The 72,089-nt window shown below is 38.6% G+C and overlaps 2 protein-coding genes and 1 pseudogene across 3 annotated transcripts; 2 read left to right on the forward strand and 1 right to left on the reverse strand.

Moving 5' to 3' along the window:
* Positions 1–22,727: 22,727 nt before the first annotated feature.
* LOC113353187 lies at positions 22,728–27,455 on the forward strand. The gene is made up of 2 exons (XM_026596871.1): positions 22,728–22,993; positions 27,052–27,455. Exons 1-2 carry the CDS (start codon positions 22,944–22,946, stop codon positions 27,395–27,397), a joined length of 396 nt encoding a protein of 131 aa, XP_026452656.1. The 5' UTR covers positions 22,728–22,943; the 3' UTR covers positions 27,398–27,455.
* Positions 27,456–28,254: 799 nt separating this feature from the next.
* LOC113353188 lies at positions 28,255–29,800 on the reverse strand (annotated as a pseudogene).
* A 23,163-nt stretch (positions 29,801–52,963) lies between these two features.
* Positions 52,964–55,885, forward strand: LOC113353189 (cytochrome P450 87A3-like). 2 transcript variants are annotated; one of them, XM_026596873.1, is made up of 8 exons: positions 52,964–53,993; positions 54,090–54,245; positions 54,338–54,589; positions 54,687–54,776; positions 54,877–54,955; positions 55,029–55,135; positions 55,244–55,371; positions 55,465–55,885. In XM_026596873.1, exons 1-5 carry the CDS (start codon positions 53,652–53,654, stop codon positions 54,898–54,900), a joined length of 864 nt encoding a protein of 287 aa, XP_026452658.1. In that variant the 5' UTR covers positions 52,964–53,651; the 3' UTR covers positions 54,901–54,955; positions 55,029–55,135; positions 55,244–55,371; positions 55,465–55,885. The 2 variants fall into 2 exon arrangements, with proteins under 2 accessions (XP_026452658.1, XP_026452659.1); XM_026596874.1 differs by lacking the exons at positions 55,029–55,135; positions 55,244–55,371; positions 55,465–55,885 and having other exon boundaries at positions 54,691–54,776; positions 54,877–54,920.
* Positions 55,886–72,089: the final 16,204 nt, after the last annotated feature.

The raw sequence follows: 72,089 nt of genomic DNA on the forward strand, positions 1-72,089 counted from the left end.
TTCAATCATTTGCAGTCAATCTTCCTAGGAGCATACATTAGTAACAATGTATTAAGACCAGGCATAGAGCAAGTATTTGGTTCGCGAAGAAGAACAAATGAAGACCTAATAAATCTAAACACAAGATGAAGAACAATGTGCAGTGAAATGGATAGAAGATTGGATGAAAGAAATCTCATATTAGTGTTCATCAATGCACTCTTTGCAACAGATTTGTTGTAACACAGATTTTAAGAATTAAAGACACCATATCAATGACAGAGCTGCGAGAGTATCAAGAAGAATACGTCGCTCTTGAGCAAAATCAAAAATAAATGGAATCATATCCTTTGGAAAATACAAGCACTGAAGATGGTAACGCGAGTTTACTTCATAAATTAGCAAACACAATCACAAGTACATCTCGAGGAGGATATGAAAAAGTGATAAGCGAAGATCAACAAAAAAAGTTAGCAATGGGAAGTCGAGATCAAGAAGAGTGGGAAAGAGAAAAACAATTCAATAATCGTGGAGGTAATAATAAAATTCAAAGACTAGATAACCCACCAGAAGGATATGGAGCCCAAAATCAATATTTTAATCAAGGTCAAAAAGGAAAAAAAGTAGTTTGGGAGCCTATAAAGATGCCGTCCCTATATGCCACGGTAGAAAAAATTTGGGAAGCTATAATTTTGATGGAAGAAATACCGGCACCACCAAATATGGGAAATGAGCCGCCACCAGGGAGAAGAAGTAGAGAATTCTGCGCTTATCATCTCTTTCATGGTCACACAACTAATAATTGTAGGGACATAAAGAAAATCATTCTGCGAACGATAGATCAAGGGAAGTTAAATCACTTTTTGGTACAACAGCCGCAGAATTTACCTCCACCACCTCAAGAAGGTCGCACACAAGATAAGGAGGTAGGAAGGAATACCTATTTAATTGAGGTAGGTGGGAAAGCCAAGAATCTATATTGTAATTCTATAATACAATCGTTCAAGAACATAGATGACTTCCATGATAATATCTTGAGTAGAGTTTACTCGAGGGATAGTAATGGAAGAGAGATATTGAATCTTGTGAAAATATCGCCCTTAAAAGATTGGCAGAATCAACTTATTTCCTTCAATGCAGAATAAGTACCTGGAGGTGGAGAACTGCACGAAAATCCCTTAGTGGTAAAATTGGAAATCGATCCAAAAGCAAAAGATGATACAGATGAAGAGGAAGAAACAAATACATGGGCTATCAAACGAATACTAATAGATCCTGGGAGTTCAGTGGATATCTTATTTTATCATACATACAAAACTATGGGTGGTCTAGATGAAGATCTTATGCCCTCTACTTATAAGATATATGGTTTTAATGTCACAGCAAATAAAACGAAGGGATAAATAACAATGCAGATCCCTATAAAAAGCATATCATCGGAAACAGTTTTCTGTGTTGTTAATGTATAATCATCTTACAACGCTTTGATTGGAAGGTCGTGGTTACATGGTATTTTAGGGGTGGCTTCTACTTTTCACCAATGTATCAAGTTTCCTCTTCCTCATGGCGTGTGAGTAATAAGAGGAGATCCAAATGAAGGAAAAGCATGCCATGAAATTGACATTGACAAATGTGAATAACGCTCAAGCAAGCGAAGAAACTGGAAACAACAGATAAGAGAAAGTCAGCGTGGTGAAAGGTTGATGGTAGATGTCATAAATAAGAAGAAGGAAACAATACATGATCCTGCACAAGCGATAACAATTGCAGAATAGCATAGACACGAGTTCCAAGAAGGAGATCTAGTAATGAGGAAAGAACCTGGATATCAAAAAACTGGTAACGGAAATGTGGAAAACATGTGGGAAGGCCCATATAATATCAAAAGAGTTATTAACAATGATAAGTGTGAGTTGATAGATGAAAAGGGAAAATCATGTGATGAATTCTGGCATCAAGTGTACTTGAAGAAATATGGTGCATGCGGTAATTCTCGAACAACAGAAGAAATAGAACAAATACGCGTCGATATATTCGATAGCGTGAGAGAACTCAAAGAAGTGCATAAGGTGAAAGCAGCAAGCAACTCATCGCAGATGTAATAGTCCTCAAAGAATCAGTTGTTTTCATAGTGAAAGGAAAGATTATATCAGAATTATATTAATCGAAGATAAGAATGAAATTGAAGAAACCTTTTTCATTATAATGATATAAGAAAAAGACAAAATAAGATTTCATAATAAGACCTTAATAAAAAGGCATCAGAAATAAAGACTCCTATTAAAGAGCCTAGCCATGCGATTGTGGCGTGCACCCTAGTTCGCATAAAGAAAGAGGCAATAATAAGACCTAACACACGTTATAATTCGTCAGCTAGTTAGCATGGCTCAAGTGAAAGCTACACCGACCCTGGAGCTTGAGTCATGGAGATTTGGGGTGAAACAAAAACCCATCCGGTAGAGCGCCTTAGTTGAAAGACTAAGGTAAGAAGCTCTCTACTAAGGAGTGCAGAAACTCGATCAAGGCGCCGAAGTACACGGTTGAGTCAAGATTGTCTGGGGCGTCTGGAGCGTACCTGGCCATTCTTGACAAGTCTTGACTATGATGCACTTGGTCCGAAGAAACCCCACTTAGGGTGCGGTCTTGTAACCATAAATCATATCGGTGGAGGGATAAGAGACTGCGATAACAACTGGTTTTGCATTACTGGATGCGAGGATCCCACCCTAACCCGGTAGGGGTACGTCTCCTTGAAGGGGCAATCAGGGGGATATAAGGACGACACCCTCCATTAAGAAGCTGAATTGTGTCAAAAAGACGCAAATATCATGAGACTTTTTAGTCACGGGAGTATTAAGGCTTGTCATATTTGAGCGATAATAAAACCTGGAGAGGTAATAATACAAGAAAATGATAAGGCGGGATCAATGGGTCATTACACGAAAACGTAAAGACGTCCTGCGATCTCGTCGCATGGAAAGAATATCATATACAAGGAAAAATAAGACCTTTAATTAGCATGTCTAAATAAGACCTCATGAGAGAAATAATATAGCAGATAATAATCATTATTATTTTACAGGGTAAATATATCTTAAGAAGTTTGTCGCACATGAATGGGATAAAGAAAATTCCTCAACAGAGAATTCCACATGATAATACACGGAACATAGCTGGGGCAAAACACAAAGGTAAATTTAAAATAAGAACATAAGGTAAAAATATGGGGAAACAATATTAATGAGCATAAGGTATATAAACACAAAGAATAAATGCACTTCATATATTAGTTTCATCTAATCATCTGCTGTCGAATAACAGAGGCAAGTATGGGAATGCTAGCATTTAGAAAAGTTTTATTCTCCCCCACATGATAGATTCAATATCATCATGCACATTTAGAAGGGTGATATCACAAATTAACTTTATTTTTTATAAAGTGAAACTTTTACACAGGTATATAGCAAGGAGGATACGCATTAAAGAGTGGGAATATACATTAAAGAAATATCAAACAATCAAAAAGATTGCACCAAAGAAGCAATTTCAGGAGTTAATATTTGAATACCAAAGAACTTATGAAAACTTCACAAATGTGGCAAAGTAGAAAAGCTATTCGAGAAAAAAGAATCTAATTCTCTCCTAAGTTGCTTTCATTCACCCTATCAGCTTTAGAAGGATTAACTTCATCGTCAATTTCTTCATATTCAGAATCTTCTTCACTATCAGAAATATCAGAAATTTCTTCATTTGGAGCAACATCAGCAAGTTTATAATTTGAGAGAGGAATGCCATTCTCAGCACAGATCTTCCTTATAGCATCATCACGAACACGAATAGCATCCTTGCTATTATTAGAAATGGTAGCAGAAAATTGTCTCTTCAACCTGCGATATTTAGAATCACGAGCGACAGACTTTGCTTCCAGCTCTTAAATTTGACTGCGAAGCTCTTTTTCAACCACTGCGAAGGAAAATGAGAAATTTAAAGTCATTTACAAAAAAAAAAGGGTTAAGGGGTAAAAAGTGGAAAGGCATAATAAACGACCTTCTTTAATGGGAATAATATCTTTAATCAAAATGGAATGATCTGATTCGAGGCTAACGGTCACAGCTAAGCCATTTCTAGCATTATCTAAGACTTTAGCAGCCCAGTCAAATTCAACATCACTTTATACGAGAAGTCGAGAACGGATCACTTTTCCTTGATTATCAAGTGCATCCCTCTCACTTAAAGCTTGATCTCGTTCAACTTGAATTTGAAGAATAATTTCTTGTAATTTCTTTAAAGCTTTGGCACCATTAAGAGCAATTTGATTCTTCTCAGCGATAAGAGTACTAATCTTGTTTTGCAAAGTTTTGTTTCTCTCCTTAATTTCTAAAAACCGATGTCTAAAATCATTTAGATAAGGCCTTCCTATGGTGGACATTAAGATCTTGGTACTTTATCTTAAGCTCCTCCAAAGAAAAGGTGTTCAGCTTGTTATCAGCGAAGCTATTTAGAGAAACATTAAGATGTTCTAGAAGAATATCATCATCAATAAGTGGAGGGAGAGAATGAAATAAGGAAATCGCCTCATCAGTAAGGCTGTAAATATCTGCAGGGATAGATAATTACAATGGGAGCAAAAGAAATAAATAAACAGATTGACAAAAGAAGCAAAGGATTACGTATCAATTAATTGATCGTTCATTTTTTGAAGATCAAATATCTTGTTTTTACATGAAGAAATATCATATTCAAGTTGATGGTTCCTCTTATGAAGATCAGCAACATCATTCTCATGAATGGAAGCTTGGGACTTAACTTCATTATTTTTAGCTGCAATCCTGCGAAGCCTTCTTTCATAGTCTGAAGAAACAACATATAATGAGAGAGCCACCTGCGAGGTTATTAAATAAATGTGAGAAACTTTCGCATGATATAACTCTAAGGAAAGTGAGAAGTTATAATAAATTACCATGGAAGCAAGCGAATATTGAAAACTGGGACTCAAAGCTGAGGCAACTCCGCGAAGGGAATCATCATCCAAAGTAGGAGCATCTATTATCTTTGCAAGAGTCTTACATGTGTGAGCCAATGAATCGTCTCCAACTGCTGTCATGGAGTCAGAAAAAATACTCGATATCTGATCCATTGCAGATTTAATAGAGGAATCTTCACCAAGAATACTGTCATCATCATCATCATCAGAAAGGTGATTTCCGCTTCTTAGAGGGATTCTTAGAAGAAGATTTGGAAGCAGTGTTTTTACTGCGAATTACACCTTTTCCTTTCACGCTAGCGCTTACAATCTCCTCCTACGCGCATAATGGAAGATAAGAAACAGAGGCAACAATATTGTTAAAATTAAACAAAAGGTGTTTCTTACTTCATTATTGTGCGAGAATGTCGCCTAAGACAATTTTCTGGCCTTTTTTGCTTGATTAACCATCTGAAATGAGGAAAATATGTAAGAGTGGTAGAAGATAAAAGGAAAAAGAGGGAAGTAAAATATAATTAAAGATAGCATACCATTTTCTCTTTTTCGGGCCATCTGAATTCCCAAGGATCATAAGCAGGAAGCCCCTCAAGAAGGGGAAGAGTTAAGCCATGTTCATCCCTACCAGTTATGTATGGGGCCACCAAGATGATCGGGTACTCTAACCATTGCGTGTCATTCGACCAACGAGCGGTACTATTATAAGGATCATGCCAATCAACATCTCGCATGATTCTATTCTCTTCAGCAATACCATCTTTTCTTGACAAACGAATACCTCATTTAGAGGAACTACTTTTCATGATGGTAACTTCGTAATTCTTGAAAAAATTTCAAGGCTATAATCAGCAGGGTTAATTTCCTCATCCCGATGATCAGGATTTCGCTTATCCATTGGATACTGAGATTCTAAACCTGCTGCGCGACGATCGTATTCAGGATCTATTCTAATACTATCACCGCTAAGTTGAAATATGCCACGCGAAAAATTCGCATGCGAAAGGATCTCATAAAACAAGGGAATTTTGGTATCATAAAGAGGAATAGGAAGACCTGCAAGAAGTTTCCCCACGGAAATGATGATCTTCTCATCATTCCATTCCGCAAGAGAAAACCTTCAGGAACAAGTTTGAATGAAGGTTTTGATCCAGTAGGAACAGATAACGAAAAACCCCGTGCACCAAATTCTCTCTTCAATCTATCAAATGCATGTTTGTTCTTCCAACCAGCTTCAGGCATTTTTAAGTATGGGAATGAAGAATAATAAAAATATCAAAATGGGAGAGAAATAACAGAAGAAGTGTGAGAAGAAATCAGAGGAGTAGTAGCAGAAGGAATTAGTTGTAGAGAGTAAAAGAAGTATGAAGAAGAAAGAAAGTAAATAAGATATTTACTCTGGATTCCCGAGATATCACTCATTAATGCGACGATTGAGAATGGACGGATAAGAAAAAGCGGTTATAAAAGACGTGTCAAATCAAGAATAGCTGAAAAAACACGCGTAAGTTCTCACGCTTAATTTAGGGGAATATGTCAGCTGAAAGAAATATAAAAAGATGAATGAGTGGGGAATTTTTTTTTTAAAAAGTTGGAATTTCTCATATCGCTCCTTTTCCAAAGAAGCGACGTGAGAAGAGGAAAAATGTACATACTAAATATCGCGCGTCATAATATGTGTACAAAGTAATGAATTCGATAAACGAGCAAACGGTATCGCGTATAGTATATTTGAGATGACGCATCGGATGACGTCAGAAGAATCATGAATAAAGTGTGATAGTTGTGCGAAGTTATAGAGCATGTGCGAGAAGAGTCAAGATAAGTATGCGATAATGACGCACGTCAGATCCGAAAATAAAGGTTTTATTAGCTGCCATCCACTATGTAAACCCCTATATAAGGGGACTGGGCGACCTTGTTAGGGAGAGATCTTTTGGAGAGCTTAGACTTGGAATTTAGGAAAGAGAAAAATTATTTGTTCTCCAAGTTAGAACTCATCTCAAATCTTGTAACCATATTGAAGATTTTATGAATAAATGTATGAAATTAAGATGATTACTTGAATTGTTATTAAGATCACATCTAGGGTGTGGTTGTAGGATTTCCTGCAACTACACAGTGATCAATTAGAAAATGAGAAAACTTTTCTGTAGCCCATTTTTAAATATTTTTATATATATGTAACCCACAATTAAGATAATATATATGTAAAACCCATAATAGTATTAGATTACATGATTAACCTTCATTAGAATTAGGAAACTAAATGCATATCGGATTATCTTTTTTTTTAAAAACAAAAAACAGCTGCGAACAAAGTCAAAATTCCAAATAACTAAAAATCCCTAAATTCACTCACATACACCCATAAATCTCTCTCATTTTGGTTTATAGTTTAGTTGATACTGCCGTTAATCTAGCTAGATGGCTTTTTCTTCCCCAAAACTAAACCTCCCTTCCGACCTTTTTCTCCTTTTACAATCTAATATCCCAATATATTTAGGAAAATCCTTAAAATAAAGTCTTTCCTTTTTTATTATGTCTTTGTCTTCTCTAGCTTTACATTTTTATTCTTCTTATATAGAACGGATGCCGACGAAAAGATCCAAACTCGGATTTTCATAGATCCGTGAATGTTTTAATCACTGAAAAAAACTCAAATTATCATGAACGTGTAATTGGGGAATATGGAAACTAAATGGGGATAGAGCTACATGACAAAATAGGGATCCTAATATCAAATCTGGGTCACCCCTTATGTAATTACTTTTTTAATTCCTAATCTAGCCTTCACTAATCACGTTTAGTAGTTAATAATAATTAGTAAAATCTTAAGTATTTGGGGATAGATTAATGTGTATTTTTATTTGAATTTGTGTGAGTGAGGTGAGAGTAGAAGGAGGGAAAAATATTTTTGGGTGGAATTTTTTTTGTGAAAATGGAAGATGATTGTGAGGAGAGAATTGCAGCTGCTGAATCTTTAGCTCAACTACAACAACAATCATACCTTCAATCTTCGGTTAATGATAACTACTCACAATTGGAGTTATATGATGAACCAACACCCTTGGATCATGATTTTGGTGAGAATGAAGTGTTTTATGAAGAACCAACCCAAGAAAGCAAACGTGTTCAACATACAAGCAACCCCAACACACAGGTAATGCTTCAAAGAGGTCGAAAATTTGATTTTTTTTTTTTGAAACTGCCATATTTTTCTCTGAAAAAGTTTGGTGCCGGCATACACGTAGTATGAATACCACGCCGGAACACCCATACCCTGCATGGTATTCATACTATTTGCATGCCGGCACCAAATATCCCCCATTTTGAATCAACTGCCGGCGTGGTCTTCAAACACAAAATACATGCCGGCACGCAATAAATTTTTTAACTACCACCGAATATTCCCCGGAATATTCAAACCGACATGGTTCACTCCTAACTTTCCATGTTGGTACCACAAGAAAAACATCCAGGAGCTAAAGATTTTTGAACTTAAGTACCGGCATGGTATAAATGTAATCGAGAACGCCGACGCAAAATCCCGGCATGGTTTGAAAATTAAGTACCATGCCGGAAGCGTCTACCGGCTTGGGACCTTACTTATTTAAGAATGCCGGTACCACTCAAATAACATCCAAAAATTAGTCACTTTGGTAATAGCTTACCGGCGTGGTTTTAAATTTATCGAGCATGCCGGCGCCTTTTTCCGGCTTAAACCACCTGGTGACCCAAGTGGACGAGTTTAGTCTCGTGAGGGTTTACATAGAGATGTACCCACAAAACCTTAACAAAAACTACCCTAAAAACCAAATCAAATACCACTAAACCTACCAATCTTCTTAGGAAGAATTCGTGTCCGATTCACCCAGCTGGCGGTACTCCGTGACTTTGCTTACAATGTGGATCACGTTGGCATCAAACATGAATGATTCTCCCTTTTTCCGTAAGTAACGTGTTTTCACGGCTTCATGTTACAAAAACAACACAAAAACTTAATTTGTTGCATAAATTCGAAAATGAGTGAATTGTGTCGAATTTATCAGAATGATACTTACAAGTTGTTGAGGGGACAACCTATTACGGGTAGCATGCTCGATCCGGTGTTTCATTTTTAGATACTCAACCACCACATTTAGGATGATGTGATGTCGTTACTCGATTTGTTGTGAAGTTTTTCTTTTCGGGTTACCGTAATCGTGAATAAATTTGTTAAAAATCTTCAACCACATGGAATCCCGCGTTCTGTTATCTATAGTTGAAGGACGAGTTTCGGCGTACCATGCTTGGGTGATTACTAAGTCTTCCTCGGAGTCGAACGATGCCATTTGTTGTATGTGGGATTAGGTATTATACTTAGCTATTTGTAGATGATTATTCTAGGGTTTAGGGTTTCTAAGTTAAGAGGATCAAGGATATATATAAGAACACACGAGTTTTGGGCTTTTGGATCCAAGTCTTAGCTCTCTTTATATAGAGAAAAACCTCAACGACTAGTTTTTTGAAATCACCCAAACTCCGGCATAGAAGTAAATGTGACATAGGATGCCGGCCCCTAGTACCGATATAGTTTACCGTTAGATGTTCATGCTGGAACAAGTGAATTTCTTCACATAGAATTATGCAACTATTACCGGCATGGTTGAACAACATGGTTTAGCGCCGATAAGATATACCGGCATTGCATATATTATTGCGACCATGCCGGTATTTGTGAATTTAAAAAAAAAACGGCTTGTATTTTGAAAAATAAAACCGCTGGAGATTCATTTTTATATAATACCCCCATTCCTTTGGAAAAATCAACACAAAGTACCCACCAAATAACAAAAATCCTTCTCTCAAGAAATAGGTCAATTAAGCACGGTTGAATTTCACAAGCGATGGGAGATTCATCATCAAGATGTATTTGCAAAGTAAGTAGATTGAACATTACTAACAATATATGGACAGTTAAAATCTTCACTACTATGACGCATAACTAATATAATCTTCTCTTACATAATCATCATTACAGGTGTCAAATTTTCAAGTCACCTTCTCATCTAGCCATGGATTGTCCTTTTATCTATTCAAAGTGTAGAAGCTGTGATGGGACATGCCGGTTTTGGATTGCAAAAACTGATGATGCTGAAAATGGAAGAATGTTTCTAAGGTATTTGAATTACCCAAAGTGCAATGAGTTTCAATGGTTTGACAAAGCTATTGAACTAGCAGAATCAAGAGAAAACCACAAGGGACAATGCAAGCCTATCGATGGGTGTGATGGTGTTATATGAAGGGAAAGGAATATGTTGAAAGAGAAGAAAAACCAATGAATATGGTCCTTGACACCCCCCTTCCGGACGATGTTTTCGAAGAGATTCGCGAAAGCCTCAAAGGTTCCGCAATTGTTGAAAAAGGATGGTTTACTAAATATGAGATCATCTTAAACCAAAAGTGCTCCATTACAATGTTTTAGTATGTTTTAATTTAAAGTTTGAAATATAATGTAATAGATTATCTAGGAATGAAATAAATAGAGCATTCGTAACCTATTTATAAACAATACCGGCATAGTATATTTATCAAAATCCAATGCGAAATTATGCAAAACTATGCAAGAGTAAGAAAATCAGAATTCCGGCGTAGATTCAATAATTTTTTTAATGACGGAACTGCCCATAATCCATACAGAAACTTGGTCATTTTCGTCCATTGTGCCCGGCATAGTTTTGGAGTAAATTGTTCCGTCCCGGTACAAATGGCGGCATAGAATTTAAATTGATTTTTATGCCGGAACCAATACCGGTGCTGTGGAACTTAAACATTTGAATGGATTCGGTGCTTCTCGTGTAAAGAAAACTTACAGAGACAACCTTTTACTAGAAATCTAAACATGTTCAACATAAATCAAACAACTGAATCGTGCTTAAATGTTCTTCATCAAACTATCATAAACCAAAAGTAAACCAAACAAATAAAGAGTTCAACCGAAAACACAACGATAGAGTTCAACAATGTTAGAAATTGTTCAAAACATAACAACCACCATCCAAATAACGAAACACAACTATAGAGTTCATCACTTGTACTTTTGCTTCTTGGAAACGGGCACCTTCCTTATTTCCCCAAACAAAGTTCTTTCACTTGGGTCTTCAATTTTATCAAGAGTTTCCACGACTTCCTTCATTTGTTCAAGGGATAGCACCTCTCCTTCCTCGTACTTGCCACCTAACATCTTCTTCAACTTGTGAAGCCGACGCCGCTAGTTTCATACATACAACACATAATTAGTATATATATGATAATATAAAATTATGTGTACATTAAACGTTTAAGCAATTGACAATACTTACTAGCAATCCAACGGTCTTATTAAGTTGGTTCATCGTAGGTGGCACCTCTATAGGAGTTGGAACGAGAGGGTTTTTCTGGGGTGGAACTTCGACGTCTTCCGGGCGCACGAAAAAAGGATGTGACCATTCCAAGTAATTACCAATGTAGGAGGGATCGGTTTCGTCACCGTTGATCGCAAGATCCCAATTACTAGTATCTACCAAACGACGAAGCTCAAATGTGTTGGTTCTGGAATTAGATCATACTCTACCCTCAACCTTGTGGAAATTGTCATGGACACAGAAAGGTCAAGCTGATACCTTTCAGTAGAGGCTGTCATGAAGGAGGGTAATTGCTTGTATCCAAGTTTCCGCATCACACTTCGAGGATCATCCATAACGTATCCCTTTGGGTGGAACAAAGGCCCATTGTAAAATGCAACGTTATAAGACCTCAAATATTGGCGCTTTTCTCTAGTCTCCTTGTAAGGGTCGAACACGACATCTTTGGTAGGCATCACGTCCATAGCTAATATCATTTTTATCAGTCAATGATCGTTACTGAGCTTCAGATAACTGTTGAAATCGTATCTCTTGGCTCTAGGCTCCTCGGGGTCATCAACGGGATTAAACTTCAAGAAGGGGTTGTCCTTGAACAATGTTGGGAAATGTTCATAAGCCCACACCTATACAAATGTGAAATGATACATATAAAAATCAGTAAATTTTGTTTCTAAGTTCATGAAAAGGGTACATGTGAACAATATAAATAAGAACATAAGTTTAAAAACAAAATTACCTGGAGTAGAGTAAAATTTCCGATAAATTGGTTTGTAACCGCCTTAGAGGCCCTTCTCATATCCGTCATCAAATGTGCCATTACCACGGTGCCCCAAGAATAGCTAAAGATATCTTCCAACAAATCCAAGTATTGAAGGTAGTTTTCACTAACCCTGTTGCCACTAGTGTCAGGGAATACCCTAGTGCCAAAGATGAATAACAGGTACGCAGAAGCTGTATAACGAATCTGCGCGGGGTCCCATCCATCCTTCAAACTTCTTTCCTTTGTGTTTTAAAACTTCTCCTTAAGCAGGGTCAGCTTGATGGTCTTTGTCCTACTTATCTTAGATAGATATAAGCTTTGCACATAAGTTTTATAGTCCCAACCAAGCAAATTTTTAGTAAGCTCGTGCAACTTCATCCATTCTAGCTCAAAAGAATGATTATCTCCTTCTACAATTTATTTTTGGGTAACACTCAAGCCTAGAATGTTCTGAGCATCATCAGGAATCAAGTTCATCTCGCCAAACGGGAAGTGCATGGTATCTGATTCACCATGATACCTTTCGACGAAGCAATTGACTGTCACAATTGACTGTCACAGTATCTGGCTTCACATAATTTTCAACCAGATGATATAAACCAGAATCCTTAACTATTCATTGAACCTCTTCATGCTCCTTAGAAAAATCCCAATGAGCCGCGGCTTGGTTCCGGCAAACACACACAACCTTCGTATGATCCTACAATTAGGAGATAATACGATTAAGAGATTTTGTATAAATATAAAACAATACATATGCACGATATAAAAATTCTTACATAGGTTTGATATATAGTACGAGCCCACGAGTCCTTGTATCCAAATAGATACCCCAGATCAAGAGAAGCTGCGCCCCAAAGCTTACCACGATCAAGGTCGGGTATCATGTCATCAACATGAGGAAGGTGCGAACCTTTAACTTTTACTTTCCCTTTGCCTTTACCCTTTTCTTATGTGGGTTCTTGACTTGGACCACCTTCTTCCCCTACTCCTTATCTTTGGTTTGCTAATTGAGTTGGATCAATCTCATTATCTTCCTCCTCACTTTCCTCTTCATCTTGCTCATCTTCCTCCTCAACTGCTCCGGTAGATTCAAGGATTACGAGTTTACTACGGTCACGACCACTCTCCCAAACTTTACCTCTTGTATCATCCCCCAATCAGATTTTACGACCTTGGTATTTCCCTCGAGGAGGAAGAGACTGAGGAGTATCAAGACCATCCTTCCTTCTTTTTTTTAGTGACAGCATCTTTAGCTTTTCCTTTGTTAGCCTCCTTTGCTTTAGCTTCCTTTGCTTTGTATCTATTTCAAAAGAAGCACGAAATAAATATAAGACAACTAACTTTCATTTATAATACCGGCATAAATACACCACCTTACGGCATAGAATCAACTACCGACATCCTGAAAAAAATATCGAACATGCCGGGAGCTAATACCGACATTGTAAATTCAAAGGATTACATGTCGGGAGTAACTACCGGCATTGAAAAATAAATTTTTAGAATGCCGGTAAACTATAGGAAATTCCTGGATAAGAAAATACACCAGTACCGACAGCTACGTAAAGTAAAAACAAATGCCTGAACACAGTACCAGCATTGAAAAAAAAATGTCGAGGACGCAGATAGTAGTTCTAAAGTTTCTGGATACTAAAACTCAAGTACCGACATGGAATCCAACCTAAAATGTACACCGATACAAATAACAAAATCCTAGGGTTTTCTGTTTATTAGAAGCTTACTACCGGCGTCCTCGTAAAAGTTAAAATCAATGCCGGTACTAGGTTCAGAAGTGGTGTTCATCCTAAATACAATGCTGAAACTAAGTTCTGGTGCGGTCTTCAACCTAAATTAGATGCCGAGCCTGACTACCGGTGTGATCTTCATCCTAGATTAAATGTCGGTACTGATTTCTGGTATGGTATTCATACGAAATTGAGTGCAGGAACTAATGAAAATCAGCTGTTTCAGTTAGGGTTCCGCGATTTTGACCCAAACCCATAGCTACAAATCGATTGAAACACTAATTAAATAGTTTTAAATGACTTACCTTCTCACATAATCCATATTTCTGAGTAGTTGATCGTCTGATAACTCTTCTTCTTCGTGTTCTTGCTCTTGAGAAATCGAAGCAAGTCATTTCTTTAATTTCTGTTGAGCAATCGATTTTGATTTCGATTGGGCATCTGATTTCTTTCTTCGAAGCATTCTTATGGGCTGGTTTTAATCGACGAAGAAATTTTTGAATTAACGATTAATCGACGATGAAGAAAAAAAAATCGAAACCCTAACCTAATGAGTGCCGGAACTGATAGTGTAGAATGGGGGATAAATCATTTGGTTTTCGATTTTTTGTTTTAGTTTAAAGGGTATAACAGTATTTTCATAATGTTTTTTAATTAAACTAAGGGTATTTTAGTATTTTCGGCCCAAAAAACATCCCTTAGCAGACACCTTTGGTTTGGGGAAGTAATTCATATCCCCCAATTGATTTCCATATCCCCAATTGCACGTTCATTATCATAGTAGGAAATTTAGGAAAATTCAAGTTTTCACCCATAAGTGAAAATTCTAATTTTCATAGGCCCGTGAATATTTTAATTTTCACAGATTAGTGACGGGTGATAATCATACCTTTTGACTTCTACTTCAAGCGAAAATCATAAGTAATATCTAAGAGTCTTGATACATCCACCGAAACCCAGCACCGAAGTGGGCACCGAGAGGGGATCAGATGGTCAGAAATGTCCCCTCTCTGCATTGGCGTAGGGGTGGGGCATGAGTGGGCCCCACCACTCCTTCACACACTTTATCACGGTGCACCCTCGGTGCTTCATCTTAGTTGAATGTATCATTTTGATTATTTTCAACCTTTCAATTTTTTTTTACATACATGACGTTGTAGCATTTTCGTAATATTTTTAGACGGTGAAAGTGGAAGAGAACCCAGGTATAATTATGCCGATGTTTAGGAGATCAGTCTCGTGATAAAAACACGGTAGATGGAGGAAAATTTCCGTTTTTTACTTGATTATTGCGGTCATGATTTGTGATACCGGCAAATTTTTCTTATTAAGCATAGTTTGGACAACTTAGGCAAGATAAAGAGCGGTCAAGATTCATTCTTGGAAAAACTAAATCTATAACTGTAAAATGATCAGGTTAATTAACTTTCAATAGTAAATGTTCTATTAGTATTTTATAATATTTTTTTTAATTAATTAAATAAATATATTTTCATTAGTACAACACATAATAAATTTATTTTATATTAAGTTAGTGGACATTAATGGTGGTTGTGATGGCAGGCAGGGGTGGTGGATCAGCGGTAGGGATAACGATGGTGGGTTGGTGAGAATGGTGGAGTGATGATGTTAATGGTGGTGGTGGTGGAAGAAGTAGTGGTGGTGGGATGAGAAAGGTGACCTAAAGTACATAAATTACTTAGTTACCCTTTGTTTATTTTTTTTATTCAGTATGAATTTTTAAATATGTTTTTCTTTTAATTTTTTTAAATTTAAAATAATACTTTCATTAATACAGTATATTAATGTTTTGTCCTTTTCTGCTTTTAATCAATCGGAAAGGAATGTCATCCTCATAAGAGATTGAGTGCCTAGCTGATAGTGGCACCACACATACTATTTTAAGAAATAGGCAATTATTTGTTGACTTAATTCCTTATAAATCCTCTGTATCTACGATAATTGGATCATCATAAGTGATCATTGGGCGGGGTAATGCTCAGTTTTTGTTTCCAAATAGCACAATGATTAAAGTCACGAAAGCTCTATATGCACCAAGAGCTAACCGTACCTTGTTGAGTTTTAAAGATGTCCATGCAAATAGTTATCATTTGGAAACTCACTGTGAAAATGGAATTGAATATATAAATATTATCTCTAATTCATGTGGAAGAAAACGCATTTTAGAGAAATTAATGAGTCACTCAAGTGGTTTGTACACTACTACTATTCGGATTATCGAATCACATGTTGTTACCAATGGTGAACTGTTGAATAGTGACTTATACAAACTTTGGCACGACCGCTTGGGGCACCCGGGTCGTGATATGATGATCCGTGTTTTAAAGAACTCAAACGGACATCCTTTCTTTCGAGTGAAAAATAAAATGATACAAAAGACAGTTACAATGCAAAGTAACAACGTCTGCCAGTCACTGTCATCTAAAGCAACTGATGTGCAACCTCTCTCTCATGCTACTTCTTGGACTTTGTCAAAAGCACATCACTCATTTTGCAAAGCTTATTCTTTAGCAAAAACAGGAGCAAGACCATCCTATATTAAAGATACAAAACAAAACATTCTATTTTTACAAAGAATACAAGGTGATATTTGTGGACCTATACATCCAGAGTACGGACCATTCAGGTATTTTATGATTCTGGTAGATGCTTCGACCCGTTGGTCACATGTTGCATTACTGTCCACAAGAAATGCTGCCTTTGCAAAGCTCCTAGCACAAATTATACATTTGAAGGCTCACCACCCGATTATCCAATCAAGTCTATCAGACTTGATAATGCTGGAGAATTTACATCTAAAGGATTTGATGATTTTTGTACGTCTATTGGAATTGACGTAGAGCACCCTGTACCCCACGTACACACTCAAAATGGTCTTGCAGAAGATACCATCAAAAGATTACAGATGGTAGCTAGGGCATTGGTTATGCGTTCCAACCTGCCTATTACTACCTGGGGGTACGCCATATTGCATGCAACATTAGTTATTCGCTTTAGACCCACTATTAGCCAACCATTTTCTGCATACTAGTTGGTAACTGGATATGAGCCCGATATTTTACATTTACGCATTTTTGATTGTGCTGTATACGTGTCTGTTACGCCCCCACAGCGTACTAAGATGGGTCCCCAAAGACGATTAAGTATTTATGTTGGATATGAATCCCCAACAATTATCCGCTATTTGGAACCTTTGACAGACGATATCTTTACCGCTAGATTTGCGGACTGTCACTTTGATAGACAACCTTCCCATCGTTAGGGGGAGGTATGGAAAAGGATTTCCTAAGAGAACGAAAAGAATTGTCTTGGTGCGTCCCTACTTTGTCTCATCTTGATCCCCGCACCTCACAATGTGAAAGTGAAGTGCAAAGAATTATTGATCTTCAGAATGTGACAAACTCAATGCCTGATGCATTCACTGATATTGCTAAAGTGACGAGATCACACATACCAGCTCCAAACGTTCCTGCAAGGTTAGAAATCCCTAATACGGGAAAAGGTACCTTATATAGAGGTGTCAAACCTACACTTGGTAGAAGTGTAGCTGAGGCCGTGGCCTTCCAAAGGAAGAGGACTACCCGGTTCGGTGGATACTCACCTAAGAAACAAAATACTGAGTAAGGCACAATCCGATCCATTAGTCATCAATACAGATAATCCCTCTCATGAAATTGTCTCTGATTACAGTTATGTCCATGAATCAATACTGGAGGATGCTCTGATGTTTGAAATGATTTCAGAGAACAAAGAAATCTCTATAGATTATGAGAGTGCATACGTGTTGATGGAAAGATCCTCCACGCAGATTGATGATGAATTTGCATACACTGTTGCTCAAGAGATCATTGAGCACGATGACATCGAACCCCGCTCTATTGCAGAATGTCAAAAAAGAGAAGACTGGCCTAAATGGGAAGTTGCAATCCAAGAAGAATTAAATTCGCTGGCAAAGAGACGGGTATTTGGTGCAAAGTGCTAACCCCACTAGGTGTAAAGACCGTAGGACATAAATGGGTATTTGTCAAAAAACGTAATAAGAAGAATGAAGTCTTGAGGTATAAGGCTCGCCTTGTGGCGAAAGGTTTCTCAAAACACCATGGAATTGATTATGAGGAAACATACTCTCCCGTAGTGGACGTCATAACGTTCCGCTACTTAGTTAGATTGGTAGTTTCATAAGGACTATAAATGTAGCTTATGGATGTGGATACAACATATCTCTATGGGGATCTATATTCAGAGATATACATGAAAGTGTTTGATGGCCTTCCATTACCCGAATCAAGTAACTCTAAACCACGTTGTGTGTTTTCTATTATGTTGAAACACTCACTTTACGGATTAAAGCAATTCGTGCGGATGTGGTATACCCGTCTAAGTGATTATTTGATTGGGAAGGGATATACAAATAATGAGTTATTCCCCTGCGTATTTATAAAGAAAACGAGTTCCGGATTTGCAATTATATATGTTTATGTTGATGATATGAACATAATAGGTACTCGTGATGAAATAAGAGAAACCGCAAGATATCTGAAATCTGAATTGGAGATGAAAGATCTTGGAAAAACTCGATTTTGTCTAGGACTTGAGCTAGAACACCGAGCCTGTGGAATACTAATCCACCAATCTGCATATGTCCATAAGATACTCAGGAAATTCAATATGTACAAGGTGCATCCTGCTAGCACTCCCATGATTGGTCGAAGTTTAGTGTACAAAAGGATCCATTTCGTCCAAATGAAGATGGCGAAGAGGTGTTGGGAGATGAAATTCCCTACCTAAGTGCAATAGGCGCATTATTGTACTTAGCACAATGTACTCGACCTGATATATCATTCTTAGTGAACTTGTTAGATAGATATAGCTCAGCGCCAATGCAGCGTCATTGGAATGGTATAAAGAATGTATTCAGATACCTTAAAGGAACCATTGACATGAGTATATTTTATCCCTATGAGGACGAAAGGAAGATTGCTAAAGCAACCCCCTACGTTGAAACCCCAAAAAATGTTTTGGTTGGTTTTGCTGATGCTGGGTACCTCTCTGACCCACATAAAGCTCGATCCCAAACTGGTTATGTATTCACCATAGGGAACACAGCTATATCCTGGAGATCAACCAAGCAAACTCTTGTAGCTACCTCCACGAACTACTCGGAGATCATTTCCCTACATGAAGCGGTCCGTGAGTGTTTATTTGACTGGGTACCACTCTGACCCACATAAAGCTCGATCCCAAACTGGTTATGTATTCACCATAGGGAACACAGCTATATCATGGATATCGACCAAGCAAACTCTTGTAGCTACCTCCACGAACCACTCGGAGATCATTGCCCTACATGAAGCGGTTCGTGAGTGTATATGGTTAAGGTATATCATTACACATATTAGAGGTTCTAGTTGTTTGAATTCTACCACTGAAGAGCCAACATGCATTTATGAAGTTAATGTATCTTGTATCGAATAGATGAAGCAAAGATATATTTCACCAAAGTTCTTTTACAAACAGCAACAACAATGTCTCTTAAACATTCAAGTCAACAAAGTACCGTCTGATGAGAATGTGGTAGACTTATTTACTAAGTCACTTCCCAAGTCCTTATTTGAATAACACGTAAAGAGTATTGGACTAAGGAAATTATCTGAAATCCCTTGATTGCAATCAGGGGGAGTATCTAAGGATATGATGTCTACATCAGGGGGAGTATTTGTTGAACTCTTTTTCCCTTTACCGAGTTTATTTTGTCCCAATGCGTTTTGTTACTCGGCAAGATTTTTAGTGAGACAACAAAAACACCATGGTTATGACTCCCCGATTGAGGTTATCTTTTTCCCACATGATTTTTATATTTTAGATTTTTCTGAAGAGAAGTGACCAGCTGTATCAACACGTTGTACTCTTTTCCCTTCGTCAAGGTTTTGTCCCATTGGGTTTTCCTAGTCAAGGTTTTAATTAGGCAACACATTTGAAGTTCTAGTTTTGAACCGCACAAGGAGGAGTGTTATAGGGCCTAGGGCCCATGGATATGCGGTCCATTAGTATCCTAGGGTTTTCCCTGCTACTCTTGTATAAATAGGATACCATACCTATGTAATTGTGTTCCCTTCTCTCTGGTTAATGAAAAGTTCCTCTCTCATTTCTCTCTTTCTTATTCTTACTTCACAATATATTTTTTTCTAATATATTTTTGTAATTAATACGCAACTAAGTAAGGTTAATTTAGTCCTACAAAAAAAGTGAAACTATAAATTCAATCTAAAACTATTCATCTTAACCGTAGATCTTGTATTTTGGGCTACAAATATATACCATCTTGATGATGGGTTTCTAGAAGAGAGAGGCACCAAACTTGGATTCCTCATAAATTTCCACGTAAATTATACCAAAATTATTAACTTTTTTTTTTTTTTTTAATTTTTTTTGGGCAATCAACATATTTCAATTCATTCAAATCAAAACAGTGATTACGTGTTCGCTTACAAAAATAAAAAAAACATCATAATAAAAGATAATCAAGACCCTAATACAAATAATGACATCAATTACAAGTAGATCGCGAAAAGAAAGGGCAATAGACTGCAAAGATATCCAATTTCTTCTTATGTATAAGGGAGAGATGATGGTATATCCGGAAATGATTTGCGACCATTTAATCAGATTGTAGTCTTCTTCGATAAGAGATGCTCCTAAAACAAAGGAGTAATTTGCCCATGAATTCGTCGATCCACACAAACATAGATGCTGATTGAAAGCGATGTAGTGATGAACCGTTGATGTTCTTGTATTGAGATAAGCATGCCATGAACCAGCCATTAAAATTTGAAGAATTTGCCCCACAACGACGAAGAAAAATCGCCCCAAAACGACGAAAAAATATGTCAAAAGACACCAGAAATGATGTAAAAACATCTTATTCATTACCTATTAACAAAAACTTTGAAAGAAAAAAAAATTCTTGCTCAGAACTGGTCCAAAAGGACCAAATCTAAGCAAGGTAGCTCAAAGATTTTTTTTTCTTTCTTTTGAAAGAGGGAGGAGAAAGAGAGAGAAGAGACAACATAGACTTAAAATGATTTCTCCTTCACCCGGCTCCCGAAATTATTTACTACAAACATACGGTATAATTTCCACTAGAGTCGTATACTGAAACTGTGGTCCCATTACAAAGAGAAGAATCCATTCTTGTATACTCAACGTTGCTAGAGATGTGAGATTCCAACTAGCGGTGGTAGTCAAGGCTTTAGGCTTATTTTAAATTCTTTATATGTTCTAGTTTTGTTTTGTTTCCTGTTTTCTTCGGTCCTTAACTTTAGTTGTTTTTTTTCCTCGGAGCATATATACATTATCAGTTGTTTCCTTTAATTGGTTTCTTTCTCTATGATGAGAAACTAATTTCTTTTGTATTTGCAGCATCTACCCTGAATTTTCAGTTGAGATAACCAGTTGTGGTTCTTCATATGCAGTGTGTATCCAATTTCGGAAGCAGTTGTGCATCTCCAGCAGTTTTGCTACGTATCACCAAAGTCTGATTTGCTAGGATCTGAGGTTGCTCTTGTCACGAGAAGAATATCATCTTCCCATCTCTGTTTTGATTATTTACTCATCGTTTCAGTCTGAACCAGCCATGCGTCGATTCGTATCTATTTTCTCTCCGTTACTTCCCAAAAATGAAAGCAGCCGTTTCAGTAATCTTTGCAACTGTTACAAGAATAATTACTTTGAATTTAAAACTCCTAATTATTGCCTGAATCCGTGCGTTACCCAAAAATCACTCCTTAAGTCTATGCTGTATTCTAAATACTACCACATACTTAGGAAAGAAAAGATACCTCCAGTCTCTAATTACGGTAATTCACTCTCTGGTAATAAAGGAAAAAAACTTAAACCTTGTTTCCATCCTATCTCTCTCTGAGAAATCCAACAAGCATTCCAAATTCAAAGGTGACCCCAGTCGACATCTCAATTATGGCTTCCAGTTCCAATGACCTCTATGCAAACATCATCTCCAGAATGCGATCCGCAAACATTAATAATACTCAAGGTGTTATGCCAAGAGCTATCACATCATCTCAAACTGTAGATTCAGCTGCTGAAGATTGGTCAACTAGTTTGCTAGGAAAACTATTTACTAATGAAGATATCAGTTTTAAAGACATCAAAGAAGAAGTTAACCGGATGTGGAAGAAATCTAGACCCCTCTGGATCAATACTATAGGTCATAACATGTTTGTGTTCAAACTGACATCTGATGAATCCTGCAATGACATAATCTAAAAAGGTCCGTGGACGGTGAAAGGTTACTTGTTATCTTTGCAGAGGTACAACAACAAGATTGAACTTAATGAACACAAGTTCACCTCTCAAGTTTGGCGTATCCAGTTGCGCAATATGCTCCTAGAACATCTAAATGTTCAAGTCATTGAAGATATATGCAAGGATACTGGTATAAAAAAGAAAGTTGAACCGGAAAACTGTCATCCAAGTGGTACAAAATTGATCAAAATATGGGTAGAAGTCGACTTGAAAAAACCACTGAAAAGAGGGGGTTGGCTTTATACTGCTAGAAAAAATCAGATGCATTGGGATAGATATCATTTTGATAAGCAGCCACACAAGATTTGCAAGGAATGTTTTGTTATAGACGATGATGATGTTGCTTGTGCAAGTATTTCTCAAAATCTTAAGGTGGTAGCCTACAACCCTGAAGAATTCTGGAACTGGTGCCAATATAGTCCTCAGGGTCAGGCACTCATGGCTGCCCTCAAGGAAGAAGACATGTGCCTTAATAACGATAAAAACGATATCAACTCTACTGCGGATAATCCTGCCATTCCAAATCTTGAAGATACCAGTACCAGAAAGAGGATGAGGGAGTCAGAACCCCTGGCTGTTGAACCTCGTCAACCTAATTTCACCCATATCAATCCAATATTTTAGATTTCCGATATCTCCCCAATCAATCAATCAATCCGAGATTAATGATATTACTCACGGCGGTCCTCTTGCAGTTCAGGCTCCCGTTGAGGGTGATGAGGAGATGAGTGAAAGAGATCAGGATACACATGCACACGGAAATCTTGACAGAGAATATCAGGGTAGTGCTGCAAATACGGTACTTTTCTTATCCTTTAATTCCTTTCTTAATATTAGGGATAAAATTAGGCTTTTTGATTTTTCCCAATTTTGGTGTGTAAACCCTAGATTAGTTCACAGTTGCCTCTTTTACTTTAATTTAAATTAAATTTTTTTGCCAGCTTTCTTGTTATCCCCCTCTTTCAATCTATTTTGTGCCATCTTGTTTCCCTTTACTGCTTAATCTACTTGCATCAGCCGTATAATCCCCTGTTTGCTGTGAGTGCTTGTTTTTTCCCCAATCACACAGATTCATATTTGCATTTGATTTTGCATTCAATAAGTGTGAGTCTCAGTTGTAGGTACTATAATTTCTGTTTGATATATTATTTTAGTTCTGTGTGGAAAAAAAACCTGGTTGCAGCTTATTCTCATTGATGTACAATGAGAATTTTGTCGTGGAACTGCCAGGGGTTCGGCAACCCATCCACTAGAACTTCTTTATGGAATTTGATCAGGTCTCAAAACCCTGAAATGATCTTCCTCTGTGAAACTTAGAATAATTCTGACAAAATGCATTTTTACTTAAAAAGGTTTAATTTTCCAAATTGTTGGGTTTTTCCTTCTAGAGGTCTTGCTGGGGGAATTGCTCTTATATGGAAATCTGGCTTCCAATGTGAGATTGTCCATTATACTGATAAAATGATCAATGTGATTATCAAAGATGACCCCAGCAAGCCTGAGTTCCTAGTTACTTTCCTCTATGGTTCAGCATACCATGATGAGCGAGTTCAACAATGGAACTATATAGGTGAAATTGGTTCACGAGCCAACCTTCCATGGGTGATCATAGGAGATCTCAACATTACTATGCATCCCCATGAAAGGTCAGCTTTCACTACCCCAACTACTGTAGAGTTTCCTCTTATTCAACAAGTTATTGATACCGCTGATTTTTCCGATCTTGGATATATTGGTACTCAGTATAATTGGAATAATAGTAAAAGTGGAGAAGATATGATATGTGCCAGACTAGATAGGGCTTTGGGGAATGGTTACTGGCTTAATCATTATGGCCTTGCTAGAGTTTTCCATATTGACACTATTGGCAGTGATCATATTCCTATTATCTTAGAGACTTCATCCATGTCTACTCGAGGTAGTAAGCCATATAGATATTTTAGATGTTGGAGTAAGGACCCCTCTGTTAGAGTTGTCATTGAGAATGCATATTCTAAATATGTCAGAGGATCTCCTCCTTTCCAAATCACCAATAGATTGAGATTTATAAAACATGATCTCAAAAATTGGAATATCCATCATTTTGGCAATATTGATCAAAAAGTCAAAACTCTGAACATTGATTTGCACAATCCGAATAGTCTTCCTTATACTGCTCAGAATATGAAGCGCATCAAAGAAGTAGAGACTGACTTGGAACATTGGCAAAAAATCCAAGAAGATTTTTACGCCCAAAAATCTAGACAAGAGTTCTATAAATCTTATGACAGAAATACTGGTTTTTATCATAACTTTGTCAATAGAAGAAAGCATAATAATCACATTAATGCTCTTCCTATGGACAATGGACAATGGATCAATGATAGAGATAATCTGGAGAATCTATTAGTCTCTCATTTCAGTTCTGTAAGCGCTATTACTAATCCCTATAAGAACAATGAGGTCCTTATTTGTATAGACTCTTGTATTACTGTGGATGAGAACGACAATTTACTTAGACCTATTACTCAACAGGAAATTAGGGATACAATAAACCAAATGACTCCTTGGAGTGCTCCAGGGCCCGATAGTTTCCCTCCCGATTTTTATAAAGAGAATATTGATTTTCTTATTTCTGATGTTTGGAAGACTGTCAAAAACTTTTTTGATTCCAAACACCTATTAAAAGAAATGAATCATACTTTTCTCTCTTTATTCCCCAAGACTAATAGTCCTTCTACTCCATCTTACTTTAGACCTATTTCCTTGTGCAATTTTAATTATAAAATAATCTATAAGATTATTGTTAATAGAATGAAACCCCTTTTGAGCAAAATAATTAGCCCTTTCCAGGCAGCTTATGTCCCTTAAAGGAACATACAAAATAATTTTATTATTGCTCATGAGTTGGTACATACCATGAAAAGGAAAAAGGATAATTGGGGAGTCATGGGTCTTAAACTTGACATGTCTAAGGCCTTTGATAGGATTGAGTGGTCTTTCCTTTTAGATGTTCTCAAATCTTTTGGGTTTTGTCAGCACTGGAGTGACTTAATTTTCCAATGCATTAGTACCACAAGTATCTCTATTTTGCTTAATGGCTCTCTGTGTAAAGCTTACAAACCTACTAGGGGTCTGAGACAGGGTGACCCCCTGTCCCCCTACCTTTTTATTTTATGCATGGAAGCGTTCTCAAGATATTTAATCCATGCTGAAAATTCTCATATTATTCATGGTCTTAAAGTCACTAAAGAAGCTCCTAGCATCAATCATCTGCTCTTTCCAGATGACTGCCTTATTCGGGTCAAGTCATTAATTTTCAAAAATCAAGTTGCTTATACAGTAAAAATGTTCACCCTGAGCATGGCATTTCCCTTATTAGATCTTTAAATGTCAAGAAGATTGCTCTAAATGAGAAATATTTAGGGATTCCCCTCTTCATCTCTAGATCTAAAACTGATTCATTTAACCATTTGAATGATCAGTTGGATAAAAGGGTGGCTAAGTGGAAAGATAAATATATAAATCAAGCTGGTAGATCTGTCTTGGTTCAACATGTGTTAAAAGCTTTCCCCATTTATCACATGAACACTTTTACCATTCCAGACAACATCATTAATCATATGGAGAGATCCCAGAGGGACTTTTGGTGGGGAAAATCGTGTCCTGGTGGTATCTATCTTAAAAAGTGGAGTAAAATCTGCTCTCATAAACTTCAGGGAGGTTTAGGCTTCAAAAAATTTAAACACGTCAACTTATCCCTGTTGAGCAAAACTGCATGGAATCTGATTCACAATCATATGGAGTTGTGGGTCATTATTCTCAAATGCAAATATTTTAAAAACTGTCATGTTTTTCATCGCAATAAAAAAAAGGGATTCTTCTTGGGTTTGGAAGAGCATTTGCTCTGGCTTAGACTTCATTTTCCAAAATTCTTTTTGGGAAGTAAGAAATGGCCAACATATTTTAGCTTTTAAGGATAACTGGATCCCGAATTCAGTTCAACCAATAACATTGTATGCTCCTAATCCTAATTATCATGTGTCTGATTTCATTGATCCGGATTCGAAAAGCTGGAAAACTGATTTAGTGAATGCATGTTTTACTCCTCATAATGCTCAGTTGATTCTAAATACTAGAATTCCCATTGTAGGAAATGACAGACTCATTTGGCCCTTCACAAAAAATGGTCAATTACTGCGAAATCTGCATATAAACTCATTTCTGGTCAGTTTGCACATATGCATAACCCTAATAATATCAACCCAACTTATAAAGCTCTTTGGAAACTAGGGGTCCTTCCAAAGGTACAGTTATTCATTTGGAAATGTCATGAAAAAATTCTGCCCACTAAGAGTAATGTTTATAAGTTCAGTGTTGGTCGTGATATAACTTGTAGAATGTGTAATACTTCTGCTAATGAGACTGCTGAGCATATCATTCTTCATTTCCCTTTTGCAAAAGCGGTGTGGTCACTTACCCCTTATAGGGATCTTTTGATTCAGGATAACATGAGCATCTCCATTTCTGACTGGGTTTCAAAGTGGTTAGCTACGCCTAATCTCAAAGAAAAGGCTGTAGATGTTTTCACTATTGCTTGGACCATCTGGAGAGACAGATGTTTTTTCATATTTCAGAATTAGTCTCTAAATCATTATTCTACTGCTAGGTTGGCTCTCAAAATGATTAATGAAACAGAACAATTTTTAAAATGTGACGTTTCTCAAATTGGTATCCCACCTACTAATCCAGTGGGTGTGGATTATAACGCGGCTGCTATTAATCTCCTTGATGATTGTTTCATTGTATATTGTGATGCTTCTCATGACTCTAATTCTAACTTGTCTGGTATTGGTCTGGTCATGAATGACAATGCAGGAATTTCCTTGGATGCAAAATCATCTCTGGGATAGCTAGGAATGCGGAAGAAGCAGAAAGCCTTGCTCTCCTGAAAGCTGGAATTTGGACTCGAGAGAAAGGAAAGGAAAATGCATGTTTCATCAGTGATGCTAAAGTAGTTATAGATTGTTTGAAATCCAATAATAACCAGCTGTGCTGGTATAATATGTCAATCTTGGATGACTGTATTAAGTTTAGTAAATTTGAATTCTTGAATAGAAGTTTTACTTATTTGGCTGATATCGCAGCCAAACATGGTAGGACAAATATAGTCAATGGTGAATGGTTTGAGTCTATCCCTTACTTTCTCACTGAACATCTGTAATTCCTTGGTTTTTAATTGTAGTATATTTTTCTTAGAAAAAAAAAAAAAAAAAAAAAAACGGTATAACATCTTGTCAAGCTCAAAAAAAAAAATCCATATCTTTTCACTTGTAAATTAAACAAGGTTGTATGGGAGAGTACCATTGTGCACTCAAACGTCATAATCGGTGCAAGAACAACATAATTTACGGCCTCGTAGCTAGAAAAGCTTAAAGAATCCGAAATGATAAATCTACCAAGTAACTCACCAAATTGTGGGACCCACCACAGAAGAACTGTCCCCTGTTAACTCTAGTGAGTGACGGGGCCCATAGTTTATTGAGGCACAGGAGATAAATCGGGATTTTTTTTTTTGAAAATATAAATCGAGATTTATTTTTATCATTTTCCCAACGGAATAGAAAAACAACAACAAAAAAGAAAATATCTCCTCCACCGTATATTATTACGTGAAACTAGTTGGAAGTCTAACCAGTTAAGCTCCAACAACATACTACTACATTAATTGAATATGTTGCCGTGCTAATTTACCAGTGAGCATCATAGATATCTAGCTAAAGGAACCGAAGCGGGAGGAGGTTGAGATTGTGTCATAAGGGGACAAGCTAACATTACCTTCCATATTAATTCCTGAAACGCATCTGGAATCTTTTGAAACGTATGAAACTTTGGGAAACGGGGATGACCACCTGAGCTAGGTGCCCGCTTTTTCTTATCGAAGGAAAAAGATTAAGACTTTATGGAAGGTCCTTATTAGAAAGGACAAAAAGAAAAAGGGAAAACAAGAAAAAGAGAGCAACTGTAGATGACTTATTGTTATGTTTTTTTTAATTAAAGGAAAAAGATTAAGACTTTATCGAAGGTCCTTATTAGAAAGCACAAAAAGAAATAGGAAAAACAGGAAAAAGAGAGAGGGACAATCTAGTGCAACAACACTGGCGCAGGGAAGGAACTAAGGCCATAATGCATATGCTTATTGTTCACGAGGGAATTGCATATACGCTTCTAAGAGAAAGAAGTAAATACGACCGGTACCCTTTCGAGATTTTACTATGAGAAGGCTTCAATGACAGACTGAATAGCACGAATGGGTCTGATCTTATGAGACCGAAAGCCTGCACGTTTGAGCAAATTCTCCCAATCATCTAAAGTTCTCTCTCTACCACCAGTACTCACCATCATATCAATATCAAGAACCAATCTTGTTTTTGCAAGTTCATGAGTAGTTTCTTCATCAAGTACTACATCAACTATGATCACTTTCCCTGTCTCTTTCGGTATTGCTTCTTTACACCTCTTTAGAATGTTGACACACTCCTCATCGGTCCAGTCATGCAAGATCAACTGTTTTACAACCCAGGAAAAGAAAAATCCATCCTTTAGATTAAATGTCATTGCTGAAAGAGTAATTAGGAATTAAATAACAAGTCTCACCTTAAGTAAGATCGCTTGGGCAGTGGGAACACTCTTGAACATATCACCGGAAACTTTTTCGACGCTAGGGTGATCGCGAGAGTTAGCAATAACATGAGGAAGATCATAAAGTGTACATTTTATATGAGGAAAAGCTTCATAGATTGCCATGATTGTTGTGCCATTTCCTCCACCAACATCAACCAGAGAATCTAGACCTTGAAAAGTATCTTTACAATCTTCAAATAGAGTTTTAGTTAAAAGTCTTGTTTCTGCAGCCATTTCTTCATTAAACAACTTACTTTGAACAGGATGACCTTCTAAGAACTTCCATATTGGCATTCCCATACCTATCTCAAATGCGGTTGTACTTTCACTTTTTAATCCTTCTTTCATAAAATGCCATGGAACCATGAAATTTTTATGAGTAAGGGCTAATATTATTGGTACCATACTTCTTTCTGCATCTCTTAAAAGTAAATTGCCAACTGGTTTAAGTGAGAGTAAACCTTTTCAACTCCACCATCACAAGTTTCTTGTTCAAAGATATTCATGTGTACTAAGTATCTTAGTATTCTGTACAAGTAACCAGAATTGGCATTTGGAACTGAAAGTTTTGAAGCAAGTTGTGCAAGTGTCATTGACCCATTATTGTTTTTGATAATATCTGCAATTCCAATCTCTACTGCGCAAAGAAGAACAAGAGAACCACCAAAACCATAGATTATATTCCATAGTTGAGCTTGATCATTGATGTCAAGTTCTTGTGTTTCAGCTGGTTTGGCATCTAAACTGCCCATGATATGAAATTTTTGTGGTATTTGTTAAGAAGACTATGCTTGTTCTGGGTTGTGTGTGTGTTGAAATCTCTTCCAGTTTTATGGTGTATTTATAAGTGCACCAAACCGCTGGCTGACTGGATCTGTACCCAAATTAAGACTTGTTAGATCTTGTTTCCACGCAATGTACGTAACATTATTTGTTGCGTTGCAATCACTCAATTCCCAGATAAGTAAATGCTGTTTTAGTTAAAATTTGAAAACAGTAAAATGGTCTCTACTCCAATACTTCAATTAGCTACAACCAAAATATAGTCGAATCATTTTTTAATGCTTAAACATACAGCCACTGAAAATTAAATAAGCATCGGCCGTCACGACTCTAATATATCAAACAATGAAATGCAAACAACTACCATATTATATCTCTGGGTGTTCACAAGAGTTACAAGTTACTACTATCTCTATCACTTCTCAATGCAGTGTTCCGATACCTTGGTACGTACTTGGATATTTTACTCCTTGGCCACCCTAGTTTCCACTATCGTGGTTGATTAAATCAGTCGTGTCGTGCCGATGTTGTTGTAGTGCAATGGTAAAGTTATTGGGTGATGATTCAAACAGCCATTGAAGAAAAGGTTTGATTCTGAATGTGTAGTTGTTGGATTTTCTTGGGTGATACCAAATCAAGGTTTAGTTTTGTATTTCCTGCTAAACTTTAATTGTGCAGATATGTATTCTCTTACAAACATTGCATATATGTATTGTCTTACATACATTAAAGGAGATAAATTCTAAATGAGATCTAACTATCCGTAACTATTGATGGAGATAAACTAGGGAGAGTAGTTGTAGACTCTGAAAACTTCTCAGTCACAAGTAGTTGAGATAATATAGGATCAGGTAAGACTCTGATCCTTAACACTGCCTCCGAAAGTCATCTCCATATCCATATATACCGATAATTGAATGCCGGAATTTTTACAGCGTAACACACAAACAACCATCTTTATTTAACGATTTTCATTTTGGTGATCGTTGTTTATAAAGTATCATGTATTCCTTTAATTCCTAGATGAACACACGTCTTGTTTACTTTTAGTTAGTAAACTCGTAACTCACAAACTAAATAATTGGAGCAAGTGGATTAATACTATATTAGATTTATACATTAATCTATTTTTGGTTGTTCAAGTTCCATCAGACATAATTAGTGATACAACAAAGAGAACTAATGTTTTTTTTTCCCTTTTTAGGTAAGAGATGTTTATAAAGCGGAGACACCGACATTACACTTAGATGTACAGTACTTATTATTGAATGTGATGCCGACTTAGTTCTAGTTCAATCAAAATTCTCAGGCAAATGCTTTCATAGTTGTTTTTGTTTCAAAAGCAACCTTGGTTTTACTACTGACGAAAAGTACACAATTATATTTTTACTTTTTGTGAAGAGTTCAAACCGAATTAAATATACTACCGAAATTCTTGGTTGCTTAAGCTATGTGTAAAACTAGTGTGTAAAATGGTTAGAATCTATACAATCTCTTTTTATGTTTTGTTTTAGGGAGGTTAATGGTTGGAGGTTACAATTGGATTAAGCATCAATAAGTACATCACATGAAATCGAAACCTGACCCCATTCCCCCACTGACTTTTGAGAGGGACATAAAGTAGGGCTAACCTTTTCACAAGTAGTGAATGGTTACGGAAGGTTACAAGCCTCGTTGTTTCTCCCCACTGAATGTTCTACCGAAGCGTTAGGTGTTCATAGTAAATGTAGTGGTCGCACTTTAACATTAAATTGGCACAGACGAAAATGGTCTGGTATCTTATTGGTGTTAGCTTTTCAACCAACTATTCTAAGGGTATAGCAAGCTGGATATGTAAGGTTGAATTTGATACAAGAAAAAATGCCAAAAACAATGAACAACCCACAATTTTTTCTAGCCCAGTAAGAACTTCTCCAATAGAATTTGTGTGCATGGAAAAGTCTTCATCCATCTAGGGTCCACTACTAATTTCCCTAAAAAAGTTCTCCAACCTAACCTCTTTGACTAACTTGTAAATGACATGACATATTTTTAGGTAGACATCCTCTTGGTTAATCTCTTGTACCAGAGGTTCATTACAGGATTTGTACCTATTTTAGTCAGCCTTTCAAACTTAAAAATAAAATTAATTCAAATAAATTGATTTTTAACCTAAAAATAAAAATAGAATAAACGATTTTTCTCATCTCACACTTGTTTTAAGAACGATAATAAAAATTTTGTAGGTACACATTTCATCTTCCGCCACGTGCCCACAAAGACACACGTGGAGGACATGCGGCTAAGGGCATCAAGATATGATATCACGCGTGGACATCCAAGAGTCACTTTATCCTATCCCTAGAAAGATCTAAGATCTACGGCTGGGGATAGTCAGACTGACGCAGACAAGACAGGGGCAGAGGACAGCTGTCTACCGCGGACAGACATCTCAACTACCCGAATTAAATACCCTCAAACAGCATAAGTGTCAGTCAGCCTGTATTGGAAGCGCAGATAATATTGTGTATCCAGACAGAACACGCAGATGCAGCCGAGAACACGAAGACTTCTGCGTGAGTGGCACAAAACACAAGAGGGTAAGGTTATAACGGGCTTCAGAAGTAGACCCCACATAACCTCCCTATAAATACCCCTCTCTCCCAAGTGAAGAGGGAGGCCGAAAAACATTGAGAGGAGAATAGGAGAGAGACAGAGAGATAGAGAAAGTGTAAGTGAAGTTCCTCCTGCTACGCGCTTACATTGGTCTCAAAGTCATTCGACTATTTCTGTAACCTTCATACATATAATGAAAAACCCAAACCCGTAGACAGAGATCTGAGTAATGAATCATATAAGTTAATCGTATCATGTATATTCATGCATTTATACTTTATACGTTCAATTCGATACTTATGGTATATCATGTTCGTACATTTTATATTTCATCCACTATTTATCTTATTATATGAGCCAAGAACAATGATTGTAGTTGATGAGACGAGGAATAGTATTAGAACTCTGAGTTAAGGATTCGAAATAACCTATTCATTCCCCTCAGGCGCAGCTTATTTACTGTATTGTCATGAGTCTGCGCGCATTATTTGTGAATACTCAGATGACATCAGATCTTTGTGTTCACAATCTGGCGCTAGAAACAGGGACCTTCATCCCGGTAAAATATTTATCTTCTCCTGTGACTTGTTTCAGGCTTCGTTTTCTGAAAATAACGATGTATGGAACACTACGGTTTTTTCCGTTCATGATTTCAAAAACCAAAATTTTTAACAGATCCGCGTTTATCTAAGTAGATCTGATTCTTCATGCATTTTCTAAGTTTTCACGTCTTTGAAAAATCAAAATTATGAACAGATCCGCGTTTATCTAAGTAGATCTGATTCTTCATGCATTTTCTAAGTTTTCAGGTCTTTGAAAATCAAAACTTCGAACAGATCTGCGGTCATCTACACAAATGGACGCCTTAAGTATTTTCAAGATTTTACACCTTTGAGGACTCAAAACGCTAATAGATATCACGTGGGGCCCATTGTCTTCTTGATTTTTTCTCTCTCTTTCAGGAAAATATTAAAAGATAGAGAGAAGCAAAGATGTCGGGAAGGCTAAAGCTCCTTCAAAAGAGATGCCAGGGACAACCCCTGTGGTAACTAGGAGTAAGCAGAGAGGTGAAAAGCTAAAGGCAGCGGATATGGCGCAGGATAATGCAGAAAGCATGGTCCCTATCAATGCCAACATCATCGCAGAAAACGCAGTAAATGCCGCGGAAGCCAAAGCAGGAGCTTCAAGAGCTGGAGGATCCAAAGTTAGAGCTCCCAAAGTAACCAATGCTCAACTACAGGAACATAAGGAAGTCGTGGCAGAGTCAGGAATACAACAACCCCTCTATGGGATGCCCTTAACCAACAAACAAAACATACCCTTTCCATCCAAGCAACCGCTTCTAATAGAAGGCCAACCCTCACAACAACCGTCGAGGTCCCAAGGTGCACAGTTAGGCCCACCAGAACCAGTAATACAGATCGTGGATGAGGAACAAACCATAGCCACAGATGGGCAATTGCGGGCAGGAACACCAAATCAAGGGTCAAATCATTCCGCTCAGATGATGGCCGAGCTGACAGAATTAAGGAAGAACCAGAAGGCATACACATATGTTGTGGCGATATTATCACAAGAGAACCAAACACTAAAGGAAAGAATCATTCATAGCGCAGAGGTAGAAAACCAACGCGACGAAGCCAACTCCAAGGCTGTAGCACCTAATCAAAATAGAAGAATGGTGATCTCAAACAACCCACTTCCATTGAATCGAAGAGGAGCAAAGAGCATCCAAAGATCAGACCCTGATTACAATCCCGAGAACTCGGACTACTACGACGGTACCACCTTCCCACGAGCAAAATCTACCATTCATGAGGAACACCAGATCGCAATGGAAAGTCTGCGTGCTGAGATTCTCGCAGAAATCAAGGAGCTAAAGACTAGGCAGGGAGGCGTAAGGCTAGAGCAAGTGATGAAGGAAGCAAACACTACCCCGCTGACACCACACTTGGACAGGGCTTCCATACCGCAGAAGTGTTCGGTTCCTGCTTTCGATTGCTATGACGGATCAACTGATCCTGCGGCTCATCTTCAATATTGTAATCGAATGATGGCCCGTTGGGATAACTAAGAATCCATATTGTGCAGATACTTCCCATCAAGTTTAAAAGGGTCCGCGTTTCATGGTTTGATAACTTTCCATCAAGGTTGTCAATACCGGCATGGACAAACTATTCTCGCTGGAGATGCAATACAAAGAGACCATCAGAGAATATACTAATAGATGGCACAAGATTTGCCAAGCTATTGGCAACGTAGATCCCGTGGTTAGTATCAACTGCTAAAAATGGGGGATGGATAGGATGAGTCCTTTATTTTTCGAGATCCACGGAACCATCCCTACCACCGAAGGAGATCTCCGGATAATCATAGAAAAGCATGCAAGGTTAGAAGAAATTCAGCGTGAAAATCCTAGAGCTCATACTCAATGTCCCACACGCAAAAATTCCATGGATCAAGCCAGCGGGTCTAAAAGAGGAATCACGGAAGAACGTCCCAACGAAGAAAGGAAAGAACGAAGGGATGATAGACGAAGATAGGTGATCGAAAATTTGAAGATCAAATCTATACCAAGCTGAATACCAGTTATTCGCGCATCCTGAGAGAGATCAAAGGGAGGGAGAACTTCGATTGTCCATGGTCCAAGAGAAAGCAGCCTCCTAGATCATAAAAATCCAAGGAATACTTTGAATACCACTGTTTCAACGGTCATCAAACAGGAAAGTGAAAAAATCTCAAGATAATGATTCAAAAACTAATCGACGCAGGAGACCTGAAGCAATATATACAGAATATTGATAAAGAAGATAGAATCAAGAGAGGCAAGCAGGTTCCATTACCAGAAGGAAACCGCACCCTCAACACGATTTCATGTTCAGAGATTCAAGGACCATCCCTAACCGCCCAGATTGGGAAGAGATTGAGAAAACAATTCGAAGATTACTGTGAGCTTTATAAGATTGATAGGAAAAAGGTAAACGAGGACGAACAATGGATGGACGCGCCCATGACTTTCGATGCAGACGATGTGGAAAAAGACATGGAAGACCATAATGATCCTCTAGTCCTCACACTCCCAATAGAAGGGTGCAATGTCAAGAAAATTCTCATCGATGGAAGAAGCTCAGTCAACGTCCTGTTCTATGACACGTTCAAACGTATGGAACTCAACGACGAGCAACTCCTGTCATCTTACTACACCATCTACAGATTCAACGGCGCAGCTACAAAGCCCCTAGGGGACATTGTCTTACAAGTAGACGCAGAGCCCATTAAAGTGGACACTCGATTCAGCGTCGTAGATGCACCTTCACCTTATAACGCCATCATCGGAAGAAGATGGGTTCACAAGCTCAAGGGAGTAGCGGCAACCTACCATCAATATCTCAGATTCCCAACACCCCAGGGAGTCATGGAAATTAAAGGAGACCAAGTAACTGCGAGGGAATGTCATACCTTACAGAATCAGATCAATAATGAGCGGGAAGAAAAGCACCAGTCCCGAAGAGACAAAAATAAGGAGATAACCATAGATACATATCTGGAAGAAATCTCCGGAAAAAGCCTTCTGAACGTAAGAACCACTGGCAGCGCAGAAACAAGCACCTCCGCGACAAAAGAAGACGGAGAACCCACCAAATAGCAATCAAAGAATGTTCCTCTCTTGGGGGAACCAAAACCCACGTTTACACCTGTCGAAGCAGCTAAAGAAGTCAACATAGGTACTCAGGGAAACCCGAAGATTATCAGAATAGGCACCTTGATGGATGAAGAAAGAGAAGCCGCGCTAATCAAACTTCTAAAGGAATACACGGACATATTTGCTTGGAAATTGGAGGACATGCCGGGAATTGACCCAAAGTTAGTTCATCACAAACTTCGAATAAAACCAGGTACCCCCCCTTTTAGGCAGAAGGTGCGCAAAGTAGCTCCAGAATACCATCGAGCAGTTGAAGTGGAACTCCGCAAACTAATGGACGCAGGATTCATCAAAGAAGTTAACTACCCAACATGGATCTCTAACATGGTCATCGTACCGAAGAAAAATGGCGGAGTAAGGATATGCATCGACTTCACCAACCTCAATAAGGCTTGCCCTAAAGATATGCTCGTTAAAAGCAAGCTGCGCAAAGATCATCACCAAGACCTAAAATATATTTTCCAAGCAATGAGAGTGCACAACATGAAGGTAAACCCAGAGAAGTGCACTTTTGGTGTCACTTCCGGAAAGTTCCTCGGATATTTGGTGACGAAGAGGGGCATTGAAGTTGATCCCACTAAAATTGAAGCCATCGTAAGAATGACATCCCCAAATAATTTAAAAGAGGTTCACAAACTCAATGGTTCGCTGGCTGCGTTGGGGAGGTTCATATCCAGGTCCTAGGATAGATGTAAGCACTTTTTTAACATTCTCAAAAAAGGAAGCAAATTCGAATGGACGACAAAGTGCGATGAAGCTTTTCGAAATATCAAAGAATACCTGGCTGAGATCCCTATATTACAAAAACCAGACCCTGATGAAGTGTTGGCACTATACATAGCAGCAACAGAAGATGCAGTCATCGCAGTATTGGTTAAAACCAACACGAAGATAGAGAATCCCATCTATTACATCAGCAAGACTCTGAACGCAGCAGAAAGGAACTACACGAAGATCGAGCAGCTCATCTTGGCATTAGTATGGGCAACCCTGACACTCAGAACTTACTTTTTGACTCACTACGTACGCGTCCCATGCAAAGCTCCGCTAGAAGCAGTCCTTAAAAACACAGGAAAAGTAGGCAGAATTGCAAAATGGAATACTCACCTAGATCAATTCAATATCATCCATGAGGTACAACACTCTCGGAAGTCACAAGTATTAGCAGATTTCCTAGCAGACTTACCATTGGATAACTGCGAAGAAGTCATCATCGAAGGACGAAAGGCAGCAGGACTACCAGAAATGGACGAAGGTAAAGACCCTATAGACATCTTGGAACCAAAAAATCCTAGGCAATGGGAAGTCTTCGTAGATGGGTCGAAAAATAAAGAAGGGGCGGGGATAGACATCGTAATCACCACCCCAACATGAGACAGGGTCATACATGCTTTCAGGTTAGAATTCAAGGGGCATACCAACAACATAGTTGAATATGAAGCAGTGGCACATGCCCTTCAGTTGATAATAGAAATGGGCATAACTTACGTGCGTCTGACAAGCGATTCACAGCTGATCATCCGACAAATAGGGTTGCAATATAATTTTTATGACAGAACATTGTCAGCATACATGGAATTGGTGCAAACACTGGCATCACAAATCCCAAACATCAAATTCCGACACCTGGCAAGGAAGTAACTCAGGCACGCGGATGCCCTGGCCTGCTTATCATCAATTCTCAGGAACGAGGACGTCAAAGCAATCAAAGTAACCAGGATTTACGAGCCTTCAATTGATATTCAAGAACTCTGCGCTGCACAGCAGAGGAACCACGCAGAAGAAGATATTGCAGATGATGACGTGGGAGAATTCATCGCGGATGATTTCCAAGAAGACGACATCATGGCTAAGGCATATCAAGATGAAGACTTCAGCAAAGAAGAAGATTGGAGATCTGAGATTCATCTTTTCCTAAAAGAAATAATACTACCCTCGGATCTAAAGCAAGCCAGAAAAATACAGTCAAAGACAGGAAGATATGATCTGAGAAAAGAAATTTTGTACAAAAAATCTTTTCTCGGACCATTATTACGTTGCTTATCCAGATCCGAAGGACATTTGATTTTGAAATAAATACACCGCGGCGACGCAGGCAATCACAGCGGAATAAGATCCCTAGCAGATAAGGCGAAAACTCAAGGATATTACTAGCCAACAATGATACGAGACGCTGCAAGAATGTCACGAAGATGCGAAGAATGCCAGCGTTTCGCCAAAAAAATCCACGCGCCCGCAATAATGTTGAACCCAGTAGACAACCCTTGGCCATTCTCAAAATGGGGCATAGACATCGTGGGTCCCCTAATCGAAGGATCAGGGAAGAGAAGATTTTTGATAATGACCACAGACTATTTCAGCAAATGGGTAGAGGCTAAAGCCCTGACAAGGATTCGAGACGCAGATGTCTTCACATTCATTTTTCAAAACATCATTTGCAGGTTTGGCATACCAGCTGAAATTGTATCTGACAATGGCAAGCAATTCCAGGGAAAAAACATCAACTTACTCTTCGATACTTTCAAAATTCGAAAGAACAAGTCAACACCAATTTACCCTCAAAGCAATGGTCAGTCAGAAGCCATAAACAAAACCCTCGCACTCATCCTCAAAAAGCAGTTGGACGAATACAAGAAGCGTTGGTGTGAGCAACTACACAACGTTTTGTGGGCTTATAGGACAACTCGAAGATTATCCACGGGAGAATCCCATTCTTACTCACCTATGGAGACGAAGCTATTATCCCAACAGAAATAATCATGCCAACTACGAAGATTGAAGCATGGGAGAAGAACCTCACAGCGGACATGATTTTGGAAATGTTGGATTATCTAGAAGAGAGGAGGGAGGCAGCACTACAAAAAATGGAAAACTATCAAAAGAAACTAGCAAGGGAGTATAATAAGAGGGTTAAGTTTAGAAGTTTCGTAGAAGGGAAGTATGTGCTGAGGACCATTCCCCAATACCAACGAGAAAAAAAGTGGGGAAATTAGCACCAACATGGGGGGGACCCTACGTCATACATGATGTTGCAGGAAATGGTTCTTATTATCTGCGCAACCTAAAAGGGGAAATCCTCAAACACCCGTGGAATGCAAAATATCTCAAGCCATACTACCCGTAGAGGGCAACGCAGACCTGCATCTGCGTGAAGAGCGCCAGAAGAAGAAAACGACGCTTGCGATCGACATGTTTCTATCTCTGAGAGAGGAATATCAAACCTCAACCTATCAATCAAGCAAACTTTTGGCAAAAATTAGTCACAATACATGGAGCAATATAGTAATAAGACGACTGCGTGTAAATATAACACCTCACGAGAACCCTACACCTGTAAATACAGCCTCCGCGTCAATATTCATCCTCCTATTTTTTTACTATTTACTACCTCAGAGGTTCCATCAATAGAATTCTTCTAAATGTAACTCAACAAACTGAATATACACTTTAACCCTCTTTCACCCGTGGACGTAGACACTCTGCTGTCGAACCACGTAAACACTGGTGTTAATTGTTGTTCTATTTTACTTGGGGAAAGTAGTCACCTACAGTCTCTCGGGACTCCCGTATCAGCATCTATAAGTGTAGGACCATGGGGAATGCATCCAGCAGAAAGAGATACCCAACCAATCTTATGACAGCGGGTTGACGGAATGAACGTACATTCCAAACAACTCATATCCTAGAACGCTGCCCCAACCCCCACTGTCTGGGAATTCTCTGGATTAGCCAGCGGGGTGACAGGTCTCAAGACGTTCACGAAGATACACATATCTTCGGCTTCGCAAACAAACACTTCGCTATCCCTGATTACATTCAGTTATATTCCAAATTAACCATAACAATATTTAAAAAAAAAAAAAAAGAAGTCAGACAACACAGATAAAAGTTAAAAAAATGATCAGTTCATTAAAAGTTGATTACAGGCTTGGCAATGATACGCGGAAACAATAAAATACAAAAGGAATCTCACGAAGCCTCATAATCAACAAAGATAAACTCTCTAAAAAAATCTACTTGGATGGTTCAACCCCACCAGCAGGTTTAGCAATCTTCCCCTTCTGCGTTGAAGGTACGCTCCCACCCGAGGAAGGCCCTGAAGAACCAGATGTAGGGGCGGGGGTTTCTCACGGCGCGTATAGCTCTTGATAAGGCCATGCTCGGTCTTAAGATCATACTCGATGCTATCCAAAATTTTGTTAGTCTCTTCCACTAGTTGACACCGAGCCTTGTACGCAATAACAGTATTCATCATCTCAGCCTTTGACAACAACGAGGAAAGGCGACTCACTTCCTTCGAAGCGGCTTGGGAATTCTCGTCCCTTGCTGTAGCTAAACCTTTGTGATAATTAATCTGACTTTCCTGATGCACTAATTGAGATTGAGCCTCCGCAAGCTGTCCCTGGAGCTTTGCAAGGAAAAGAAAAATGCAGATGGTTAGTTCCAGGAAATTACAGAATCACACTCGATAATATAAGCATATACCTTCGACTCTCGCCGAAGCTATTTCATATTCGTTAACAACAGCATCACGGGCTTCATCAAGAAAATCATACTCATCTGACAACTTCTTATAATCCGCTTGTAGGGTTGAAAGGGCGTACTGACTCGCATCTAACTCTACCTGTTTCATTGAATCCAAGTGACGAAGATGGTTGAACTCATTGTTTAAACCCTCCAGACCCTTGTTGAGCCGATAAATATTTACTTCAAGATTTCTCTCAGACTCAGCTTGGCGTACCACATCATCCCTAGACGCAGCTAAAGCTTTGCTAAGAGCACCAGCCTCAGCCCTAGCGTCATCTTTCTCCCTATCAAGACGCTGAATGTAATCTTTAACATCAGAAGACTGAGAAGAACGAGCTTGACGCAATTCTTCTTCCAAGAGATTGATTTTAGCGTCCAATGATGAGACCTGTTCTCAGGATTCGTGAAGATTATCACGCGTCCACAACAACGTTCCATTACACAAACGACGATCATTGTTATATTTGTTCTGCATTTCAATCATTTGGACTCGTCTGACCCGCCACTCCTTTGCCAGAGCATTATGTTTATCGGCACGAGCATTCCACTTATCAGCCTCGCTCTTTATCTTCTCTAGCAAGTCTGCGATGCGAGATTTCTGACGTTGCCACTCTTTACGAAGCCATACTAACTCAGGAACTCCACCCACTGAAGATAGGGTGGTGGAGGGAGACTCAGACAGAACACTAATTACAGTAAAGGACAACAACAAGGAAGAGAACAGATAATCAAACCTGTAACAACCGAAGAATTTTTCTTGGCCTCCTCCAACTCACTACGAGCCATAGAAAGATCCAAGCAAAGCTTCTCCTCCTCCTTTCCTTGTTTCTCCTTATCCTTGAGGAGACTCTTCAACTCACATATCTCCCTATCCCTATCAGCAATGACAGTCTCAGCCGCAGTAAGCTCCTCTTCCCGAAGACGAAGCTTAGCCTCCAAATTAAGGGATTTGGCCTTAAAAGACTGGTACAACATGTGGTTGCAATGCTCACTTCTCATCATCTGCGAATCAGAAGATTATAACACCCTGACTCTAAAAATTGCTAAAAATTGATACAAGGCAAAATGATAAGATAACTCACCTCTAACATCCGCTGTTGGGGAAATCCATACTGATACCCATCAGCCAACGCCATCATATCAGCAACAGTTGTGGGAGCGTCGACTACTAGAGCAGCCTCCAAGGCCCGAAGATTCTTATCCCACGCTTCTGCAACCTGGTCCTCGGGAGACAATTGCATCGTCTTACGGGTATAGGCATCAGATTTCTTCTCACCCTCCACCACAGGAGCTGGATTGGGTACGAACATCAAGTTCTTCTTTTTAAACCAAGCTAAGATGGCATCATCACCCTCAAGGATCAGTGACTGAGGAAAATCATCTCCAGAAGACCCAACCGAGGCCTTACCCATGTCCATGAATTTAGCACCCGAAGAGTTCGAGGCTACTCCCGCATCCAAATCTGGAAGGTCTCTAGCACCGCTCCCCTCTGGAACATCACTAGCATCCACGACTCTCTTGCCCTTTCCATCCGCCTTGCTAGAGTTACCAAGCACATCCCAATCATCGTTTGGGGAAAGCAGGTTGAACTCAGAAGCCAGGCCCAGGGCAGCGTTTATGTCAAAACTATCCTCCGCAGAATAAATCCGACCAAAGGAAAACTCCTGAGACATAGAAGGAATTTCACCGCCAACACCCTCATCACCAAGGCCAATGTTATCATCACCAGCATCACTGAAACCCGCAGGATTAGCTTCGGCACCAGCATCATGACAACCTGCGGGATTAATTTCACCACCAATACCGCTGCCACCAGCGGTAGTATTCCCTTCAACAAATTCTTCATCATCATGATCTGGAGGGGATGTATCAGTACGCTCTTCCATATCAGACATATCTTCATCCTCTCCAAGCTCAGTCACAGGACTGTTAACTTCTTCATAAACCTCCGCCTCCTCGATTGTTGCGGTGGTGGACTGCTTGGGATTTATCCTCCTCTTCTTCGTCGCCTAAAAAGACAAGGCACAAGAATAAAAATCCCTGACTTTGAAAATTATTAAAACTGCCTCAACTAAAGGACAAGGAATATGGAAATCTTACCTTGACAACCGCAACATTCTTCGCCTGAAGATCAGCATCGGAACTATCTTCGTCATCTCCATCAACAACATCGAGGGCATATTGGAAATTCATTCCCTCAAAATTCAAATGCCAAGGACCGAAATTCCCATAACGAGCAGGAGGAGCTGCACGTATCTGGCTATCTGCGGTAGGACGCCATCCTTGCGGACCTGGAACCCACCCCCAAGCCCAGGGACCAACAACCTCAATCACAGTTGCGTGCCATTCATAGTCATGATCATGCTTGATCCTCTCACGAGTAGGAAACACCAGTTTGTTAGTAGAATTCTCTGTACCCGGGACGTACTTCACCTTAGCAACACTTACTTCACTCAGAAGGCGAATCTCACCAAAAGGAGCGGCAATATTCCGAAGACTCACACTCCACGGTTTACGATTCCTACTGTTAACATAGTCACCAAAAGACTTGTTAAAATTCTCAGGCGTATACCACTCCCTTTCCTCAGGATTGGGAACATAAAGAGTCGTCATTGTCTCTCCTTTGCTCCGAAGATAACACTCCCTCAGTGCACGAAGATAATTCCCATGAAGTTGGGAAATAGAGCGGCAGTGTCTGTTCTTCGAAGAACCCTCTCGACCAGCCAGCACATCATAATAAAAAGAATCCCCGTACTTGTACAAAGACAACATAAGACCCGCTTCAAAGGCCCCCACCGTGGTCAGCAGATGAAATTCATCAAACTTATATGTCGATATCATCTCATAAGTAATGTCATCATCAGCAGCGTAAAAACGAACATCAAATAGCTGAAGACCATGTTTTTCCTTGAAAACCTCCAGATCAATATGTTTGAAGGTCACTTTCTTCTCCCCAACAGCGACGCTACGTATTTCATGAGAAATATCTTCCTCCTCCACGGGATCAGACGCAGAACCCTTCGAAGGGTTTCTCTCGGAAGCTTTCCTCTTAGGATGTACTTTAGATACATCAGTCTTCGAAACCACTTCTTTCGAAGACCTCCCCTTGGGTTGAGACACTAGAGGGGGAGGTAGAGGATGTTGATGAGACGCGGAAGGAGGCGCCACTGACCGAAAAGGTAGGACATCCCGCGTTCTCTTAGGATCATCACGAGGATTAACTAAGGGACGATAAACAGCATACCGGGAGCCAGGAGCCTCTTTTGGCCGGTCCCCCTTCTGCGTATTCCCTCTATGCGACTCACCCCTCTTAGAAGATAAGTGCCTCTGACCAGAAGAAGACAAAAGCCTATGAACGCGGGCATCACCTTGGGAAGATTTAGAAGAACCTCCACCAGGCGGAGAAACATCAGGATCCCTACGCGGAGGAGATCTACGCGGACTAGGCGGTGGAGTTTGATAAGAAACCCGCGGACGGTCATCCATGTCTGCGTAGTACACAAACAAGTTCCATATTTCCGCGAAGACAAAACAGAAATCAAAAAACCCAATTTCATCCAGTTCTTCATAATCATGAACCAGATGGAAAATAAGAAAAAACCCTAAATAAAAGGGGAAATAACAAATAGGGGCAAGCATATACGAAGGAAGAAATCATTACTTTTTGTAATAACGAACAGGGGCAATCATACACACACTTATATATATGTTCTTCATCACAAACACATATAACAACAGTTCATCAAAAGATAATCAAGACACAGTAAAACCACCTACCTATAAACAAAAAATTAAGCAGAAAGCCTCGACGAACAGTAGCAGCAGCAGAAAACCTCGACGAACAACAGTAGCTGCAGCAGAAATCCTCGACGAACAACAGTAACAACTGCAACAGAAAACTTTGAGGAGCAACAGTAGCAGCAGCAGCAGTTAATAACAAGAATACAAAAGCAGAGAACAAAGAATGAAAATTCCGAGGAAAGAGAAGGAATGAAATTTATGATTAGAGAATTTTCACATTCCTTCTCATACATATATGCAAAAAGAAATAAAAACCGCCTCACTACCCAAGAAGAAGTTATTACAAATAGTGGGGAACGTGCCCTAAAATCTAGGAAAATAGTAAAGAGAAGATGAAGAGAGTAACACGTTTTTTCTTCCCACTTCGACTAATCGCCCAGTAGGAGGAAAAGGGGAAAATTGTAGGTACACATTTCATCTTCCGCCACGTGCCCACAAAGACACACGTGGAGAACATGCGTCTAAGAGCATCAAGATATGATATCACGCGTGGACAACCAAGAGTCACTTTATCCTATCCCTAGAAAGATCTAAGATCTACGGCTGGGGATAGTCAGACTGACGCAGACAAAACAAGGACAGAGGAAAGCTGTCTACCGCGGATAGACATCTCAACTACCCGCATTAAATACCCTCAAACAACATATGTGTCAGTCAACCTGTATTGGAAGCGCAGATAATACTGCGTATCCATACAGAACACGCAGATGCAGCCGAGAACACGAAGACTTCTGCGTGAGTGGCACAAAACACAAGAGGATAAGCTTATAACGGGCTTCAGAAGTGGACCCCACGTAACCTCCCTATAAATACCCCTCTCTCCCAAGTGAAGAGGGAGGCCTAAAAACATTGAGAGGAGAATAGGAGAGAGACAGAGAGATCGAGAAAGTGTAAGTGAAGTTCCTCCTGCTACGCAGGCTTATATTGGTCTCAAAGTCATTCGACTATTTCTGTAACCTTCATACATATAATGAAAAACCCAAACCCGTAGAAAGAGATCTGAGTAATGAATCAGATAAGTTAATCGTTTCATCTATATTCATGCATTTATACTTTATATGTTCAATTCGATACTTATGGTATATCATGTTCGTACATTTTATATTTCATCCACTATTTATCTTATTGTATGAGCCAAGAACAATGATTGTAGTTGATGAGACGAGGAATAGTATTATAACTCTGAGTTAAGGATTCGACATAACCTATCCATTCCCTCAGGCGCAGCTTATTTACTGTATTCTCATGAGTCTGCGCGCATTATTTGTGAATACTTAGATGACACCAGATCTTTGTGTTCACAATTTTACTTCCTTTTATTTTTACCCAGTGTCAACACCATCTCGATCCCACTGGGAATATATCATACTTGCAGTGAGAACAATTCATTATCTTAGAATCAGATAATTAGTTAGTTAACAAGGTAAGTTCGTATTATTAATAGAACAGATTCGTTCGCTATTGTGTACTCGATCTTAATCCATCATTGTTATGTGCTATATCAGTACCTACAGTACATAATAAAATCATCTATTGTTATGTACTCCGTCATAGTACCTGATCAATGAATATCCAGCCAAAGCATATTATCTCAATTAATCCCATGTTGTTTTAATCAAATAGTGTGAAATTAAATTGAACCATCATCGATCTAAAAGAAAAAGATTGAATTGAACCATCAATCTGGTATTAAAACGAATGATAACCTACAGTTTTTCAATTAAGACTAAAGCACTGCTACCACGATGGAGAAGGACAACGGAAGAAAAACGCAACAGGGCGCTGCATGATGCGTTATACATCGTCTTTTTATTGGAATGTTATTTTTCAATTTTTGAGACATATACATCGTTTTAGTGGTTGCATAACCAAATTAATTAGTGGATACATGAACGAAAATATGATGGCATAAACTGTTATGCATCCTTTGTGGTGGTTCCGTAATTCGTTATGCAATTTTTTTTTTGTTGGAATGATATTTTTGGCATACACTACCTTCGTTTCAAAGAAAACGACACACCTTCACAGTTTCATTTTCGCCTAGAATATGCCAAATTAAAAAAGTGAAAGTATCACTTTCTTGAAACAGAGCGAACGTATCACTTTTCTGAAACAGAGCGAAAGTATCACTTTTTCTGAAATGGGACGGAAATATTACTTTTTCTGAAACGGGGTCAAAGTATCATTTTTCCTGAAACAAGGCGAAAATATCACTTTTCCAGAAACGAGGCGAAAGTTTCATTTTTTTCCTGAAACCGAGTGAAAGTATCACTTTTCTTGATTGCGTAATGGCTATGCCTCTGAAAAATATGATACTTAAGGACAATTCCTATGGGAATGTACAAACCAAAATTTTTGTTGAGCTATGTGGATGGCAAAACACGTTATTCCACTATGGGAAAAAAAGTGGGTGGTTGATCATCAAGCGCCAGACCATACTACATCCGCCAAAGTGTGAAGATAAAACTTGGTGTGCGATCCTCAACCGCAGGCGTTTGAAGATTAAACGTGGCGTTTGTAGTAAAACCGCCAACGCCTAGTTTTTTAAAATTGAAAACGTTCAGTTTTTTACCTCTATAAATTAGCCATCTTCAAACAATTCACTGACACCAAAATTCACTTTTGTTGAATTTTTGTTCCTAAATTTACTTCAATTTTTTACTTTTATTGTTGGTGAAATAGCTGAAAAGGCAATCACACTTTTTCGCGATGCAAAACTTGAAGCTGCTATTTCTAAGATATGTGGAAGTTTCAAAGAGATTGAAAATTGTAAGAGGGAAGCTCAAGTTTTTGAAGCTTCTCCAAGAAAATGTTCCGCTAAAAAGCAGAAGAGCTCCGGTTTTGAAAGTTAACAACAAAAGATTCAAAAACAAAGGCGAAACTGTCAAAGAGCGCGTTCAACGGATGATAAGTTAAATGATGTTAAACAGGAAGCCACAACTTGTACTTGATTTTTATTTAAGTTGTTTGGTACTTTTTATTATTGTCTAAGTTTATATCTTGTTAAAGGATTGGCAGTAATATCAATGAATGAAAATATTTAGATTTTAAAATAGATTTCCACTTCAGATTCAGCGATATTTATTACATTTTAACTTGCATATAACATCAAACTATATTTTAATAAACGACAACAATAATATCAAACTACATCAAATCCAGCGACATTATCTCTATAGAGTTAATAGCATTCAAAATGCTTAAACTCTCTTCCGGTTTCTTTAGTAAATTTAGACTGAGCGATGTTTTTCTGTAAAACAGATAAAAAACAAGTTAAGATATTTATGATGCAGTTGATTAGTGATGACAAAGGTAAGATAATCACCAGTTTTTCGTTGGATAATCCAGAATTGCTACGGTCAACCATCCACAAAATTTATGTGTAATGTTTGACATCATTAGTGATGAATGAAAATCTTGTTTATAGGCTCTTACTGTTTCTTATGGTTTCGTTCCTCGGCGCTACAAAAGGTTTCAATACTCTTTCCTAGAAATAGTCACTATTCATTGGTCTCATCATACGATGTAACGAACATCGAACAAGAGTAACATCGTCTTCCATTTTAAAGACCGGGAGAGGCATTGGAGTGTAGTAACGATGTGCTTGAGATGGACCATCTTTAAGAATGTTGAAACAATCTTCGTAAAGAAAAGGTTTACCGTGAGCTTCTTCTAAATTATCAAAAGTTGTTTGGATCACTTCAGCTTCAGTTACACCAATGAACTTTTCTCGATCAATTTCCCTTACCAGAGCAAGAAATGGATGGATATCGCAAGCCTGGTAATTTGAAAACGAGCAGACAATCGACGAGCATCTCGTTTTCCAAGATTTCTCATCAGTGCATGAGACGAACATTATAAAAATGTTCTCCTAAAAAAAAACCGTCTGGATATCCCATAGCAATGATTACCCTTGAAAATAATATATTTTGCATATAGTTATATCCTCTTCTTCAGTAAACTTGGGACCACGAATTGTAACAAACATTTGTGCAGAGTGAGAGAGATAGATTAAGAGTTTTAGAAATAAAGAAGAAGATGTGAATTTGGAGATGAAAATGATGGAATTTACAGGGAGAGAAAGAAAATCGAGTCGTTGGCATTTGTAGTAAAACCGCGCGGCTTTACCATAACCGCCCGTTTGAATTATTTTTGAAAAAGCGGGGGTCTAACAGCCGCACCCAATATTTCTCTTAGCAATCCGTATGGAAAAACTCCAATATACTTTCTAGAGAATCAACTAGACAGTCAGACTCAGTCTAGATAAAAAGTATATCAAAGAGTTTATCTCAATCTCTCAATTTGATATATACTCAAGCAAATAGAAATCTGCGAGTCTTTATCAAATACTAGAGAGATAACTTGGATGGTACCAAAGACCAATATCCAAGTGTCAATCAATTTAAATCAACAACCAAAAGGTCGAATATTCTAATTGATTGAACAACGCACAACCTGTGATATTTAATTATATAACAAAATATAATGCGGAATAAAAGTATCACAAACACCAGAATTTTGTTAACGAGGAAACCGCTAATGCAGAAAAATCCCGGGACCTAGTCCAGATTGAACACACACTGTATTAAGCCGCTAGAGACACTAGCCTACTACAAATTAAGTTCGGTCTGTACTGTAGTTGAAACCCAACCAATCTCACACTTATCCAAGGAACAATTATGGTCATAAGTCTCTGATCCCAGCAGGATACTACGTATTTGATTCCCTTAGCTGATCTCACCCACAACTAAGAGTTGCTACGACCCAAAGTCGAAGACTTTAACAAACAAATCTGTATCACACAGAAAATTCTACGGTAATAGATAAATCCGCATCCCACGAATATACCTATGAGTTTTGTTCCGTATTTTGATAGAAATCAAGGTGAACAGGAACCAATTGATAAACCGGACTTATATTCCTTAAGAACAGCCTAGTATTATCAATCACCTCAAAATAATCTTAATCGACGCGGCTAAAGAAGATATTGTGGAATCACAAACGATGAGACGAAGATGTTTGTGATTACTTTTTATCTTGCCCTATCGGAGATATAATCTCAAGCCAATTCTTTCAATTGAACTCGTACGATAGAAAATGGCAAGATCAGATCACACAACTACGAGAAAGTAGTATCGGTCTGGCTTCACAATCCCAATGAAGTCTTTAAGTCGTTAACCTGATTTAGAAGAAGAAACCAACGGTTAAAGGAGAATCGACTCTAGCTTAGCACAACTAGTATCACACAGAATGTGTGGGGATTAGGTTTCCCAGTTCCTAGAGTTCTCCCTTATATAGTATTTGAAATCAGGGTTTGCAATCAATGTTATCTTGGTAACAAAACATTCAGTATTCACCGTTAGATGAAAACCTGATTAGATTCAAGCTAATATTTATCAACCGTTAAATCGAAAACATAACTTGTTATACACAAATGAAATGCACGTTTCTAGGCTTGTGTAACCGTATCCATACTTGTACATTAGTTGGTTCAACAATAGTTAACCAAATGGTTAGCCATATGATCACTTTCATATCAACCATATTCTTCTTCACCATAACTAGTTCAAATGAATCAAATGAACTAGTTAGAGAGTTTTTCAAGAGCAAGGAAATCTTATGTACTACACAAGACACAATTGAAGCAAAAACGATGTGGTTCACTCGAATCGGTTTATGAAATATATATCCACGGTTTGCAATTGCATTCCTTAATTTATATAAGAATAAGTTCACAAACATCGGTTTTAGATATAACCTACTAAAGTTCGCAGACTGGGTTCGCGGACTTAAGTTCCCGGATGGAGTTCACAAACTCCAGCAGAAATTCTCGAGTTGAGAACTTCCGCCAGTTCGCGGACTTAGATCACGCGCTACTCCGTCTCTCTTGATCAACAAAGTTCACAAACTTCGGTTCAAGAAATAAGGACTTATACATATATGTGTTTCCACAATAATGCTTATATCCTCCAATGGTTATATAATCTAAACTCTCATTTCAATCATTTGGAACATTCTTAGAGGACTTTATTATATAGTTGTTATTCACAAACTATTTTTCGTCAAAGTAAGCAATTTCAAAAGTGATTGAAATTTTCATGACTTTCGTCACTAGGCAAAGATGAACTTCGCTAAAGCAAAAACTTTACCAAAACATATTTCGAGAAATAGATAGGCGAGATAAACTCGGCTCGAAATACCAAATGTGTATAATCTAAGTCTATATAGCAAAACGACTTTTGTCTCAAGATAGGAGATAAATAGACTTTTGAGTGATAGATAAGTTCAAGTCTCCACATACCTTTTAGTCGATGAAGATTCGCCAGTTCCTTGAGTAGTCCTTCGTCTTGTATGATGATTGCCATGGAGTTCTTGTGTGCTCAACTACACTTTTCTATCCTAATCCGAGACCTTAGCTATAGTAGACTAGAAACCAAGACTTATAGTTTTGATCACTAACATTGAAAAACATGCTTGAGATAGCAACGCATGCGAGTTCGACCGAGCAATGCTATAACAATTTTTCTGTTATAAATACATCACTTGGTTTGATTCTCAACCAAACTAACATATTTATTTGTTAAGCCAACAACATCCACCATGTTTTCTAAAGGCAAAGAATATTATGTGTTGAAGCAAAAAAAAAAAAAAAGGTTTGTCCATTATGTTTCATGGATAACCACAGTCTTATTCAATGCCCTTGGATGTATTCAAAGTGTCCACGGGAAGGTTGTTCACGTATCACAATGGTGATTGAATCACAACCGGAAAAACTCAGATATTTGGAATGTCAAAATCCAAACTGCCTAGAGGAACTACATATGCTAGATGAGGCTATGAAGGTTAAAGAAGAAGAAAAGTTTGCAACACTCTACAAAAAATTTAAACTTAAGGCCAAATTAAAGAAGAAGTTATTACACTTCAAGCATTATGGAGACGGAGATCATGAATACAAGCATTATCGACAGAGAATCAGTGGATGCTCAAAGCCCGGTTGCAGGACTGTTATGCATTTGTGCATTTCTACTGAAGGAGACACATGCAGAAATCATTTATGGAAATGTCCTAGGTGTTTTTTGGTGGAGTGGGATGATTAAAGTTAAATGACAATTCGATTCACTATAGTATTATGCTATTTAGTTTTTTGTGTTATTATGATTATCTAAACCAAATATGTGGATGTCTTCACATTTGCACCATCAATATGACAAAACATGCATAAAGAACAAACAAACACACACAACGAACAACTCGATACACCATAGTTCATGCATATTTCACAAGAAGTCTTTATTTTAACCGGGTTTTTCTTTTTCGTTATCAATAGAGCAACACATACACAACATGCTAGGCATGGTTTTCGTGCATTTTACACTATCGTTATTGGGACGACCGAAGGAAGTCCCCTCTATACATTCACTAAGGGAACCAAAATGTAGTTCTTTGTGACGTTTTTTTTTTACTTTTCATCTATCAAATTGAATGGCTATTGGTGTTTTTTCCCCGAAGTTGGATCGACAATTGGAAAGTCATCATCCTCGACTACGGTTAGGCACAATCAAAACGATCAAAAGTCGAATCAATTGCCATGAAAATGGCAAAAAAACCGTCACCTACTTCCAATTTTAATCCTGACTGTTGATTACCAATAAAATTCAGCCATCCGATCAGACCCTGTAACAATATGTGTTACACAATTGTTACAAAATTGCTACAAATAAATATTACTGAATATTACACTTACAAATGTTATTAAATCTATGTTACAAAAATTGTTGCAAAAACTGTTACAAATTACGTCACAAACGAAAGCCCATACAATTCCCTGATGTGCACCCAAACTTGGGTCATCCCTAAACTTTTTTTTTTGGAAACAAGGTCATCCCTACACTGCCGAAGCATTTATCTAGTTAACTTTGGGATCGGCTGCCAAATTTAATTTATTCATCTATTCTTTAAAAAATGGGGCTCGGTTTGGGTTGTTGTTTTTATCTATAGAAAATTTAATGCGGATGAGTTTGAAATTTAGATTACCAACGTCCCTACCCAATGATTCTACCATTCTACTGTAATGACATCGATATCGGCAATTGGACTTGGTTCACCCATTCGAGGAATCTAGGACAATGGGATCCGCTATGAAAAGAAAATTCACCACTTTTTTCCGAATGGACTATTCTTTTTACTTTTAGTCCTATTTAACAGATCTGTTTCTTAATTCCCATTTGAAGAATAAGGACAAAGGGATCCACTATGAAAAATAATTTCATTGCTTTTCTCTCAATGGACTGTTCTTTTTACGATTAGTACTACTTAGCAAATCTTTTTCTTGATTTCTCCATGTGAAGAGTCGAGAACAATGAGGTCCACTATGAAAAAGAATCAATTTTGGCCACAGGAGCTTAATTATGAGTATGGTGGCACGTAGCCTTCAAGGGGTACGATTAAATTGGAGATAACCATACACTAGCAAATAGATAAATCATAGGTTATATAGGAGTAACATTCAGCTGAACTAACTGGTAAAACTACTGAACAATAAGATAAGGATTGGGACGTTCTTTTCAATCCTCTATTATCCTTATCGATAATCATTTCTTAACATATGACTGTCTTTCTCTGATTGTTCTCGAAAATTTAAGATCCTTATCGATCATCTTTTTCGTTGTATGTCGCCGTTAATGATTTCTACGTAAATGTAAAACGTGATCCTACCGATAATATCATTCCACGTTTAGTTCAATTCAGTCCTAACATTCTCAAACCCCACATTCCCATGCACAACAACAGTGCTTCATATTCATTATCGAAAATGAAGCAGGTACCATATGTTCTAAACTCGTTCTATTTATACGGCTCCCCCAGATACCAAAAAAAATAAAAAAATTACCCAGATAAGAGACAAAGAAAGAAAAAGAAAATGTTAGTAACTGCTAGTTTATGCATTGGTACCTTAATTATCATACGCATAACTCACTGGGTTTATAGATGGAGAAATCCCAGATGCAATGGGAAACTTCCTCCCGGTTCTATGGGCTTCCCACTTATAGGCGAAACTCATCAGTTCTTCTCACCAACTGCTTCATCCGATCTTCCTCCTTTCATGAAAGATAGGATGGAAAGGTAAAGTTAAGAAAACAGTTCACTCGAGATAAGGAGAGGAGGTTTTGCCTCTTAACGATCTTTAAAAGGAGTAAATGTGAACATGATTTTTATTTATTCGTTGTGTTACAGTCCTATGCTCATTTAGTCACTTTAAGTATCCTGCTATACATCTCCCTGCCGTATTACACCATCTAAACTAGTTGTCAACTTTGCTAACAAATAGATATCCATACTTCATTCATTGGATATAATATGTATAGTGCTGATATTGCTGAATGCTATGTTGCTTTTCGGATGTGGTCCTGTTTTTAAAACTACTCTGGTTATGCAATCTTTCATCGTATCAACAGACCCTGAAGTCAATCACATGATCCTGTCCCAGAAGGAAGGCCAATCATTTGAAGTTTGGTATCCTGATACTTTTAAAAAAATATTAGGGCAAGAAAGTTTAGTTACATTGCAAGGGTCCATTCATAAGTACATGAGGAACATGGTTTTGAGTTTTGTTGGTCCTGAAAGTCTGAAACAAAAGCTTCTCCCTCATGTAGTACATGGGGTACAAAGAAATTTATCGTTGTGGGCTAATCAAGATACCGTAGATTTGATAGAATCAGTGAAGGAGGTATAGCTTTTATTGTCCCGCATAAATTGTTTTTAAGACTTAATTTTAAAATTTTCCTAGAGTGTACAACGACAATTCTCTGGTCTACGTCTACAGATGATATTTGAACTGACTGCAAAGAAACTCATCAGCTACGAATATAATCCTAAAAAGCCCTCGGAGAATCTAAGAGGTTGTTTTTCTGCATTCACTGAAGGATTAATTTCTTTCCCACTCGACATTCCTGGGACCGCGTACCACAAATGCTTACAGGTAAATGGTAAACTTGAATTCGTTAGGCGCCTAATATGACCATCTTGGATATCCGCGTAAGTGCTGAATTTGCTGGCATTGGGTATTGTCAGGGCCGTAAGCAAACAATGGAGATTTTGAAAGATATGCTACAAGAGAGACGAAAAAAACCTAAAAGTTGCCAGGAAGATTTCTTTGATTATGTCCTAGATGAACTGAAGACTGAAGGAACTGTGCTAACCGAAGCAATTGGTTTAGACTTAATATTTTTGCTTCTCTTTGCCAGCTTTGAGACGACATCTCTATCAACAACTTTTGCTATTAAGTTACTCACAGAGAACCCTGCAGTTCTGGAGGAATTAACGGTGCGTGACATTAAACTTTTCAAACCAGCACTCATATTTTTTTCGTATTTCTAATTTAACTCACAAGATGCTAACTTTGTTCATGGCCAATTATCAGGCAGAACATGAAGCACTCATCCGCAGCAGAAAAAACGAAGATGCACAACTAACATGGAAAGAATACAAATCGATGAAATTCACAACTCAGGTAGCTAGTTGAGCAGTCAAAATGTTGCGGAGAATTAGTAAGTACTTGTACTCGCCCAAGTTTTTTAGTATATCCTTACTAGTTTTCATAAAAATTGCAGGTTATCGATGAGGCAGTGAGATAAGCAAATATTGTTCCTGGAGTTTTCAGAAAAGCATTGAAAGATATACATATAAAAGGTCAGTTGGCAACTAATAAGTGCCATTTGTCTAATAATTAAAATTTTAACATGGTTCGAATGGCTCTCGACAGGATACACGATACTAGCAGGGTGGGCTGTCATGTTATGCATTCCGTCAGCACATCTGAATCCTTCCACGTACCAAGATCCCCTTGAGTTCAATCCACATAGATGGGATGTGAGTAGATATATGGATAGTGAATTTACTCTCCGTATATCTGCGTGCCAGTGTGTCTGTGTTTGTGATTCTCTCTCAGATTTAACAACAATGATAAATTTTTAACAGGGAGTGGAGTTAAATGGAGCAACAAAAGATTTCATGGCTTTTGGTGCTGGTCAGAGATTTTGTTTTGGCACAGACTTTGCCAAGCTACAGATGGCTGTTTTTCTTCACTACTTGGTTACAAATTACAGGTACATATAATTTAGCCTCTAGTTACAATTGTTTACGTGCATGTCTATGAGACAAAATAGAGGAGCTCGATATTTATTCCGTTGGATTTTCAGGTGGAAAACAATTAAAGGAGGAGATATTGCCCGAGTTCCTGGCGTGACATTTCCAAATGGCTTTCACGTTAAAATCTCAGAAATGAACACCTGAAAGGATGTATGCTTACTATGCTTATTCGTTGAAGCAGTTCAGGATTGTGCCCATGGAAGAAGTGTGTTTGTTTTGCAATTCTAATTTTATTTCAACTACATGCAGTACAAAGTTTGTGGCTAGTGGTTATAACAGTTTTCTCTTGTAATCGTACGTGTGTATTCTCTATTAAAGGTAATAAGTGTGCTGTGGGCATATGTCCCATGTTTGTAAGAATAAGTGAATGTGCTGGTAAAGCACTTGTCGTGTGTGTATAAATAGTGTGTGGTTGGTATCATGAGGGTGAAAGCTTCACAGCGAATGATCCTTTAATGAAGTCTTCGTCTCCGACTTTCCCAAAGTTGTTCTTCTTTCACTCGCGCTGTCTGTTTTCTGTTCAAGAGTTCGTTGAAGAATGATTGTTTATTTACTACACCTCTCTTCTCTGGGTAAAACCTGTGTTCTTTATCAACAATTATCAATCATGAAAGGCAAGTAGTGCCATTTGTCTGTCTATAGTATACCAATATTAATGAACACAAGGTGTATTGAACTGAAACGGGCACCTAACTCAGCTGGTCATCCGACATGTTGTTGTGCTACACACGAGGCTAGCACAACAACCTGTTCAATTAATGTAGTAGTATAACATGTTGTTTAAGATGGGTTTTTCATCTTCTGATATATAATCAATTGAAAAGGTATTTTGGTTTTAATCTGTCTCAATAGACTAAAACCAATTAATGAGAAAGGGGGTTTTCATCTTCCGACATATAATCAATTGGATGAAAATTCTAAGTTTACAGGGTGTTAGTCCTCAAGGGAGTTGGGGGAGTAGGGTGTAGTTGTGTTTTTTTCCGTTAGTCGTGAGGGAGTTCGAGGGAGTCTCTTAAAATCCCCGTTAGTCGTGGGAGAGTTTAGAAGAGTCTTCCCAACTCCCTAGAAAACCCCGTTAGTCGTGGGGGAGTTTGAAAGAAACTCTTAAACTCCCTGTTAGTGGTAAAAATTAGAATGATAGGGAGTTTGTTTTTTTTTGGGGAGTTCTGGGGAGTTCTAGGGAGTTTATAGTGTATTTTTGCCTCACTCCAAATCTCTCAAAAAAGTAGAGATTTGGGAGAGTCTCTCAAACTCCCTACACTCAACACACCAAACTCTCTCAAACTCTCGATACTTTCTTACACTCCCTCAAAATCCCCAAAATTCAAAATACATTAAACTCCCTCCAACTCACTCGTGGACTAACCCCTGTAATTTGTTGTAGGTTTTGGTAGAACATTAAAATCGACTGAAAGGGTTTTTTTTCTTGATCTTCAATTTTTATTTCTCACTTGAATTAAGTTCTCTGGTTTTCATAGATTGGAATAAGTTTGATCGTTTTTATAACTTTGTTAGATTTCTTTGGTTGTTTTTCTGTTAATTGAGATTCATAATCAATTTTTGTAGTTGTGTTTTTCTGTTATGGTACATTCATCACATAACCATCTGGGGATGGATTGGATTCTGCTTGTTGCTGATCAATGGCGGAATTGAGTGTTTATTGTTATACGTGTTTCTGATGTGTATATGACCTGTTCATTTATATGTTTTTGCATATGCATAGGCTGGTGATGATCCAAATGGACCAGATGGACTAAAACCGCTGCCGCTTGCAGCTGAACAGGGGGAAACAAAAATCATTAAGCTGCTGGCTAAAGCCGGTGCAGATCCAAAAGTTAAGAATATTGTAAGCTATCTGTATTTTGGATGTATGTTCATTTAGTGGACCTGACATGTTTTACATGGCAATAATTGTGCTCGAAAGTTCTTATTGGGGAATGTTTATATCCAAAATTAATTTTAGGTACAAAACACGATTGATTTGATGATGATGATACGAAATTAGGGTTACGAAACAAATTGAAAATAAATAAATAAGGAGACATGAATTTAACGTGGTTTGGCAAGTTGTGCCTACGTCCACGGATGGAATTCCGTAGGGAGATATTTTATTGACATGATGATTACATTGCAGAGGACTATTGGAACAGAGCTTCTTGATACGTTGGTGGAGGGACGAGTTATGTATTGCTCCCATAAGATGTGTGGAAGCAATTATTTATGTGGTAAGTAGAGTGGAATTTTGAAAAACACATGCTAATTTCTTTCCTTTCTCTCCTCTCTGTTGTCTATCGAAACTGATTCCACTTTTTTCATGTTTGTTGGTTTGGTATTTTTGAGATTTCTATGGTACAACATGTGGCATTTCTCTTGGTTTACCATGTTGGGTTCCGTATAGTAGGATCTGCAATAGTGTTGAGGTTTTCTGCGAAAATATATCTTCATATTGACATTCTATTACCTTTCAGATATACATTATTGAAAGTTTTAAATATGTAATTAACTTTCGATGGTTTGAGATGACAAATGTTTGGTTTTGGTTTTGTTGCTATTTGGAATGCAATTATCGAAATTGTTTTTGCTATCTTATTGTAATACTGATACTTTTGGAGTTATGAACTTCTTATTGAAGATTCTCAATTAGATTGTTCTGGTATCCTAACCTTTGAAAACATTTTGTTAAATTGAGTTTTTAGACTTCCATATTAACTGCTGAAGTTAAAGATCAAACTGCCAGATAGTATATTTGCTTCCGGATAGATTCATTGACAGATATGAATCTCTTGCATCAGGTATGGTGGAGGCCAGTAATGCCACGTAAAGTGATAAGTACAGGTTTGTTCCAGACCGAGCTTGTCCAGTTGGCTGTAGAGGTCTTTCTTCTGTGGCTCCAACTTATTTATATGTCAATAAAGAGAACAAGCTATCGTTAGGATAAGCAAAAGGTATCGTTAAAACATCGAACTGGCTGCACTTAGTATCTAATAAAGTAGCTATGTTATTCTTATTTATATGTAACTCTAGTGTCTCTACCGTGAGCCATTGAAGTTTTTAACCCTAAACAAATATTTTCTTCCCTTTTTAAGGCATCTCCAAAAGAGACCGAAATTCTCGAGGAAGAATGAAGCCTGATTCAGAATTTCGTTTTGAAGAATATGGTTTACGTGCATCATCAATTCTTTGGTTCAAGTGATCTTGTTGAGCGAGTAAGTACATTGTGTTGCTTTTCTGTGCATTTATCAGCGGCAATTTAGTGTCTGCAGTTGATGGAAGTAAGTTATTTTGTTAGTCAGACAACTTTCTACTTACTAGCGTGGCTACACGTTAAAATAATTGGTGGCAGTTCATGTTCCGTTTCATAAGATCCCCTAAACTGCTTCACTGTTATAAGAAAAATGGTGCAATATTCTTTCAAACGGTACTATAAAATATATTGAGTACTTCGCTAACGCGGTCGTATATATTTTACTGGGTACCTTATCTTTGGCAGTACTATAAATTATGATGGGTAATTGGTTTTGAGGGTCGTATTAATTAAACTAGGTCCCCAACCCAGTCGGTAGTATAAAAAAGTTGAGTGAATTCTTCTAAGTTCCTATGAAAAAGTATATTATTATTCGGAAATATATGTACTCCAACTTAATAGGTTTAGGAGTCGACTGGAAGTTAAGATGGTGCTCATAGTATCCATGCCTAAATCAAATATATATGCAGGAAACCAACCAAGTGTTGATGCAGTAGAGTCGGCCCATAACAAGATAATTATGCAGAAGTTTCATGAAAGAAGAAGCCCGAAACTGAATACCAAGAAAAAAATCAGAGATGTTACATTGGTCTAGAGTGGTTTTTGGTGGTCTTCAATTTGAGTCTTTAATTTACTAGCATTTGGTATTGAAATGCTTTTACTTATGAAATATTTACTTTAATACAGGCTTGGTTTAAAGAATTGACTACCCGGATTTTGAAACCTCTCCAGTTGAGCAGGTTATGCAATGCCAATCAGAAGTCCTTTTCTGCCAGGCAGATTTCCTTGTTCATCCACCAGTCTACTGAAAAAGCAGTCGAAGGCTTTTGTTCGAGTCATTATACTAGTATTTAAGTAGTATAAGAGCAAGTCTTATGGTGGAATCCATCATATTCCAAGTGTGGAAAAACCATGTAATGTCAAGTCTAGTGGCTTCCAAATTGGTGTTTTCCATGAAAAATCTAAGCAGTGTTCCATGGTTTCGTGTAATGGTCCGTGGAATCCATGATAATGCTAATCAGATTAGCGTAAAACACTATTCAGAATAGCACACTAGAAGACGAAAAGCGCTAATCAGAATAGCGCTCAACACTTAACAGAATAGCACAAAACGCTATTCAAAATAGCACAAAGCGCTATTCAGAATAACGCTATTTTTTTTATCCGTAGATTTAAACGAGCCATTGGAAATCTAATGGCTGAGAAAATAGCGCTAATTTTAATACCGTTTTGTGCTATTCTGAATAGCGTTTTGTGCTATTCTGATTAGCGTTTTTTTAGCGCTATTCTGATTAGCGCTCAACGCTATTAAGATTAGCGTTTTTGTTGTTCCATCACCACACTTGCACTTCCATTTACGATTCCAAATGCTGAGGTGGCGTGGAAGATGGAAGATGAAACTCTTCCACCATAAAGACTTGCTCTAATAAAAACATATTTATGGTGTTCCATTTTCCGTGTATCAAAGAACACATTTTTGGAATTTTTCCTTGTTAGCACAACCAATCATCTAGATGTTGAATGTTTCTGTTATTTTAGTTGTACATGAACCCGTGTACCTTTTAAAAAAACATAACAGTATCTTCCAGTTGAATTAATGTCGTATGAAAATGGATATGAATTATAAATTGCTTGGTTGATCATATTTATTTAGGAACGGGTACTGAAATTGCTTCGATCACCTCCTAAATGTACCAAGTTGGAGTACATATATACCGGAAGCACAAACTATTGCATTGAAACTTAAAACAATTTACCCAATTTGCTATGGTACAGACTAGTATGTGTACCTAATTAAATTTATACGAGCCTTAAAGTGACTTACCCATCATAATTTATAACATCTCCAATATTTAGGTACTCATTAAAAAATATACGATCATAGTGAGGTACCCAATTTATTTTATAGGACCATTTGGAAGGCTACATGCACTAATTTCCTTACTAAAGTGAACTTCGTGGCAGAAACTATTCCCAAAAAATGCTAGTTTCTCAATATTAATGTTCACGATAGCTATTTGTTGAGGTATAGCTCGTTACCTTGTTTCCGAATACCCGACAAGGGAGCAGTGTTCCATTCTTTTGTAACTTTGATAGTATAGTATCAGGTTTCTTTAAAGCAATATATATATGGATGGTGGTTAACTTTGGTCATTTCTGGAAATAAGAACAATTACATGAACTCAGATCAGCTTGCATATCTCAAAAAGATTTAGACTCACCTCGGCAACTTGCCCAGGAGTATACCTCCCCCCAAATAACAAATATTACAGGAATTGGTCTAATCTAAAGTGTTTTTATGGAGTTTTCGGGAGACACACTTGATGCGCGCAGAATAGAGCTTAGACAGCTGATGAGGGATAGGCATGGGGAGCTATGGAAGCTCCACCACAAGTGAAAAACAAAACTGTTTCAAATACCCGCCTTTAAGATCATTGACAACATCGTATGGGATGGGAGTAACAGTTTCAAGTGTTTCTCCTTCAACCATGAAACCAGGTTTAGGGCCTTCAGGTTGTCTCTTGGTGCTAATATTTTCACCTCTCGCCCCAGCCTATAATCATTCTGAACCTTCCTATGCTTATACTCTTCTTTTCACCTTGATGGCTGAACATGTTCAATCCTTACATGAATCCTTTTCTTTAAAATATTACCACGAACCTACATGAATTGAATTCATAATAACAATCAATTAGAACTACATCCCAAATAATGCAATACAACATCCATAAATTATAAAACACATCCCAAATAATGCAATACAGAAACTAAAATGAAGATTACCTATTAAAAGTCGTATATCATGTCCCTTTTTGACAATTTTTTCCATCTGCTATGGGCAGCAGCTCCTCAATGTGTTTCCTGATGGGCAAAGACATTATTAGAAACCCCAAGAAATATGTGCAAAATTTAGCTCATCAACTTCTCTCAATCAGCTAATATTAACTACCAAATGAACCTAAGTTATGGCCAACAATAGAAATTCAAACATCTTTAACCACGTTATATTCAAACAATGATACGATAACATTCACACTGTAAGTTCAGAACTATGGAATAGGTCTCTACAGAAGTCAAACAGATGAATCAAGCAAGAAAAATTTATTTGTTTGGAAGAAACTAAAACTGCAAGATGTCCAAGGAACAATTGAAAAATTCATCCCCAACTATCTTGTACCCGGTTTTCTGACAAATTACAACAGCTTATGTGAACGAGCAAGATATTTCAGGACAGTAGCTTCTGTGGATGAGCAGGAATGCAGGATACTGTTAGGAAATAAGTGGATTTTCTGTTATGGGCCTTTTCCACATTGGGTGGGTTTCCTAATCTAGGTGGTATAGAATTTAGGAAAGAGTATAGTTTCCTAATTGGAGACTAATACTTGGTGACCAAGTTTATGTTCTCTATATATATGACTAGAATTGTAGGTTTCTAGACATCCAACCTAGAAGAGTGGTAAATTCTTGTGCTTAGGATTTTGGTCTCTTTGTTGGGAGGATCGTGTGCTACCGTGAAGGTCAATATCGGGGTGAGAGAAAAACTTGTAGAGAGAGGATTTTGGTGTTCTAGTGTTTAGGGTTAGGGGCTTTGCCCTAAACCTAGTTTTTATTGTTTCCATGTTTCTCCTCTGTTACTAGCGACTGTGAAGACGGTGTAGAAGAGAAGACATGAGGCTGGTTTGGCGAATGGTTAGAGAGTTGGTTTCTATGGTTTCTTAAATGGTGTTCTCGGGTATGGTTTCTTTGGTGTTGTCTTGGGTTGCGTAAAGAGCATGTAATTGTCTTTGATTTAATGAAAGTTTTTCTGATGGTGTTGGCCATGGATGTAACCTATAAAGGTGAACCACGTATATCTTGTGTTGTGGTTGTGTGTGCTTGTTTATCTTCTGTCTCTCTCTTATTATTTCTCCCATGTTTGGTCCAAATCACCAATTTCTCTTTGTGAACCTGTAATTCCGCTGCGCTCGGGGTACCAATTTTCCCATCAGATACTTCAGGTATATGTCAAGAAGGAACTAGCATTTTCCAACGCCCCTATTCAACCAAAAGTAATCTACGTGGATCTTTGTCTTATTTTTCGGCACTTCCTTTTAAGTCTTCTCATCCTTTTCTTCTTCCACTGCAAAGAGTCGCAAGAAAGGAAGAGAACATCTTAGTTTCATTTCTTGAAACCAAACATAAAAACACAACCAAATTGCAGCATAAAATGATTTAGAAAGATGTGACATCAAACATACAGTGTTCTGTTCTGTATATATCTACAGGTACATAACTGCTTCAAACACTGAATCAGCATGCATTGGCAAGAAAATAACTACTTGTATAAGCAACACATGCATACAAAACTATGCGCATCAGAAATTAAATGGATCTTCAAGGAGAAGTTAATGAAACAACTCCATTAAGCTCAAAGTGAAGAAATATAAATTGAACTTCATCTACGCTTCTGCCGATAGAAAAAATGATATCATGTTAAGCACATACGCGTTTCTAATTGTAATTCAGATGAGAAATTCATTTAAACAATTTTACATATCAAAGAAAAAACAGTTGGATTAGTAATTTTGTCAAGCACTATGAGTACATTCAATAGAAAACATGACTCACATACCATTACCAAATCTACTAAGTTCTGCTGGAATTTATAAGAAAAAAACAACTTCTCTTGAGCAGCCAAAGAATTCAAAGACGAAGAAGTTATTGATGTCATCGGGTGGTGGTATTGGTGTTTGTTTTTGATATAAGATTTCTTCTTTAAAAGTTGAAACCCTAGTTACCCTTGTTTTCTTCTATACTCCATGAATATTGATGATGAAGAAAATACCCACGACAAGAACTAACAACACAATCAAACAAAATCATCCAAATACCTAACTATGGTTGGTTATTAACTCTGCTGGCGGGGTAAGATAGTAAAAAAAAATGAAAACTTAAGATACAGACACGGACAGAATCGTTTGTCATTCTATTAGGTAAAAATGAAGAGTTGGATGGATCGGTGGGTTGACGTAAAAGATAGGATTTTGGTGACTGTTAGAGCATTGCTCAGTCGAACTCGCATGCGTTGCTATCTCAAGCATGTTTGTCAATGTTAGTGATCAAAACTATTAGTCTTGATTTCTAGTCTATTATAGCTAAGTCTCGGTCTAGGATAGAAAGTGTAGTTGAGCTCAAGGACTTCATGGCGATTCATCATACAAGTAGAAGAACTACTAAAGGAACCGGTGGAACTTCTCGACAAAAAGTATGTGAAGACTTGAACTTATCTGTCACTCAAAAGTCTATCTACTCTATCTCCTACTCTTTGAGACAAGAAGTCGTATGCTATATATATAGACTTGGATTATACACATTTGGTATTTCGAGCCGAGTATACCTCGCCTATCTATATCTCGAAATATGTGTTGGTAAGCTTTTCCCTTCGATCAAGTTTATCTTTACCTAGTGACGAAAGTCATGATATATTTCAATCATCTTGAAAATTTCTTTGACGAGAAATGGTGTAACAACTGTATAACATCCTCTAAGAATGTTTCAATGATTGAAATGAGAGTTTATATTACATAACCAATGATGGACATAAGAATTATTGTGGAAACACATTTATGTATAAGTCATATTCCTTGAACCAAAGTTTGCGAACTTTGTTGATCAAGAGAACCGGAAGAATGACATGATCCAAGTCCGCGAACTGTCGAAGTTCTCAAACCCGAGAATTGATGCTGGAGTTGACAAACTACTTGCGTGAAGTTAAGTCCGCGAACTCAGTCTGCGAACTCAGTCTGTGAACCGGCGAAGTTCTCATACCCGAGAATTTCTGCTGGAGTTTGTAAACTCTGCCCGGTAACTTAAGTCCGCGAACCTAGTCTGCAAACTTGAGAAGGTTATATATATGAAAATGATTTATGAACTTAAACTTAAAAAGACTAAGAAATGCAGTTTGCAAACCGTCGCTATAAAAGTTCATGAACCGATTCAAGTGAATCAAATCATTTTTACTTCAGTTGTGTTTTTTGTAGTACATGAGATTTCCTTGCAATTGAACAACTCTCTAACTAATTCATTTGAAGTAATTTGAACTAGTTATGGTGAAGAAGAACATGGTTGATATGAAATTCTCATATGGCCAACCTCTTGGTTAACTATTGTTGAACCAACAAGTGCATACGTTTGGGTACGGTTAACAAACCTAGAAGCGTGCATTGTCAAGTGTGTATAACAAACTAAGTTTTCGATCTAACGGTTGAGAAATATTAGATTGAATCTAAATCAGGTTTTCATCTAACGGTGGATATTGAATGCTTTGTTACTAAGCTAACATTCATTACAAACCCTGATTTGAAAGACTATATAAATGAGACATCTAATATTGTGCAAAACTAATCCCCACACCTTACGTGTGATACTAGTTTGCGTGCTAGAGTCGATTCTCCTTTAACCTTTGGTTTTATTCTTCTAAAACCAGATTAACGACTTAAAGACCTCATTGGGATTGTGAAGCCAGACCGATAATACTTTTATCGTAGTTGTGTGATCTCATCTTGCATCTTCTATCATACGAGTACAATCAGATTGATTATCTTGAGATTGATACCTCCGATAGGAAAGATATAAAAAGTAATCACTAACATCTTCTTCTCATTGTTTGTGATTCCGCAATATCTTTTTTCGCTACCATACGATTAAGATTGTTGTGAAGTGATTGATAAGTCTAGGATGTTCTTAGGGAATATAAGACCGGATTATCAATTGGTTCCTGTTCACCAAATTCAAGTTTTTGTAATAGAAAGAAAGTGTTGGGGAAAAATAGAAGTTAATTTCCCTAACTAAGAAAAATGGTTAGCCATATGCAGTTATATAATGTGTTAGGATTTTATCTAACTCTTTATGTCTGTTAGGGAAATGAATAGGCTAACACTTAATTTGCACTACAAAAATGGTTAGCCATATGCAGTTATATAATGTGTTAGGATTTTATCTAACTCTTTTTGTCTGTTAGGGAAATGAAATAGGCTAACACTTCATTTGCATTACAATAAATATCCTAACTATTAACATTTTACACTTTATATTTACTTTGTAATGGAGAGATTATGTTATAATCTTTTCTAACTCTTTCAATAACTATTAAGATGCCCAGTAAACTACAGACGTGTGTCTTTTTGTTTCAGACTTTTGTAACTTTATATTCTGTTGAAGAATTTGTTAGGTTTTAGTAACTAAAAAATGATATTTTCAGGTGACCTGATTCCAGTAACCTGAAACCAGGTACTGCGAGTATCCTGTCACCTGAAACCGGGATCCGTGAGTTTCCGGCAACCTTTCAGGTTAGCTGAAGGTTTTTCTAAACCCATAAATATTGTTGTATCCATCAACAAGTGAAGTCAACAAAAAAATATTGAATACCAAAAAAATATTATATATATATTATGTAATCATAGTCATATACAAGGAGCACAGGGTTTCCATCTGTTGATGGTGGTTTTTAGCTTAGGGTTAAAATCGTAAAACCGCACATCTGACATGACGTCACTATGACCATTAACACATTTATTGAATCTATCAGCATGCCTACGTAACAATTACCAGGGTACCTTTTTTTTATATGTCATGTTCCACGGCAGAACCCTTAACATTGACCGACATAATCTATGCCAAACCCTAATTCTCATGCCATCGTGCCAAGGCATGCCAACCATGTCAGCCGCACCGCTATGCCAATGGAAAACCATGCCAGCCACATCTCCGCGCCAAGACATGCCAACCATGCTAGCGGCACCACTGTGCCAATGGAAAATCATGCCAGCCACATCTCCGCGCCAAGGCATGTCAGTTGCACCACTGTGCCAATGGAAAACCATGTCAGCCACATCTCCGCGCAAAGGCATGCTAACCATGCCAGCCGTACCACTGTGCCAATGGAAAACCATGCTAGCCGCACCATGCGCCAATGGCATGCCAAAACCTTGACCCCACCATGCCAAGCCAACCGCACCTTACCTTGGCCCCAACCATGCTATCCGCACCATGCGCCAATGGCATGCCGAACCCTTCGACCCACCATGCCAAGCCAACTGCACCGTGCCTTGGCCTCACCATGCCAAGCCGTTCGTGCAAAACCTTGGCCCCACAATGCCAATCTATCTGCGCCATTTTCCTTGGCCCCACCATGATATCTTTCCCTGTGCGGCTACCAAAACGAAGGCGTGCGACGATCAAAGACCGTCCTTCCATCCTAGATGCAAATCCTAGCCGTCCAAGGTCGCCAGACACCCATGGTAACCTTTGGCCCAAAACCCTAGTTTTGGCCACGCCAAACCGCGCCAAGGCATGCCATGCCACATGTGCCAATGGCATGCCAACCACATTACCGCGCCATACCATGCCGTCCTTCCCTATGCGGCTACCAAAACGAAGATGTGCGACGATCAACGGCCACCCTTCAATCCTAGATGCAAATCCTAGCTGTCCAAGGTCGCCAGACAATGCATGGTAACCTTTGGCCCAAAACCCTAGTTTTGGCCACGCCAAGGCATGTCATGCCACACGTGCCAATAGCATGCCAACCAACTTGTCGCGCCATACCATGCTGTCCTTCCCTATGCGGCTACCAAAACGAAGGCCTGCAACAATCAACGACCACTTTTTCATCTAAGGTGCGGATCTTAGCCGTCCAAGGTTACCAGCTAATGCATGGAAATCTTTGGCCCTAACTTTTGGCCGCTCCTAAACTAGGCCATATTAAAGCCATACCGATCATGCTTTCATGCCACTGGATACCAAACGAATGGTTGCAATAATCAACATCTACCTTTCCTCTTAAGATGCAAAATCTCGACCGTCGAAGGTCACCACCGAGCCGGCAAGTCTCCCAAGCTCAACTTTCCAGACAACAACAACGTTCTACATGTTTTCCACGAAAACACTCGAGAGATCAACGCATGTCACAAACTGGAGGATTCTCATTGGCTATTGGTTTGGCGGTTTACAACACGCGGCGTACACTACGCCCGTTATAAGAAAGTGTTATAAGGATGGGGCGGTTAGTAAATACAGGGAGTAATGGTGAAACACTTTCTTTTATGGAACATCAATTCCAAGCGTTACCGGTTACCACCTCCTCCCATTTACTCACCCATTTTCCATTTCTTAATGAGACCAGAGTAAGTTTCACTTCGACTTGTATAAATAGGCATTACCTATTTCCACCGAGCGACAAGTTCTGGTCAGGAGCATACAACAATTATAAAACGTTTGCTAGATTTACCATCTGTTAGCTTCCCACTTTCTAAAACAAGTCATAAAACAACTACTCTTCCAGAATCAACTATTCTGGTGTCAACACTCTCTTCGTTTCCCTCCCCAAAACCAACCCTTCTCCTCCACTTTGTGACCGAAGCAAATCTGGAACGGCCATTTCTTGGTTTAGGCCGGACTTGTACAGATTCATCTCTTGAATATAAAGTACTCCCTTGCAATACATTGTTTAGGGTTTAGATTTTTTTCTCACCCAGATCACACGAAATTACCGAAACCAGCTGAAATTGTTTTCACCCTCAAACAATTGGCGACCACAATGGGAGATCAATCTCTCGGTTTCAATATCGATTTCCAAATTTCCGATATCACCTTTCACTTCCAACATGGTGGAACTGAGATCCGGATCAGCTTCCGAGAAAACCAACGTAGAATTTGTTCCTGGTGTTGACGCTACTTCCAACAGCATCACTACGCCACCTACTGACCCCAGTAACACCGAAAGCACTCCTTCAGGTGTAACACCGATGATCACCAGCGACAGAGCCGCAATGCCGCCTCTAATGTCCTTGCGCAACTTGCTAATCCTGGCAGTACTGAAAGCGATCCTTCAGGCGTTACGCCACCAGTCACCAGGGCCAGAGCTTCCGCTACCGCTCCTAATGCTTCGTCAAACATGGCACCTCCAACCGCAACGAAGACTCCAATTACCCCACCAACAGGAAGAGAAACCGGAGGAATTAGAGGAAGCCGACCCTATATCACCATCGCTGATTTGATGGAACGGCAGGAGGTTATCGCTAGATCCAGGACAGATATGGTTTCGACACACAAAGAAGTACTCGTCTTTCTCAAAGCCCTGACAAAGCGGCTGCTGAGTGAGTCATGCTATCCAGAGCCGATTAGAAACACCTCCAACACCCCCTATGCTAGCACCTCGGAGGAACGCGTCTCCGCGGACGAGGAGATTCACTCCAGAACCCCATTGGAAAAAAGTCAGTCGTCCAATTTTGTCACACGAGAGGATCTGGAACAACTTCTTCGGAATCGAATCAATAATTATGAAATAGACATGCATCAGCATCAACCTCCTTACCCACCTGAAATACAAAGAATTCCTCTTCCAAGAGGATACTCCTCTCCTCAATTAACCTTGTACGATGGCACCGTAAATGCACGTGAGCATGTATCTCGCTTCTTGGAGTCCCTAGGAGAACATGAATACAATCACGTTCTTCTTCTGAGGGATTTTTCGAAATCGCTTACCGGAAGAGCGTACACATGGTACAACAACATCGCTCCAAACAACATTCCAAACTAGGGTGGCATGGTTACCGCATTTTACAAGACGTACTTGTTTGTGTCTGAACAAGTTACCTTCTCGGACCGAGGAAGGATGTACCAACGGGACAACGAACATCCAAATGATTTTGTTAAGAGACTCGGGGTTCAAGCACTAGACTTTCATGACCCAAACGTGACCGAGCAACAACTGGTGAATTCATGCATCAACGGTATGGCTCCCATTTACCGCGCCTTTCTAGAGAACCTGCGTTTCCAGACATTCTCTGAGCTCCATGAGGCTGTAAGGCGATCAGCAACGACAGCACCAGTATTATTAGAAAGAGATAGACCAACCAGAGCCAAAGACGTACGCGAAACTCGTGGGAATAGACGTCTCATCAACAAACAGTACAATGATGGTCCCTCATCGGTGAACGTAGTAAACGAAGGAGGAAAAAGGAAGGCCCCAACTGCAGACCAGCAGCCTAAACGCGAAGCACCAGCACGACGAGCAACTCCTCCACGGAAGGCGACCGCTAAATCTCCCATGCGTCATCACGAAGCTGAAGGAAATACCCTGGATTTCCCGTTTCCCATTGAGGAGGTGATCGATCTCTTAGAAGCATGGATTCAAGATGATTTTATCAGACTACCATCTCCCAGACGCCCACTGACTGAGGCCGAGATGGCAAACCCCAAATACTGCCACTACCACATATTTGTTGACCACCCAACCAGTGATTACAACAGACTGAAGCATATCTTCAAAGAAAAGATAGAAGCATGGTAACTTCAACTAGGAGACGAGGGAGTACATCGAGACACACTTCCGGTGAGGAATTGTGGAGTCTCTGGGAATCCGTGCACGGGACTGTGCGATCAATGATGCAGCACGTATGCGAAATTCTCTACCTTTCCAAGGTGCAACGCCAATATATCTTCATGGCTATCAATCGTGTCGTGTCGGGAAAACGACTTTTTCCCTCCACGAAAGCCACTCCAAGAGCCCAAGCTCTCTCAGCGAGCGGAGTCGAAAAGGACAATTGGGGACTGCTGACCACGTCCTATTTAAGAGGTATTGAATTCGACAACACGCTAATCGACAAGGCCTCTGACTTAAACATTGTTACTTTCAAGACTATGAAAGCTGCGGGATTACGAAACAAGAGGTTACCCATTCCCAGTCCGTGATTAAGAACCCGGGAGGGGAAGCCTTGAACGCGTACAACTATATTAACCTCGAGATCAAGATGGGAGACGCTATAACGCATAGCAAATTCCACATTGTCAAAGATCTGGGTTACGACATGATATTGAGGCACTTGTGGGTACTCGACAACAAGGAAAAATTGGGAACATCTCCTCTACCGATGTCAACGCCCGAAAGAATCTCCAACAAACCTTCCCACTTGCTACCGCATTGGCGAGTTACCGATAGAACCCGGACACCTGGAGATGACCTGTTGGCGCTAAATTATAGATTCCAAACGAAAGTAAGTTTGGCCGAACGATGTTCTCTACAACCAGTCATTTCTTCCTTTATTCCGTCATGGGGACTCAGCGCGATTACTGGCGCGGACGCTGTCAAGAGATGTGAGTGGGACGATGGGCCATTCAAACGCTTTTCAAAGAATTTGTAAGTTGCCATCGAAACCGAAGAGACCAAGATTCAAACGGTTACACAATACCCGAACTCATTTCAAATCAGAGTTATGGTGGTCAATGTGAACTCGTTTCAAGTTTGGAAGATGACGGTAAAGATAGATGTTCGGAACGATTCACCCAAGGAAAAAAAAGACGATCCATATCTGGTGGCAGACGTCCTTTTGGGAGGTTACTACAAGCTCATCAACACAGACAAACTTGGAGGTGTGATAGTTCACTCGCGATGGCTCAAGCTTTTCAATCCCTAAAACGTTGTACTACCCTCTTCCAGCACTTTTCCTTTAGTATTTCTTCAGCAATTTCTCCTCCAGTTTGATATATGTATTTCCCCAAGATGAATGCACCGTTTCTGTTCTTCTATAGGGTTTCGTTTTTATTCAAAAGGCATACATTTCTTTCCGAATGAGTTTCCAAATCTCAGAAAAATGTACCAAACAAAACACAAATCATTGAGAATCCATTAACCATCCAATCACAACCAGAAACACCAACCCGTTCTAAGGGAAGGCTTGGTCTTTCAAAAAAAATAAAATGAGAAGTGTTATTCGAAGACAGAAACCGCAAGCGGGATGCTAATTGAAGAAACCCTAACTTCGCCGCGAATACAAGGAAGGTAAAAAAAAAAAAGTCTGAAAAATATCAGGACAACTAAGCGACGACTAGAAACAATGAAGAAGAAGAAGCTAGTCATAGAAAGCTAATGTGTGAATTGCCAATTCTTCGGTCAGAGATTTTTTTTTCAAACAATTTCCCCAACAATCATTTGGGTAGAAAAGGTTCCATCCGGAAGCCACATCAGCAATAGCAGCCTCAACATCCCACCCGGAAGTCGTCTCAGCAGCAACATCATCCGTCTTTTTACTGACATCCGCCTCGGCAACCAACCCAGCATATTCCATCACGACTTCTCCAATGCCACCGACAACAGTTTCACCGTCTTCTCCAAAAGGTGTTTCAGTTTCATCAACCGCAACATCGTCATCTTCCTCGGAAGTCTTCTCAGCGACCTTTCGAGGAGAATTTCCCGATTCATCAGAATCAAGGGTTATGACACCTTCCTGGACAGGGAAGCTACGATGATTTTCCCCTAAAAGTTTCACAAGCTCGGTCTTCCGCCATTTCAACTGAGAAGCACACTGTCCCGCCCTAACAGTGGGTCGTGAAGAGGTTTTGTTGCACCAAATCCTCCCAATGCACTTGGATGCTTCGCCGCTTTCCCGTTCT

Source organism: Papaver somniferum, chromosome 2, assembly GCF_003573695.1.
Source record: "Papaver somniferum cultivar HN1 chromosome 2, ASM357369v1, whole genome shotgun sequence".
NCBI classification, from domain to species: domain Eukaryota; kingdom Viridiplantae; phylum Streptophyta; class Magnoliopsida; order Ranunculales; family Papaveraceae; genus Papaver; species Papaver somniferum.

Excerpts from the sequence above, each read along its gene's own strand:
- LOC113353187 (XM_026596871.1), top strand. The coding sequence starts at position 22,944 with ATGCACACGGAAATCTTGACAGAGAATATCAGGGTAGTGCTGCAAATA. Across the intron at positions 22,994-27,051 it reads AGGGTAGTGCTGCAAATACG|GAATTTCCTTGGATGCAAAA; the intron begins GTACTTTTCTTA and ends ATGACAATGCAG.
- LOC113353189 (XM_026596873.1), top strand. The coding sequence starts at position 53,652 with ATGTTGCTTTTCGGATGTGGTCCTGTTTTTAAAACTACTCTGGTTATG. Across the intron at positions 53,994-54,089 it reads TGATAGAATCAGTGAAGGAG|ATGATATTTGAACTGACTGC; the intron begins GTATAGCTTTTA and ends CTACGTCTACAG. Across the intron at positions 54,777-54,876 it reads CGATGAAATTCACAACTCAG|GTTATCGATGAGGCAGTGAG; the intron begins GTAGCTAGTTGA and ends TAAAAATTGCAG.